The 72089-nt window shown below is 42.3% G+C and overlaps 1 protein-coding gene across 1 annotated transcript; it reads left to right on the top strand.

Moving 5' to 3' along the window:
- Positions 1–24660: 24660 nt before the first annotated feature.
- On the top strand, positions 24661–67190 carry PIANP (PILR alpha associated neural protein). Its single transcript, XM_081941525.1, has 6 exons — positions 24661–24964; positions 53915–53982; positions 54873–55444; positions 55735–55816; positions 61311–61538; positions 66025–67190. Exons 2-6 carry the CDS (start codon positions 53966–53968, stop codon positions 66044–66046), a joined length of 921 nt encoding a protein of 306 aa, XP_081797651.1. The 5' UTR covers positions 24661–24964; positions 53915–53965; the 3' UTR covers positions 66047–67190.
- Positions 67191–72089: the final 4899 nt, after the last annotated feature.

Here is a 72089-nt window from a genome sequence, read left to right as displayed (position 1 = left end):
ATATTGGGCCACCATACATAGCTCTGTGCCAACGCCTTCATTCTTACTATCCCGGGGTGACCCTTGTGGAGAGCCTCCAGCACGGCTACTCACAGCTGTTTCGGGATGACCACCCAGTCCCCCCACAATAGACAACCTCGAATGGCAGACAATTGGTCACATTTCGTGACGAAAGGGTTGGGTTCTGTTTCCACCGGTCCCTTGGGCCACCCCCTCCACACCCAGTTCAAAATCTGCTTGATGATGGGGTCTTTTTCGGAATGGTGTGTGACGTCTCTGGAGGAGATGGGTCCCGAGTATAGGCAGTCAATGAGGAGTACCACGGCCTCGGGTGTCGGGTTGGCGAGCATCTCTGATAGGGGGCATCGATTCAGTGCGTCTACATGCCCCATCGTGGTGCCCGGACGGTGGATGAGCTGGTATGAGTATGCTGCCAGGAAGATCGTCCAACGGGTCATGCAGGGGGAGAGTGACACCGGGGTCGGGCGTTCTCCAGCCAGTAGTCCCAGTAGCGGCTTGTGGTCCATCACCAGGTTGAAGTCCCTGCCATACAGGTATCCGTGGAACCGCTTGACCCCCGCCACTGCGGCCAGCGCTTCCCAGTCCAGCTGGCTGTAGTTCCGTTCGGCGGTGGACAGCGTCCTTGAATAGAACGCGATGGGGGCTTCTGTGCCGTTCGGCATCCGGTGGCTTAGGAGAGTGCCAACTCTGAAAGGGGATGTGTCGCAGGTCAGCCCCAGTGGCAGGGTTTGACTGTATTGGACCTGGAAGGAGTCTGCTGATAAAAGTACCTTCACCGCGGCGAACACCTTGGCTTCGGCTTTCCCCCATGTCCAATCTGTGTTTTTCGCTAGCAGGCAGTGTAGTGGTTCAGCAACTTTCTGCTTGAGGAACACGCTATAAAAGTTAAGGAGTCCGAGGAACGCCTGGAGCTCGGTCTGATTTTTTGGAGTGGGGGCTTCCCTAATGGCCCAGATTTTCTGGTTGGTCGGGTGAATCCCGGAACCATCGATCATGTAACCTAAGAACTCCACCCTGGGTACGTTTATTTTGCACTTTTCCTTTTTTAAATGGAGGCCCTTCGATCGGATTCTGTCCAATACAGCGCAAACTCTTTTTAAAAGTTGTGCTTCATTTGCGGCGGATACCAATATGTTGTCAAAATAGGGGACGACTCCTGGTATCCCCTGCAACAGTCGTTCCATGATACTTTGGGACAGCCCCGGGGCGATACTAACTCCAAATTGTAGGCGGTTGCACTTGAACGCCCCCCCTGTGCGTTACAATGGTCTGGGCCTCTGCGGTAGCACCATCTACTGGCAGCTGCTGGTACGCCTGCACCAAGTCCAGTTTTGCAAATATTTTCCCCGGGCCGAGGGAATGCAACAGATGTTGGACTACAGGTACGGGGTACGCACTTTGCTGCAACCCCTTGTTGATTGTGCATTTGTAATCGGCACACAATCTGATAGACCCGTCAGGCTTGACCGGAGTCACTATTGGCGTTTCCCAGCAGGCGTGATCGACTGGTTCGAGGATCCCCTGGCTCACCAGTTTGTCTATTTCTTTGTCAATTTTCGGTCGGAGGGCAAAAGGCACTCTCCTGGGTTTGAGCCGAATTGGGGCCACATTGGGGTCTAGGCTAAACGATATGGGGTCTCCGTTGTACTCACCCAGACTGGAGGCAAAAACGTCCTCGAACTCCCTAAAAATGGTTTCTGCGGCGTTCCCGGGGCGGCAGCAGTTGATGCTTGGCCTGCTTCGTCTAGGGCATTGATTTCGGCCACGACCATCCCTAGAGTCTGAAACCAGTCTAGTCCGAAAAGGCTCTGGAAGTTGTCCCGCAACATGATCGCCTGCAGCTTCTTGGTGATCCGCTTGTAGAGGACGGTGAATGTGCCTTGCCCCACGAGGGGAACCAGGTTTCCCTGATAGTCGCAGAGGCGGACATCGGGGCTCTTGAGGTCCTCCTTCCGCATCGTGGGGATCATCCGTTTCAGCACTACCCATGAGATGATCGTGAGAGATGACTCAGTGTCTATCTCCATCTCGCAGGGGGCACCCTCGAGGAAGACTGTGACTTTCAGCTTCCTGGGGCGGCTGATTCAGATGTGCCTTACCGGGACCGGGACATTTGGTTTCGGGTGGTGGCTCTTGTGTTCCTGGGCGGATGTGGTGGCCGCTTGGTCATCGGCCTCTGACCGTCGGGGGTGTCTCTGGGTAGGACGTTGTCTTTGGTTTGCCCCCTTATCCGCTCTCTCGGGTTGACCGATTGTTGCCGGGAACTCGCTGTGGCACCCTCCGGCGATGTGTCCCCTCCGCTCACATCGCTGGCACGTCGCGTCCCGGAACTGGCAGGTTGCTCTTGTGTGGTTGCCTCTGCAGCTGGCACAGGGCAGGCTGGGTGACTTGACGTTTCACGCCGGTGCTGTGCGGGTACTGTGCATGCAGTGGCTGCTCTCTTCGTCACTTTCAGAGCTCTCCTGCTCGATGGTCTCACGGTGGACGCGGGTGTTCTTGGTTGCCTCAGCGGGTGCGTGGAGGCGCTGAAGGGTCTCGATGGACTTCTGCGCTGACTCGGCTGCTCTTGCCTCATCGAGAGCGACCTGGAGGGAGAGGTTGCTTCTCGCCAGCAGTCTTGCCTGTAGGCTTCGGTCTCGGACCCCCATGATGATCCGATCCAAGATGACGTCGTCCAGCTCACGGAACTCGCAATGGGCTGCGGCTTTTCAGAGCGTGCGATGTATTCGTTTATTGTCTCGCCGTCCATCTGGTTCCTCATGTTGAAGTGATAGTGCCGAACGTACTTTGGATGGCTTCGGAGCGTAGTGCGTCTTCAACGTTTGCTGGAGGGTTGTCCAGGAGACGGCATGTAGCGGCATCAGCACAGAGAGGTTCTTGGCGGTCTCTAGAACTTTGGGGCCGCAGTAACCCAGGAACAGTTTCTTTTTCCGGGGTTCTGGAACACCACCGAGACGTTTGCCTCCAAGAAAATCTCAAATCGCAGCAGATAAGCGTCCCAGTCATCCGATGCTGGGTTGAACGGAGGTGGTTGGGCATAGGTGGCCATCGTGACTCTCTCTGGATTCGTAATGGCTGGTTGATGCCTTCCTGCGCTCCGGATGGAATCACTGCCTTGTGACCGAGTTCTTTGTTAGTGAGTTTCGCTCTTTTGTCTGCTTAATTGCCTTCCAATCCCACCTTCATCACCAGTGTTAGATTGGGTAATGAAAGGCACAAAAGGCTAAGATTGTCACTGCGTTAATTGTTTGCTAGCTGAACTGAAAAGTTACTGCGCAGGTCATAGGCAGGTCATAGGCCTTATCAGCAATGATTTACTACGCATGCTTCTTAACACGTTTCATATACATCACACATTCCAGAGACTTTTTAGCTTTTGTTCTTCTGTTCGTCTGCCAAGAAGGTGGGCAACAAAGTGCTCTTGCCAAAATGTAACAATTAGATAGATTTGTTTATTTTCTTATTTTCATATTAAAAGTTTGTTTTCATTAGAACTTGTTATTGGATCTTACTTTCGCTTTTTGAAGATATGCTGTTTGGAAAGCTGTCAATTTCTAGACCTCATTAGCTCAGGGTGAAATTTCCCCTGACAAAGATAACAACAGCTCTTTATTTGGTCAAGTACAGGCATCCACTGAGTGAGAGGTCTGGCAGCTCCCTTTTTAAAGGGGAGCTGGCCAGCGCTTCAGCCAATCAGGTCTCTCTCTGTTCCCGCCTGAAAAGAGAGGACCTGACTGGAAACTACTATTGTCCTTGCAACAACTAGAGGGGGGAGTATCTAACAGTAGCCCAGTATAACAAGGAGTCTCTAGCTGTCTGACAGCTTTCTCTTTTAAACAGAGCTGCTTGACAGCTCAGCCACTGAGATCTCTTTGAGTTTCCCACCTGCAATGTGAACCAATCAATTTAAACTACCAATTTTCCCACCCGACAGGTGGACCAGAGGGAAACCTTTGCCCAAGGTTTCCCTCCTCCTTACCACATTCAACAATTTTCCTTTACATTACAGAGATATGGACTAGATGATCTTTCTCTCTGTGATTCTATATCAGTGATGGCAAAACTTTTAGACACTGAGTGTCCAGGATGCGCACGTGCATGCCCAAACTGAAAGGTGTGTGCGTGTGCGCACAATTGTGTGCATTTGTGGACATGCACGTGCGCAGACATGTGCAGGCATGTGAATTAGTGGACATGCATGCATGTGCAGCAGAGTCCCGAAAACTAGCTAGTTGACAGCAGCGTGCCAAGAGGTAAGATCTTTTTCTTTCATGAGTTTCTGTTTCATCATTTTCAGGGAAACAAAAGCTCACAAAAGTAACGCCACAGAGAGCTGAGCCAGCAGAGACGGATCTGCCTGCAATCTCTGGCACGCATGCCATAGGTTCGCCATCATGGTTCTATATATTTCGGATAACAGTTTCAGGGATAAGAGCAGCAAAGGAAGAAGAATGATGTAATTAATAAGAACTTTCTGAAGAAGGATGGAACAGCAGCAGGAACAGAAAGGGCTATTCATGCAGAGATATAAGGAAATGGAAGGTATTTGATCAGACGAAAGATAAAGTTAAGGACCTTGTATTGAGCTTGAGATTAGAGAAGCAACTGAAGTGGCCATTTCCCTGCTGCTTTGCTTGTAATTTTCTCAGGAGCATAAGTCTGGAACAAATGGCCAAAATCTTATTTTGCTATTACTGTGGTAATGATTTTTTAAACGCATATTTCATTTATATTTTAAAATCTTGTTGTAAGTCACCAGATGCTGACAGAAAGATGGGATGCAAAAATTAACAGTGAATTTTATGCTAGTTTCAGGGAACCTTTGATTTATGCTGGAAAGGAACATTATATCAGAGAGATGCAAAAATGGCTTTCACAGAATTGATTTCAGTTTAGGTACATCACAAATGCCTGTGATTATTCTGCTCACATAGTCCAAATGGCATATTTGCAACATGCCTAAGGATGCAGTTCTGTACTGAAGACCAACTGTCTGAATGATCTTGGGAAGCAGCAAAAGGGTCATTCTGCTCGTATAGACAGAGCTATGTTGGCACATATTGCCAATGAAATTGCCCTGGAGGTCCCCAGTTCATTGCCCCCATGTAGCTATTTTTCCAACACGATGCCACAGAAATGCCACGAATATGTTACAAATGTACCTCTAAATATATCAACAGACCTTTTACTCTCAGTGAAGCCAAAAGAAGAAAGAAGTCTAAAGACGCTGCTTCATTAGAACATTATACTATTGTTGTGAGTATCAGCAGCAATATACTACATACACTACGGCAACTGGTGACATTGAGCTATGGGCAGCCATTTTAGTGAGTAAATGAGGACATGAGTGGAAACTCATCAAATGGCTGATGTATGGTCAGAACCGTCTGCTCAGCAGCTGTGGATAATAAAACCAAAGTCACCTCTACAGAGGAACTAAATAAATGCCAAGGCAGGGAAAGAAATGCCTTTGTAGATGAAAGAGAAGCCAGTATTACATCAGACTATTGGGTGAAACTGTTCCACCTGGAATGGGCAAAGACAAATTACGAGACGAATAACAACATTCTCATTATAACAACTTCTTCCCACCTGCCATCGATTATCCATACATGCAAGAGATGGCATTTTTGAAGCAAAGATTTATGTAGATCAGCGTTCATTAAACTTTTTTTCCCTCTCAGGACCCTTTCCCACTTTTTAAAAATTATAGAGGACCCCAAAAGAGCTTTTGTTTCTATGGGTTATGTTTAATGATATTGACCATGTTAAAAGTGATACGTAATATTGTGTTATACTTTAACGTAAGCTGGCAAATAATTTTGATTTCATAGACCCCTGAGAGAGTCTTGGGAGATCCCCAGGGATTCTAGGACCACATTTTAGGAAACACTGGTCTAGATCAATACCATATTCCTGGAAATCAGCTGATCAGCTTATGGACCTGAAAAAGGAAGAAGACAGTGATTTGATCTCCTTATCTGGGATGCAAATGCACTAACATCTTTCTGTATAATGGACAAGATCAGAGAATGGACATTTAGAGCTTAAAACATCAGGCAGCTGGACATACCAGAAGCTCCCTCTCTAAGAGTAACTATATTGGCAGCTAACTAACCCGAGAGACTAAAAGACTCTATCAGTAACCATGAGACAACCTGTGTAATATTCCGTCTTCTCCCTTAATGCTCACCTCCCTTTTGGGCTATTGATCAAAAGCATTATGAAGTAGAATGAAGGGACTGGTTGAAGGAATTAAACAGATTAAGCTTTATTCATGCACCATGTTTTGTATTGTCTCTCTCATCTCCTGCAGTAATACAATAGTTTACTAATATATTTAGGTGATTTGTTATTTGATAGGAGAGGACTGGGGCACGAGAACTGTACTGTTTCTGAACATTTTCTCACCCTTCACAAATACTGTGTCCATAACAGGCGCTTCTCCAGCTGTTCTGTATCTCTTGACTTAGTTGTATACTCCTAGAAAATATTTTCCATATTGTTTGTCATGTATTCCATATCCAGGTGGTGTAGAATACAAGTAGTCCTTAACTTATGACCACAATTGAGTCCAAAATTTCTATTGCTAAATGAGACAGTTGTTAGGTGAGTTTTGCCCTATTTTATGGCTTTTCTTGTCACAGTTGTTAAGTTAATCATCACAGTTGTTAATTTAATAACATGATTCTTATGTAAATCTGGTTTCTCCGTTGATTTTGTTTGTCAGAAGGTCACAAAAAGTGATCACATAATCCCAGAACACTACAATCTTTATAAATATGAGTCAGTTGCCAAACATCTGAAGTTTGATCACGTGACATAGGAATGCTGCAATGGTCATAAGCATGAAAATGGTCACTTTTCAGTCACTTTTTTCAGTGCTATTATAAGTTCAAATAGTCACTAAATGAACTGTTATAAATCACGGACTTTCTGTAATAAGATCCCAATATCAACATGCATTATAAATAAGAACAAGTGCAACTATATAGCATAATAAATAGCCATAAATTAAAGCATTAATCTTCACAAATTTCTAGCAGTTGAATTTTTTAAAAGCTTTCTGCATATGCCTGAACTGCAACTGAGTCAGCAGTTACTCTGTTTCTGGGGAAAGCTATTCTAGAAAGTGGACACGAAAAGAGCAGAATTATACCAGAACCACAATAGGATCTGGGCTGTTCTTTATGGGAGGATGGAAAATCTTAAATATTCTGCTCCCAATTTTTTTTAGGTAATGTCAGCCGTATATGAGAGCAAACCAGCAGTTCTCTCAGGGGTGCTTTATATGGTTGCAGCAAGGCAAAATACAATCTCATCTCTGCAGCTTGCACCAGCTGCAGCTTCCAGATTTTACATAAAAGCAGTCTTATCTAGAGCACCTTGCAACAACAGAGCTGAGAGGTTACCATCTGTCAACCTCCTGAGGTAGCCAGGTTCCGAAACAGAGCAAGGATTTCAGGAACACCACTGGACTATGCTAGGGTATAACAACAAAATCTTGAAATATCTGGAGGAGGTTAGCACCCACCCCTCTCCTAGAAAAATGAAATATCCTGGGAAATATTGAAAAGGCAGAATATTATATTTCCCTGGATCAGAAATGGAGAAACATATTTTTAGGCAGGAAACAGACTCACTCTTAATAGCCACCACTTTCCGAATTGGACCATTAAAATGCCCCAGCCAGTCTATTTTACATAACAATGAGTTTCCCCCCTTCAGCTCCAGGGTGATGGGATTAAGGCATGATAGTATTAGCCTTTTACCCATCTCACCACAGGGCACCTGGGAAAAAACAATGCTCAACCAAACATGGACTCAAGACAGCTTAGAGAGTTGCACCTGTATGGCCCCATGGGAGTCTGACAACCAATCAGAATACAATTCTTACACAGGAACAGGAAACAGAGAAGTGGGGCCGAACAGAGTATAAAAAACCCAGCAAGCCCCTTCATCACTCGCTTCTCTTCTTCTTCACCCAACATTGAAGCATGTGATCCTCCTTTTCTGTTCAGGAGCTCAAGCCATGTGGTCCTGTCCACCATTAAACCATCTTTCCAAGCAGCTTCCATGTCTCCAGTGTCCTTTTCCCCACTTGGAGCTGGACCCAGAAGGACATTTCTTCCAACGTATCTCTCTACTCCTCTGATGCCAAACAGATTCAAAACAAAGTTATTTCAAGTTTCTTTCTCAAACCTTTTCCTGTCTCGGGACTGAGTTGTCATTTAGTTTCTTCTGATGGCTTTTGTCTTTCTTTGTCGAGGTTGCATCTTCACTTCTCTATATCAACACACCGACCATAGAGCCTAACACAGGGGTCGGCTTCAAAAATTTTAGCAAGGGGTTCTCTGTCTGGTTGTGGGGTGGGCGTGGCCATGGGTAAGAACCCCCAGCAACCCACAGCTATCCCTGATTGGTCCAAAGCCAACGTTACCAACTAAAGGTAATAAAAGTTCTGCTTGTCAACACAGACCCCTGAACCCTCAGTTCACCTCAGCTTCCTACCTGACCCTTTAGATCAGGGGTGTCCAAACTTGGGAACTTTAAGACTTGTGGACTTCAACTCCCAGAATTCCCCAGCCAGCATGGCTGGCTGGGGAATTCTGGGAGTTGAAGTCCACAAGTCTTAAAGTCCCCACGTTTGGACACCCCTGCTTTAGATGGAATCTGTGGGTGTCCAGATCAGGGAAGGGACTCCACAAGACCAGAACTAAGCTTTATTGAGATTATTTAAGATACTCTTGCAAGTCTGATTGTATTTTTCCTCCCCAGTGAGTCAGGGAGCAGCAGCCTGAATCCCTTCCTAATGCTACCTCCTTTCCTGGGGCTCAAGGCATGCTTCTGCTATTTTTGTTTTTGTAACAGCTTCTGAATACTTCCTTCTAGGCCATATCCATGGCTCTCTACAGAACTGTATGATTATGGAACAAGCTGTTCCATCCCAATTTCTTCTCTATTTGTCGGTGAATAATTTTACTGACATATTTTAATTAGGGTTTTATGAAGTCCGTTATACTGAGCTGGCAATCGCTTGAGTTGTCAATTATTTGCCAGTGGTTAAGGCAAATCGTCAATCATCAAGACCGGTGCTGCTGGACTTATCCATTGTATTTGATCCAAAAATTTTACTATGTTCTTTTAGTCCAGTAAGCACTGTTGATCCAGTTTCTCATTGGTTTCTATTCTACATTTCCTATTGCATACGTTCAGTTTCATGGAGATTTCTTTGTTCTTCCATTTATCTGCAGTTGTTTGGGTAACTGCACCTTGCCCCATTCTAACTGACCTTGTGTGGATGCAAGCTGGATCCTAAATTCATTTAGAAATTTTCTGTGCAAATTTGGATGCTTTGTAAGGCAGCTGGTCAAGTATTCAGTCAGGCTGGGCTGCAGAATGACTCAGGCTTCTATGGGACAAAAGACTCAGTTGTGCTTTCCCATCCCTAGAGCATCTTCATCTCAACTGCAGGGCTGGGTGTGAGATGCACATGAGAGCAGAAGGGTGGTGGCTTGTAAAACAGCTGACTTCTCTTCCTTCCCAACTTCTGGGGGCTAAGGGAACAATTGCTAGATGACAATAGGCCTCTATTCCAAAAGAGGAGATCTAAAACTCGATATTCAGTTAGATCTCATCTTCCTTGTTTGCACATCATCCTTTTCCCTCTGCCTCCTTCCACCTAAGACTTACAAAGTTCCATCTCAACTGAACATTATAAATTCCAATGTGCAAAGAGCAGAGATTACTCCCTTGAACATAATCTGTTTGCCTCTTTCTCCCTCTCCCTTTTTCTTCTTTTAAACTTCCCTTCAACCTTTCAAGAAAAGAGAGAAAGAAAAAAAACCCGATTGATCCTTCTCTCTGACATTCACCTCATTAAAAAGGAAAGTGAGAGGGAAAGGGTTTCATTGTTCTGCTTGTGAACTTGTAAAAACAGAAAGAAGCTCATTTGTGAAGCAAGAGTAAACAAGAGAGTCAGTAGCCCAGGTCCAAAAGACCCTGCAGGGCAATGATTATTGGCCTAGGAGTTTAAGGGGGTGGGGGTGTTTTTCTGATACTGCTTCACACAGCAGCCAATCAAAGTGCAGAGCAGGGGTCTCCAACCTTGGCAACTTTAAGACTTTTGGACTTCAACTCCCAGAATTCTTTGCTGTCTGAGTAATTCTGGGAGTTGAAGTCCAAAAGTCTTAAAGTTGCCAAGGTTGGAGACCCCTGGTGCAGAGGGTTGCCTATAAGGAAATAAGCCACAGCAGGAAAAATAGACTGAATCACTTGGGCAGAAAATCCTACTTTGGACAGAGAGCAAGAATATATGGGTAGACCTTGCACTTATGGTGAGCTGGGGGAAAAGTGAGGTCACATACGTGTTGGATCTTATCCTCTAGAAACCAGTGACGTGCGGTGAGGTTTATGGCTGGTGAGGCTGGTGACATCATCAGGAAGACGGGGAATGGGACCACGTGTGCTGGAAGCTGAGGCTGCCTCAGCCTCCAGCTCACGTGATCCCATTCCCCGCCTTCCTGAGCGTGCTCCGCCGGCTCGCGCTCCGCAGTCCTCGAAAGCGACTGGGGAACAACGAGAACCTTCCTGCCTCTGCTGGACTTGCGCAAAGTCCAGCAGAGGCAGGAAGGTTCTCGTTGTTCCCCAGTCGCTTTCGTGGCTTCGTCATCTGGGAGCGCCGACAACATTTCTGCCTCCGCAGCTCATGAAGAGAGGTGAGGCTCTGCCTCCCTTGCCTCCCCTGACCGCACATCCCTGCTAGAAACAGTTGTTATCCTGCAGATACAATGGAACAACTTGGCTGTGAGGACCAGTACTCAGTATACATGCCACTTGGCTCTTTCATTTCTTTTCTTTTTTTCTCCCCATCCCCTCCAATTTCAGTCAGTTTTCACTGATAAACCTACACTGGCAGTATCCGTGACTATTGTTCTGTCCTGGTTTTGGATAAAAGGTATGTTTTCCTCACCAACTGCCTCACTGGAAGTTCCAACAAGATGTCTTAACCACCTCCTTAAACTTGAGTAAGGCTGAGCTTACTGCTTTTCATGCAGAACAATCTCCTTCCCCCACCTCCCCTTCTTTTGCATCTTTTTCTTTTTGAGACCATCAGATGTGGATATTTTCCATGATAGAGACTTACTTACTTATTACTTGCTTACTTATTTATTCCATTTTATAGCTGCCCAACTCAACCAAATGGACTGCTTACAATTCTAAATAATTAAAACAACTTTTAAAAGCAGTAAAACAATAGAAACATCTACAAAAAATTTAAAAATTCAGTACTCATCATCAATAAGTATTTTTTAAAAAAATCTTTAATCAATAAAAAACCAGGATCCTGTAATTTCCATCTTCTAAATATTGGAAAATCCATTTGTATCTTTTTAAACAGGTAAGCAGTCAGTTAGGAAACGTTGGCCTCTTAATGCTCCTAAGCCTAAGGGATGCCTCACCTGGTCTCCTGCAATAGCTTTTTGGTAAAAAAAATATCTGTCTCTGTGCTCTGTCTTCTGGTTTGTATGGTCCTGGATCTGCTTCCAATTGATCTCTTACTTCTTTCCATCAACCCATACATTGGTTGAGTCTTCAGAAGCATTACTCCTTAAAATTGTTGCCACTGATCTCCTGGGTCCGGCATACTTAGTATTTCAATAATTTTATAAAATGTATGCTTCTGTGTGCTCAGCTGATACCCCAAAAGTGCTTTTTCAGGAGTCAACTAGACTTCCTTGTTTTGTCTTTGAAGATATTTCGCTTCTCATCCAAGAAGCTTCTTCAGCTCTGACAGCATAGTAGGGAACAGAAGGATTTATATTCCTTACAGACAGCTGGTCATTTGCATCCTCTTAGAGGGTCCTTGAAGCACTTGGGGGATTATGTGTGCCCTCAAGGTCACCTGAGTAGTGCTCCTGGTTCCTGTAGTCTCTAATTATTTTCTCTAGAAATCCACTCCTACTCCCACACCATTCAAAGGTTGTTCATCCCAAATTGTACAGCTAAAAGTCTGTAGAGATTGTCAATCATCCTGGTCATGGTTGTCCCAAAGGTGCTTTTTCAGTAGGCAACTGGACTTTCTTGTTTTTTCCCCTCTTGAGTTTAAGGAAATGTCTTCAAAGAAAAAGGAATGCAAGGAATATAAATCCTTCCATTCCCCACTATCCTGTCAGAGCAGAAGAAGCTTCTTGGATGAGAAGCGAAACATCTTAAAGAAAAAACAAGAAAGTTCAGTTGCCTCCTGAAAAAGCACCTTTGGAACAACCGTGATCTAGATGACTGAGAATCTCTACAGATGCTCAGCTCCAGGGGTGGGTTCCTGCCAGTTCTAACCTCTTCTATAGAAGAGGTTCCACAAATCTACAGTGCCGTTTAGAACCGGTTCCAGCTCCCTCCCCCCACCCGTCTGCACATCATCAAGATGAAGAGCGAGAGGAGGAATTCTGGGAGTTGAAGTCCACAAGTCTTAAAGCTGTCAAGTTTGAACACCACTGGGGTTTTTTTTCTAAAGGGTTAGGGGTGCAAGGGTCTTGTAACTTGACAGCCTTAAGACTTGCATGCTTCAATGCCAGAGTTCCTGAGCCAACATGACTGGAGGAGGAATTCTGGGAGTTGAAGACCACAAATCTTAAAGCTGTCAAGTTTGAACACCCCTGGGGTTTTTTCCTAAAGGGTTAGGGGTGCAAGGGTCTTGTAACTGGACAGCTTTAAGATTTGCGTGCTTCAAATGCCAGAGTTTCTGAGCCAACATTTTGGTTTATTTATTTATTTATTTATTTCTTAGATTTTTAAACCGCCCCCTCTCCCAAAAAGGGACTCGGGGCGGTGTACAGTCAGTGCATAAAATACAGACATAACAATAAAATACATTTAAAATACATTAGAGGGGGAGATAGACTGTACAAGAAATAAATACCTAAAAACATCCCAATTAAAACCCCAAACCCAATTAAAATAAATCCCCGGGAGGTAAAACTAAGAAAGTGCCAAGCCAGCTGATTGAAATAGGTGAGTCTTTAACTTTTGACGGAAGGAACGGAGGTCAGTGGTAGTTCGAATATCAGGGGGGAGGTCGTTCCAGAGGGTTGGGCCCATCACAGAGAAGGACCTACTCCTAGGTGTCGCCCGCTGGCATTGCCTAGCGGACGGCACCAGGAGGAGCCCCTCCCTGTGTGAGCGGATAGGTCGCAGGGACGAGTGTGGTAGGAGTGTGGTTGCTAAGCAAGAGTGTTGTTAAGTGAGTTTCACCACATTTTACAAGTTGGCCACACCCACCCAGTCATATGACTACCAAGTCACTCTCACTCGGTCACATGGCTGGCAAGCCACTTCTACCCGGTCATATGGCCGGCAAGTCACTCCCACCTGGTCACATGGCCGGCAAGCCACTCCCACTCAGTCACATGGCCGGCAAGCCACTCCCACAAAGCAGGCCACACCTACAGAAGAGGTTCTAAAAAAATTGAAACCCACCACTGCTCAGCTCATAGATGCAATCAAGGCCATTTCAGAATGGCACTTCCTATTTAGTTCCTACCCTTTGGAATGCATGGCCTTACAATCGGAGTCCAATCTCCTGACATTTAGAAAAGACATCTCTAAAGTTGTGACTGAATTTGATAGAGATTTATATTATGGTACCCTGGGATTAGCAAATGTTTTAGATTGATTATTACATTATAATATTGTTGGTACCAATCAATACTGTGTTATATTTTTATTGCCTTTTTCATATTGCGCTTAGGTATCACATTGCACTTGATGTAAGTTCCATACATCAAATACTAATACTAGCTCATCTAGGCGACGAAAATTCCTTATTTCCTGGACTGGGAAGTCAACCATCTGCAATACCTCCATAAAAACCACTCAGAAAGCTCACCCTAGCCCCCTCCACTTCACCAGGCATGTCCACAATTTCCCCTAATTGAGCTGTGACACAAACATTTTGCGAGGAATCTCCGGGATATTCTTCAATATCTTCAAATAACAATTCCAGGGATTTCATGTAAACGTTAAAAGATATTACAAATATGCTATTTCCTACTTTTGTCACCACATTAGTTGCAATCAATGCTGCAAGCAAGAATGATGCTAATGGAAAATAATAGTTCTGATCCTAACTCTTAGTGATGATCCAATAAGGAACCATGGTTAATGACATTACTGAGAAATCAATCAAAAGAAACAGATTGCTTTCCTCTCTCTCTCTCTCTTCCTCCCTCCTCCTCCCCTAATAAAGGGCAATGATTTAAAAAGACATCAATAAATTTAAAAAAAACAGTCGTACATGTTTATGCTGATAAAATTATCTATCTGATTAGAACTACCAGATCTGAAACCACACTGAATACGATCTAGAAGCTGTATGTGGCAAAGCCCTGGTTTTAGTATGGCACAAGACTGCTCCCTAGACCATTTGATATATTGACCTCATGCCAAAATAGAGGCCAAATTAGATGAAATATAACTTTTGTATTCTAAAGGACCCTCTCCCATTGAAATCACATTTATACAAACACAGAGTTGGTGAAACCTACAATGTGCCTTTTTCTACTGAGTATTGCTAAGAAGGTTTGTTGACACCTAATGAACTTCAGATTTGCTGGGTTGTATCCCTGAATATTCCCATTCCAAAGAAGGGCAAAAAATGTTCAACTACTGCACCATTGCACTAATTTCACATGCTAGCAAAGCTATACTCAAAATCCTACAAGCTAGGCTCCAGCAGTATGTGGACCGAGAACCAATAGAAGTACAGGCAGGATTGCAAAAAGGCAGAGGAACTAGAGATCAAATTGCCAACATACGCGGGATCATGGAGAAAGCTACGGAGTTCCAGAAAAACATCTGCTTCTGCTTCATTGACTATGCTAAAGCCTTTGATTGTGTGGATTACAACAAATTGTGGCAAGTTCTTAAAGAGATGGGAGTACCAGACCATCTTATTTGTCTCTTGAGAAACCCATATGCGGGTCAAGAAGCAACAGTGAGAACTGGACATGGGACCACTGATTGGTTCAAAATTGAGAAAGGACTTCAGCAAGGCTGTATAGTGACACCCTGCTTATTTAACTTATATGCAGAGCACATCATGAGAAAAGCAGGGCTAGATGAATCACAAATTGGAATTAAGATTGCAGGAGAAATATCAACAACCTCAAATATGCAGATGTTACCACTCTAATGGCAGAAAGTGAAGAGGAACTTAAAAGCCTCTTGATATGGGGGAAGGAGGAGAATGAAAGTTGGTTTGAAATTCAACATTAAGAAAACTAAGATCATGGCATCCGGCCCTCTCAATTCCTGGCAAATAGATGGGGAAGAAATGGGAGATAGTGACAGATTTTATTTTCCTGGGCTCCAAGATCACCACAGATGGGGATTAGAGCCAAGAAATTAAAAGATATTTGCACCTGGGGAGGAAAGCTATGGCAAATCTAGGCAGCATACTAAAAAGCAGATATATTACCCTGCCAACAAAAGTGCCTATAGTCAAGGCTATGGTTTTCCCAATTGCAATGTATGGCTGTGACAGTTGGACCATAAGAAAGGCTGAGTGCCAAGGTGCCAAGGAATTTGGCCTTTGAACTATGGTGCTGGAGAAGACTCCTATGAGTCCCTTGGACTGCAAGGTGATCCAACTGGCCAGTCCTAGAGATCAACCCTGACTGCTCTTTACAAGGCCAGATCCTGAAGATGAAGCTCAAATACTTTGGCCTTCTAATGAGAAGGAAGGACTCACTGGAGAAGAGCCTAATGCTGGGAAAGATTGAGGGCAAAAGAAGACAGAGAATGAGGTGGCTGGATGGAGTCACCGAAGCAGTAGGCGGGAGCTTAAATGGACTCCAGAGGATGGTAGAGGACAGGAAGGCTTGGAGGAATGTTTCCCAAGGCGTTGCGATGGGTTGGACACAACTTCACGACTAACAACAGCAATCCTTGAATAACAACCCGAGTCAACATGGTCGGATTTTACTTATTGCCTACAGTATATTCTATACTACTGGGAAGAATCTTTTTTTCCTATAAGAGTTTGGAGATGGATGGCTATTACCCTCAAAATGAGGGGTAAACAAACAGAGATGGATACGTTTGCATCTACTGCTTCTGGGACCAGAATAATCTTCTTCAGGAGAGGTTATAGGTCTTCTTTATGATGTTCCAGACTTTCATGAAATGATGTGTTCAACACAATCTGAACACACTGAGCTACCTGCCCTCATGCTCATTCAATTGCCTATGGTTGTAAAGGACCAGGATTGAGACAATGTATTTATCAGAACCTTGTCTAATTTTTATTTTGAAACAACTGAACTGATTTGACAAATGGAACAGTTGTTGGATTGGATTCAGCAAATCTGTTTTACTCTCAGGCCAAGGATTGGGGCACTTGGGCAAATGTTAACAAATGCCAAACCAAAGAAATAATTATGATGGATGACTACTTGAAGATGCAAGGCATGTCTTCTTCACTATCATCTGTTCTGTTCCATATTTCAATTCTTCTGAATACAAGGATGTAATGCAGACTCTGTATGATCAGAAAGTCACTCAGGGATTACTATTACAATAGCCTATACTAGTACAAGACAAATGCTATAATTAACTTTATTGCTCTTTCTTTACACCCCTTTCCTTGTTTTTCATAGGCTGCTATCCCAGAGGTAGATGGTAAGCATGAATTTGGGAACCTTTATACAAAATTTAAAACATTCTGACATACACAGAAGGATTCCATCCCATTATTCTCATGTCTCAACAGTAATTACTACACTTTTGTTCTGAAAATATACAGTATTTTGTATATTTTTCAAATTACCAGCATCAACACTAGAAGCATTAGTTCATAGCAAAAATGCCATTTTAATCTATTTAATCTATTTTGGTTTATTGTAGAACTGACCCTGAAGTTCAACATTTAATTATTATTTTGCAGCATTCTCGGTTTTATTTTTGATTTTTTTTTTCATTCTAATTATGCGATGTGGTTGCAAACAGATAAATAAACCTGTTCATTTAAAACATCATTGTTTTGTTCTTTTCATTAAAAATAATGAATAATCTCCCCAAAGTCAATTTCCATCGCAATTCACACTTGATAAACAAAAGAGCTGAGCACTAGGTTAATTACTCTCCTCCCAGAGTAGAATGCCTACAAGATTTGGTAAGAAATGTCTTTCATCTTCTTGACAGCATATAATAAAACTATCTGATTATCTATTGAAAATCTGTTACAATTTTTAGAAAAAAAAAACAATTTCTACATTTACTGCTGACTAGAAACCCCTACTGTACATTTTGTGTGAAATAGGAAAAAAATGAACTTATGATTTGATGGTTAGACAGAATAGTTATAAAGAGACTTATTTTGTAACCATAAGGGTAAATTTATTATTGTACTTATAACTGCTATAAAGAAAACCTGGAGCTTTTTCTTTTCTTTTCTATTTTTCTTTTCCCTTTTTTCCTTTCTTGCATTTTTAGCCTTCGCTTTGATTTCTTTCTCATTTCATTTTTCTCGCTCTATATTACTTCGTATTAGTTTTTATCTTCTTTAGAAGGGACATATCATAAAGAAAACAATATCAAAATAATCTGCAGTATATTTCTGAAACAGAAGCTTCTTGTAGTTCCACCCACTGGTGATAAAAAATTGTATAAAACGAATCTGGGGCTGAAGTCACAGACAAAATATCCAAAGCTGTATTGTAAAAAAAAACAAAAAAACACCTGTTCCTTCTGAATAAAGATCTAGGTAACTTTTCAAAGGTATAGAATATTGTTCCTATGAAAAAGATACATCAGTAGAGGGAAGTAAATTTCCATAAATATTCTAAAGGACAACCTATGATTCAATCTTTTCCTTTTTTGTTCCGCATAGAAATCAAAATATCATTTGACTTGGTCCCTCTTGAAAATCCCAAATTTAATAAGCTGCACCGCTTCCTATCTGATGTACCCACACCTACCCCTACAATTTGTTTCTGTCCACAGACCCAGGAAGAAGTTCTCAGCTCCATTCCTTGCAAACAACAAGGAGGGTCTTCCTGCTGGCAACTTGTGCTGAGCATTTCAAGCAGTTCTCCTTGAATTATTTTTAAATTGCTTCTTCCGACTGCGGAGTTATATTTCTTTGCTCGGTCCACAGTAGACAGTTACCATGGGGTTGATTCCAAGTCAAGGCCCGATGTTTGCAATCCTATTGTCTGTTAGTGGCAGAGAAGTTTTACAGAAGGCATTACTATGCCTGTGTTCCCAACAAAAACTGCTCTCTTTACAACTGCATTGTCCTGACAATGTAGATTCGTAAGAGAAAACGATACTTGAAATGAATTAGATGAAAACTGAGGTATCTGAGTAAAAAAAAAAAAAAAGATCAATTCAGCAAAAACAAAAACATTATCATTTCATTTAACTCAGGGGAGAAATTACTTGTGTTTAATATACCACGGGTTTTTGTAAAAAAAAAAAATCGAGATGCATCTGTCCATGGCTAGGTAACACTAAGCTGAGTTTGATTGATCCTCTACATCAGGGGTGTCAAACTCGGTTTCACTGAGGGCCGCATCAGGGTTGTGTTTGACTTTGGGAGCCGGGTGGGCGTGGCCAGAATGGGCATGGCCAGCTCGATATCATTTGTGTTCGGGGCTCCTGTGGCGGCCCAAGTGCTCGGCCAACAAAAGCAGAGCTCGGCAGGCTGCGACAGCCTCCTGCAACCTTCTGCCAATGAAAATGGAGCTCGGGAGGGCCGTGTTCGGCCCTCCCGAGCTCCATTTTCACTGGCAGAGGTTTGCAGGAGGCCGTCGCAGCCTCCCGAGCTCCGTTTTTGCTGTTAAAGGCGCTGCAGGCCAATCCGCTGTTCCCAGGGTAGCCCTGCGGGCCAGATCTAAGCACCTTGCGGGCTGGATCTGGTCCGTGGGCCTTCAGTTTGACACCCCGGCCTGCTCTACATAATCAGACTTAGCATTTAGATGGAGCACTATCAGGAAATCTGGCCTGCAAACTACGGTAAAGAATGAAGCTTTTTTTAAAAATCCTGGAAAAAGACAGACCAATCACTTCTATATTGCTGCCAATAAAACTCCAGAAATGGCTCAATAGAATAATCAGGAATCAAGCACAAGTCAACTTGATTTTAAATTTCACCTTTTCTTCCTTGCTATTCCTTCTCTGGGTGTCAAGTTCTTGCATCAAGTTCAAACAAGGAAACAAGGTTATGTTTTTATGAGAGAGAAAGACACAAGCGCACATGCACACACACAGAGAGAGAGAGAGAGAGAGAGAGAGACTGAATTAAGTAGGCAGCTATTATTAAATAGTAGCTGCATTTACAAATAAATTACACTCTTTACAGTTTTAAGACCCACTTCCATGATAGTGAGTTACAATGCCTTCTAGCATCATCCCATCATTGTTGCACTGGTTAATAGGATTAATATTGTCAGAGCAATGTCCTATCTGAAATAATCTTGGAAGCAACACTTAACGCTGTGCAATGCTTCTGCTTCCGTGTCCAGAAGATGCCTTGAAGTATACAGCAAATGGACAGAGCATCTGTCTGCAACTCCTTAAAGCAGCTGCATCATTTCCCAAGGATGACATAAATGTCTACATATTCCAGGATTGTTCCTGAATCAAAATCATTGCACCGCTCTAACATATAAATCGCAACCATACATTTGAATCCAAGAGGAATTCAACTGCATCTTAAATGAGAAAATTCTGTTTAATAACTATTGTGATATAATGTAATTTCTGTGCATCTCTGCTAACTTCCCTAATTCTTTATTACAAAATTATTTACAGACATAGCACTCATTCATGATTGACTGACGTTAGCCTACCTTTCCATTTCCTAATTTTACATTCAACACTGAGCAATTTAACTTAAAAAAGTACAAGAAAAACCACAAACTTCGAAAAATAATGTATAAGGAAGCAACGTCCTGCATTGTATTAACCCAACCATTGGGAAATAGTAAATGAAGACAAAAGGCCTTTCCCTGCTGCTGGGTTAAACAGCTGTCCCCCTATCCTTCAGCTGATAGAAAACTATACCAATTATGGCATAACATTTGCTATTGCTATTGTTAATTCCTATTTTGTTCTGACTGACTGCTGAATGGCATTGTCCTGATCGTATGTGCGCAACTTGTGATAAGTAAAGTGATTGACTGAGTCCCACATCTTTGTTGTCTTCCCTTTTCTGAAGGCAGGGAAAAATCCATCAATCACATGAATAGGAGGAAGAGGGTAGGTTTGAGTGCAAAGGTCTGTCCATCATCTGAAGCTGTTTCCCATGTCCATCACCCAATTTTATCATTATTCAAATTGAAAACAAGTTTTAAAAATACACAAGTATTTTTAAAATTCTCTCTCTTTCTCTCTCTCTCTCCCTCCCTCCCTTCATCCCCTCCCCTCCCTCCCTCCCTCTCTTTTCCTTCCTTTCCTGGCTTTTCCCCTCTCCCACCAGTATCAACTGGCAGTGAGAAAACTCCCACCAATATACAGAATCTCAAAGTAAACAAAACCCATCCAGCTTACATTAATTGCTTGAATAGGATTTCCAGAGCATGTGCTGACTTTATTTCAGACTTGATGGTTTGAAAGAGGACATTCATCTGGTTTGCTCCTTTGAAAGCAATTGTTACATATATTTTGTTCCAAAAAAAAAGCAAGGTAGATGAAAACCAGCATGCTGTTCTTCAGGCAAGTATTGCAGTCCTTCTTTAATGTTAGAGATCTAGCTAAAAAATCAGAAAAATTTCCAGCATTTCCAACCACCTTCCCAATGATCCTGCTATTAAATGACTAACCTAACACAACAGGGTCAACCTGTTCTAGCTGAATAAATGTGTGAAAAGAGCTTTTGTCTAAGATGCTTGCTAGGACACATTGTGGACTCTTCTGGTTCCAACATAGGGCCAAACAAGCTAGAAGGCCTTGTCATGCCATGTTAAAGTATAAAAGATGGATCGCATATTGTAATCAAATTCACGGACAAGTGGCTTCCTTACCAGTTTGCCCGGTGGGCACTTCAAGGCTTTAATTGCTAACAACGTGCCCCTCATCCGAGCTCTCTTTCCTAAACAGCCCAAATGCTCCCTCACAATTCCATCCATGCATCCCAATCCAGCATGCAATTCAGTTTCCAATATGGATCAGAAGAATTGCAAAATTTTGGCCTTGTCTCAGACACCTAGACAGGCATCTAATCCTCCACAGCGGATCTAATCCTCCACCACTGTATCCTTCCTTCTTGAAGCAGCACACATGACATAACTCTCGAATTCCTCCAGGAAGGGCTTGGCCGTGCGGCTGAAAAATGCAACAGCTTTTACTCACAATTATTTTCTCTGCCAAGCCTTATTCTGCCCCAATTATTTCTCACCCACCCCCCACCCCCCACAACGTAGAAAGAAGGCAGAACAAAGGAAGCCAAGTCAACTAAATTGGTGGCTGTTTCACTTTTGCAGTGATGTGAAGTGTAACAAACACTGTAATGTAACAGCTGTGGCTTGGTGCTGGTGAGTAAAAAGTAATTAGCCGCTTATCCTCCAGTAAAGGGGAACATCATGTGACTGGCTGCATACAGGATTGCTCAGTTGGTGTGATTCTATGCAGGTTGGAGAGAGTGCAGAAACCTTGACAAGGTGCTGATCTTACTCCTGGGATTTCATTTTCTAAAAAAGTTTCTAGCCCCTATGATTTTCCTGTGTGTTAGCTTTGGTGAGATGGCACGGTGCGTTTCTAAAGGTAACAGTAGTCTCTGGGTTTTTTAAATGGTTAAGAAAGCAAGGTTTAAGTCAGCTGGAGGGCTGCCACTGCTTCCAGGTATCTAACAGAAGCAGAGTAAATTATAATTATCACCGTTGGCTTTTTGCAAAGAATTTAGAGGAAATTAATTCAAAATGCACACAGAGAACAAAAAAAAACATTGTAAAGTTGTGATAAGGTGTATTAACAAAGAAAGTAGGCATTGAAAGATTTGATAAGCCTTCTACCCCCGACATAGCAAGCACTGGGAAGGCTGGAGGGGGGGGAGGGGAAGCAGCGAAACAAAACATTACAAAGGCTCAGCTTCCTGCTGTATAATCCCCCAGAATGCTTTTGGGTCTGCTGTGGGCTTCAAAGCAAGCCCTGCCAGATAGTGAATGCACACATTTTAAAAATACAGATATTCACCACCATCGCAAACATTTTTAAAAGCATGGCCACTCTGCAAACGGAAGAGAAGCACAGCGCAAAACAACTGGGCAGTGGCAGAAATCAATGATCTGCAGATAGAAGGGGAATGGGCAAACTGGCAGTTGTGGGGTGAACTGGGGCACCAAAAAAAAGCAGAAAATTTATCAAGAAGCTAAGAAAGGGGAAAAGAAAAGCATTATACAAACACACGAGTAAAAACTGGCTGCAGTTAATATTGGACTAGCCTTGCATTTAGTTTTTTAGGAGAATCTTTTTAAAAGCATTGTATCATAGCCTCTCTCTGCTTGCCATAGGTCTTGTTACTGACATCATTGTACCAAATACGTGGATTTTTGTATGCAATTTTCAAGTCATAGACCATCCTTGTGTTTGGAGAGAGGGTTGTGATGTGATGGTGGACTTGATCCTTTGATCCTTAATCATAAAGTTAACGTTTGCAGTTTTCATCACGGAGAGTAAAGTTGTACAGCGGACAGCACTTCTGTGTGTGCACAAGTGCAAAGAAGCAAAATAAGATATAATTAAGCTGCAAGTGTTCCAAAGACTAGGTAAACCGCAAGTTTCCCAAACAATATGGGAATAATATATATCCCCAAGAGGCCATCTGTTCACTTTCCCTGTTCTTAGCTGGTGCCTTAACCAAAATAGTTTGGTTTTGTACGGACTGTGTGTTTAAGTTGGTTTTTGTCTGGTTTTGTGTGTTGCTTTGTTATTCATTCTGTATATTTATTGTCTGTACACCGCCCTGAGTCCCTTCGGGGAGAGGGGGCGGTATATAAGCTAAATAAACTAAACTAAACTAAACATTAGATGAAACTGGCTTTACTAATGGTATCACTAACAACATACTGCAGTGGTTCATCCTTCCTTAAATACTCATGGCCCTGGGGTTTGTAAACATGTGTTTGGCACTTTTACACTGCATTTTTAATACATATCTGAAGGGTCCATTAGGGACAAAGTAAAGTGATCCAACTACTTCTCACTCTCCAAGAATGACATAGCCTCCCTCAAGTCCTGGTGATTTCATTTTTTCCTCGCCTCAGTACCTTGTTTGTTTTTCTGCCTTGCCGACAGCTCTAACATCCCCTTGAGATCTCCCGTCATAGAAGCAGCCAGGCCAAACCCCCACTTGATTTCTGAACCCAGAAGCTCCAGCTGGTAGCGGGAAAGCCCGGTGTCTTCCAATAACGAGATCATACTGGTATTTTAGGGGGACAAAACACAGGATTGAGATCCTTCCAGCATAGGCGCAGGGACCGGGTCCATTCAGACTTCGGCCTCGCGTTGCAGGTTCCTTGCACTCGCTCCGGCATTCCTTCCCACGGAGAAGGCTTGAAACCGCGGGTTCCGAGGGCTTGGCAAGGATGCTTTGGGGAAAAATATTCCCTCCCACGGCCAGGCGCTTGGGAGAGGCGTCTGGACAAGTGAGGGTGGGGTGGAGGCGAAAGGCGAGGTTGGAGCTTCGGAACTCAGCGGAGGACCAGAAGAGAAACGGTTGGCATTTGTTGAGCAAAAAAATCGGAACCGCGGAGGGACGGGAGTCGAAGAAAGCGCAAGGAAGAGCCGGACGGCCGAGCTCGCTCTTCCGTTTAATTTGCTGCCTCGCCTGCCCCCCTCCGCCCGTGCTGGGTCTCTTCTTCCCTTGGCGAGAGGAGGGGGCTTCAGCTCCAGCCCTTCCCAAGCGGACAAGCTGCCTCGGAGGTTGAGCCGAGACAGTTTCAGCCACAGGTGCTGCCTGGTATGTCCCTTGGAGACGCCTCGCTCCATAGCAACGCAAGAGAAAGAGGCTGGACTGCCGGGGAGGATCTGAGAGAGAGCAGGGAGAGGGGCGCCGAAATGAATCTGCGAGGCTGGCTCGGGGGAATTGGCGGCGGGAGGGGGAGGGGGGAGAGACCCAAGGCAGTATCACTACAGGCGGATCCTCCCGCCAGAAGTCCCATCCGCGGCTGAAGTCAGCCTGCAGCCTGGGAGAGGGGGATGCCCGGCCCCTGGGCCGGGGGGGGGGGGCGTCTTCATTGTCCCCAAAGCGAAGAGGGCTGCTCCCTGACGCTAGCTAGCCAGAGGTCTTGGCGTGCGGACAGGAGGCTGCTCACTTTGCGTGTTCTCAGAGGGCGGCTCTGAAGAATCCGCCTCTGCTTGAGCAAACAAGCGGAATGAAGCGGGAGGGAGGGTTTCTCTCCGTGGGGAAAGGAACATCGCTTGCAAAGATATTAGCCCGCCACGCAGGCACAGCCGTCCAAGGGAACTTCGAGCGGCGGGAGGGGAGCTCCCCTGCAAGCGCCACACGCCCTTTCCTCCAAGGTGGGACCCACGTGCCTTGCGCCCCGCACCCCAGGGTCTCCCCCTGCCCCCGTAACCCCGCCTGCCCCCGCGCCCTGCGGCTCGCCCCTCGCCGCCCGCCGCTGCGCCGCCCCTTCGGTCTCTCGCCAGCGGCCACCCCACGCGCAAGTCAGTCGCTCGAGGGGGCGGCCTCTCGCGGCACGCAGAGCAGGGCTCAGCCAGCAGTCGGAGGGTTAACAGGGACCGAGGTGTGAGCGAACCAGACAGAGAGACGGACAGACAAGACAGCCGCGGCGAGGGAAGAGGCTGGAGCAGCCGGCCCGCCGCCGCCGCCGCCTCTGCCTCCTTAGCCCGCCTGGCCATGAAAGGCGACGCCAGCTGGGAGCAGGAGAGCGGCAGCCGGACTCTTCCGCTGCTAGCCGGGTCCCTCGGCTCGCCCGCCAAGGTGAGTTGGGGGCTGGCTCGGTCCTCTGGGCTTGGGGGGGGGGGGGGGAGGCACAGCCAGCCAGCCCGCCACTGCCCGGAGACTGCGAGCCACTCGCTTGCGGCTCTTCGCCTGCTCCGTCGGCTTCCTTCCGCGATCCGCCGCCGCCTCCTGTTTGCCCAGGAGCTGCCGCCTCTCCTCGCAGGTCAGCCTTTCCCAAGCGGGGCTGGGCGGCGTCCTCGGGGGCCAAGGGAGCCGGGAGAGCCGGGGGACCTGGGTGGGGGGCTCCGGTCCGGCGGAGGAGCTCCCCGAAGAGCCGCGGGGAGGGGAGGTTGGAGGGAGACGCGTGTGAGTGTGTGCGCCCGGTCTCCTCGGTGGGCTCCGCGGCTGGCTTCTGCGGGGTTTTCTGGTGGGAAGAGATGTCCAGGGAAGGTTGGCGTTGGAGGGGAGAACGCGGGGCGTCTTATCGGTGGCTCTTGACCGGCTGAAGAGGAGGGACGTTCGGTTGTGTATCGTGTGTGTGTGCGTGTGTGTGCGTATGTGTTGTGAAAACTGGCAGAAATCGAGGATGTTCTCTGCGATAGGGGAAAGCGTGTCCCTTAAAGAACGGCGATTTGGCAACCCCTTTGGGCGGTGATACTTAGCAGTCTCTTCTAGCCTTTTCCAGCAGCCTTGTCCAATCGCGCCCTGAGCCTATTCGGCTCCATCCCTTGTGCACAGACGCCCAAGATCTGCTGTGCCCAGGAGCGATTGTGGTAAGCCAGAAAACAAACAGACACAACACAGGGGCGTGAGGCAATTACTTCACCACCTCCGCCCCAATACCCGAGAGAATGGGCCACATAGGTCCTGTCCACTTGGCCGTCCTTTGGGGACACCTCAAAAAGCTTAATAGCTTGTGGATGCAGATGGAAATTCAGACACCATGCAGGTTTAATCCTCACATTTGACAATTCGTTTTTTAAAGAGAAGAAAATGCTTTAGGCTCCCAGGCTTTTCATTAGACTCTGGGTATGCTTGCTTAGCACACCTAGTTCTCCCAAGCAGTTAACATGGAAGTTACTTGCCCAAGAAAATGCAGTGGGCTACAACTTCTTTCCTCCAAATCTCTGGAAGAACAACACCTGTCTGATATTTTTTTAAATCAAGTTCACATATTTCTACAGTCTGCCGTCCTATAATCTCCTGGTCCCAAACTCCCGGGAGGGCTCTGGGTTGGAGAAGGCTATTCTAAGCCATCTGATTCACTCTGGACCACCCTGTCAGTCCTTGAAAAACATATTCTTTTCCCCACTGGGATTAAAACACCTTCCAGCTTCTCACAGCGGCATCAGCAACACCATTGTAGGGTGAGAGACCACCAGACTCTCACTATTCCAGCTAGAAAATATTGCTGAATTTCTCTAAACAACATATTAACTACTACCTCTGTGAAATCGCAGCCTGACTATAGCAGGGCCATACTTTGAATAACAGAGTTTTATTCCTAGGCTAAGATCCCCAAGCCTCTTTAAGCCTCTGTAAGTGTTGCCTGCCTGGATCAAAGCAAGGCTTCATTGCTTCCAAAACTGCCTAGCAAAAGCCTGGGAACCTCTAACTGTGGAGGTTCTCAATGGCTTCTTAGCTACACTTGCTTTTTGTTCTTTGTTAAACAAAGACTGCATTAAAGATGATTGCGTCCATGTGGTGGTGGTGGTGATGACTCCTGCAACTTTACTATGTGTTAGTTAAAGAATTCTTTTCCATTCCTGCCCCAGACTTACTGCCAATCAATTTTATAGAGGGAAAGAAATTTTAAAGAAGTTTCCAGATTACACCCACACCTTCAAGTAGCAGCATTTTAAGCATATTTTTATATTATTATATTTATCCCCTTTGCTACATGGCAGGATCTATTGCAGTAAACCTCACTCACATATATTTTGGCAACTGGCTTTGACTACTCCTACTAGTCTTGGTGAAAAGTAACTGTTGGCCCGATGTGGGGTTTGGAATACTGAATCCTGCTTGTCTTTTCTTGGTTTCAGAGGCAGTTTTGTTTCTGCCCATAATAATGTATTTGTGTAACTACTGAGCATCCCAGCATCCCGTGGAAAAAGCAGAAGGGAGCTGAAATGGAACTCAAGTGGTTTCCTCTGACTGAGCTGACAGGAAGGATGGTCTCCCTCGGACATTTTGATATCTGAAGCAGAACATCCAAGTGACAGACTTCTTCCCTCTATTAAGTAAAATGAGAGATTATTTGCTAGAGATTTTCCTGCAGAAGAACTGTTAAAAATGATGAAAGGAGTTGTCCTTACACCAGGAACATGCTAGTTAACTGGTCTCCTATAGGTCAGAATTCTTCCTTGTTTTGTCAGTCCTGACAGTGACAAAAACCTCAGGGAGGATGAATTCTGAAAGTAGCTCTTTTGGAGTAAAAATTTAGCATGCGCAGATTATTTTAAATGTTCAAAATGCAAATCCCAACACATTCCTGGGTAAATCACCAAGCGAATAACTGTAAGGTTTTTTTCCCCAATATACCTTTTGTCTCCAGTTGAATTTTTTGCCTGGCGTTGATTTTTACATCTTTATCTACTAAATTAAATATCTGTTGTCCCTTGAAAATGCAGAGAAATTCTGAAGCCTAGACAAAAACACATAACGTATAGATAAATGTTGTTATGTCAGGAAACTGTCAGTTCTGGGATTAATAAGGGAAAGTGACACCTCACTCATCTCCCCAGATTCTCGGAGGATGTTCAGGCAGCTTGTAAAATAAGGTGCTCCAGTTGATTCTATACAAATGGATTTTCAGAAGCCTTTCAGGAAACCATTCTTCAAAGTCTCTTAAGGAAACAAAGTCATCCTAGAATAAGAGGGACCGTTGTTTTGTCAGTTACTAATGGGGAGGTGGGAGAGGTTTGGTAGAGTTGAGGATCCAAGCAACTGTATTTCCAGAGCATTGAGCTGACCTCCCCCACCCCAGTTATGTTTTGATCAGGGTCAACTTTAACATTTTGCAAAATGTGGGATACTTTAAAAAAAAAGCAGATTCTCTCTCCCCAACCCAGCCCCACACATAATTGCTTTTTGGATTCTCTGCTTAATGGACCAGTATGCCTCCAACTCCTTCTCTGTTTGTTAGGACTGCTATGCTGAAGAGCAGAGTGACAAATAAGTAAGAAATCAAGTGGGATTCTATAAATATGAATAGGAGAGTAGAAAGGAAAGCACTGAACAACAGAAAGAAGGGGGGACAGAAGGGAAGGAAGGGAAGGAAGGAAGGAAGGAAGGAAGGAAGGAAGGAAGGAAGGAAGGAAGGAAGGAAGGAAGGAAGGAAGGAAGGAAGGAAGGAAGGAAGGAAGGAAGGAAGGAAGGAAGGAAGGAAGGAAGGAAGGAAGGAAGGAAGGAATATTGTGCTGGAAACAAAACAGGCAACGCTTTGCACTTGAAAACAGATTGCTGTCTCTGGAAGGTCATTACACAACTGGGTGACTTTAGCAATAAAATGGCAGATGAAACTCAGTGTTAGGCATTGCAAAATGCTGGGGGAAGTGTGAGGAAAGAATCCTTATTGTAAGTATTTTCAGAGTAAAAAGATGCATATGATTTGCGGATGCTAAAATCATATGCTGCGAATGTTGTAGAATTTGATTTGTAGAAAATGGGAACAAAGATATAAAGAAAGGCAGCAAAAATTGTTACCATAAGGTTTGAGACTAAAAAGATATTTTCACTGGGCTAAATGAACAAAAGAGTGCAATGGATATTATGAAGTTAACAAGAAGCAGTTGTTAATTTTGCTTTGTTTGTAATATGAAATAAAACAAGGGAATGCCTATCAAAGCACAGAGAGGCTTTCAGTTCAATTGGATTTGTGAATGAGGTGTTGCCACAAAGTATTATTGTATTAGGGGAGAAATTAAAAAAAAAAAAGAATTGGCAGCCCAATCTTGTATTCATCGACTCGGAAAGAAGACCCTTTATATTGAAGCTTGTATCTAGCAAAGTGGGAATAGGATTTAAATAATCCAATTTAAAAAATTAAAGAAAAATTGTATCGATAGAAATTAGCTAGTCTAATTCAATGTTTTTTAACCTTGGCAACTGAAAAATGTGTGGACTTCAACACCCAGAATTTCCCAGCCAGCACATAGTTCACATATTATATTAAGATGGTGTGCCTGAAACCTTCCATCTCAACCGGGATTGTTTGATGTTACAATATATGCCTGTTTCTGATTGGCCTACCTGATTCAGACAGGTAGGAGCAGCTGCCATACATAAAAAGTTGGCAAAGCCCATTCATTTGTCTCAAAGCATTGATAATGGTACCTAATCTGAGAATTTACTCATTTGGAAAAAGGCGACCAAGCAAAGATTCTAATGCAATACTTGATAAAACTTCAAAAAGGTAAGTTTTTCATATATGATGAGCAGTTTAACTCTTAAAATGCCTTTGGAAAGGTGCAATGGAACTGTTTTCAGCAACTTAAACTAGTAGTCTAGTTTGTTTATAAGTCTGTTAAACCAGGTTGGCAGCATCACACAGATCTGTGTAGGTGGATGGGTGTTTTTGAGTTAGACGTGACTCCAATCAACTACCTGTAGAAGTCTCTGCAGTTTGCTTGGCGACTTTTTCAAAAGTGATTTGTCCTTGCCTGCTTCCTAAGGCTGAGTGAGAATGGTCCAAGGGGTACAAATACCACTCTATAAAACCCTAGTAAGACCACAGCTAGAGTACTGCATCCAGTTTTGCTCACCACACTGTAAAAAAGATGTCGAGACTCTAGAAAAAGAGCAGAGAAGAGCAATCAGAATGATTAGGGGACTGGAGACTAAAACATATGAAGAAGGATTACAGGTACTGGGCATGGCTACTCTAGTGAAGAGAAGGACCAGGGGAGACATGATAGCAGTGTTCCAATATTTGAGGGGCTGCTACAGAGAGGAAGAGGCTCAAGCTATTTTTCCAAAGCACTTGAAGGCCAGACAAGGAACAATGGATGGAAACTGACCAAGGAGAGATTCAACCTAGAAATAAGGAGGACAGTGAGAACAATCAACCAATGGAACAGCTTGCCCTCAGAAGTTGTGGGGGCTTTATCACTTGAGACTTTCAAGAAGAGACTGAACTGTCATTTGTCAGAAATAGTGTAGGGTCTCCTGCTTGAGCGGAGTGGGGGTGGGTGGGGGTTGGGCTAGATGACCTATAAGGTCCCTTCCAACTCTGTTAATCTGTAAGAAGCTCTTAGGTGGCTTTGTGCCCAAGATAGGATTAGAACTCACAGTCTATCAGCCTACTGGCTGAACCACTGCACCAAACGGGCTCCCTTCTAGGAATTACACTTAAATTTTTGTACTGAATAGCACTTCTGAATATTCATATTACCTGTAAAACCACTTTTTAGAGAGCCAATTTGGCCTAATGATTAAGGCACCAAGGCTAGAAACCAGGAGTTCTAGTCTGTCTAAGCCATGAAAGCTAGCCAAGTGACCTTGAGCCAATCACTCCCTCTCAGCCCACCCCACCCGACAGGGTTCTTACTAAGGGGAAAATAGTATATGTTGGATATGTTTGTTGTCAGGTAGAAAAATACGATGGTGGTTCTCATATTGTGGAGAGGGTCCTGAGGAGAAACAGGAACTTGTTGATTTTTAGTTCAGCTCCTGAAATGGAATCTCTTTCCAGTTGAGCTTTTCCTAGTGACTTCATGTATATGTCCCCATAGTTTTCTTGTCAAAAATAATAATTATAAAGTAGTTTGCCTTGTCCTTTTCTAGGATGTCTTTCAACCTCCTAGTCAATGTCTACACCTTGGGAATTTCCTGGACATTTAACATCTAAATATTAGACCTGATTCTGCTTAGCTTCCCAGCCTAGGTTGATTCTGGCGTTGCTGAAATTCTGTTTTTAAAGCTGCGGTCCCAAACCAGTGTAATTGGGACTAAACATGCCTGCTTAACAGAGCTTAGAGAAGGCACATGGTGACTAATTCTTATGTCCCACTGGATTTCACCCGCTAGACTGAGATGTAGGGCAAGGTTCATCCTCCTCTCTTTCCTCTCACCTACAGGCCTTTGCCAAATTTAATCTAGGAACTGAGGTCAAATGTTTTATTCCACTGACTCATCCAAGAAAGAAAATGAATGAGTTCATCAGTTGCCTCTCTGAAAGACATGAAAAAGGGATGGGGAATTAAATAAATGAATAACCTGAATTTATCCCAGTTACCTTTGAAGAATGTCCGGTTATCCTACAAGGAAGAATACACGAAATTAATTGAGATGGAGAAAGGGTGGAGAAAATAAGATGGAGAAAAAACACTAGTTTAGTTGCTTTTTTGAAGGAGTATTAGAGAAATTAATGGTAATCCTAGACTTGGCTGCTATGGTAGCTAAATGGAACTTCCATTAGATAGATCAGTTGCTAAAGGCACCAAGCTGGCCTCTGTTAGGCAATAAATTAAGATGTGATGGGGGTGAAAGCCAGGTCACAGGTTAACATAATTTGCACAAACCATTCAGTCCAGTCTGTGGATATTCTAATACGCAGTAGAAAGAAGTCTCCATGCCTAGGATTCCTATTTTGTTTTGTTCTTTTAGCAGATAGGTTGGGATAGGTCTTGAAGCAGATTTTAGGAAGAATCCCATATTCAATGCATATTCTGAAAATTTCTGGAGCAAATGCTACAAGAACATGGGCGTAAAAAAAGAGGGCATTTTAAAATGATCCCAGCTCTGAAAACAGTAAGCAGAACTGACTTTCTCTTGTATGCCCTCAGGGCTGCCTCAGATCACATTCATACCACTTTTTAAGAGCTTGGAATGGAGGAAAACTTTCTTTGGCAATTAAACCCTGGATTCCTATACAACAGGGTGAATGTTTGTTCTCACAGTAGCTACTCAGTGTGATATTACCATGGTTGGTTCATTCAGGTTAGTTCCACAAGGCACCAGTTTTCACCCCTAAGTTACCCAAAAGAAGATTGGAATGCTTTATAGAAACATTCAACAAACATTCTCCCAAATGATGGAATGAGGGGAACCAACAAGAGACCAAAAGGGATCTCTCCAGCAATGAAAAGATGGGTAACAAAACCTTCACCCAGTTAGGGACCATCCTTGAGTTATGGCAGCTTCTGGGACAACAAAAATCCCCTTATTTTTGTTTCATTCAGGAGGGTGGGGAAAAGCATTGCTGCCTTACAAAACAGGTTGGGCCCTACGTCGCAGATGATGTTGTGAATCCCTTGAAAGCATCAATCCAGCACTTTCTGAACAAGTGGTATTCATTTGGCCATTTTAGAAAAATCTGAATTACTGGCTGTCAAGTTATCATACTTCCTGTTTATAAATACCCAGTGAGAGCTGCGAAGGTAGCATAACATTATAGTTGTCAACCCACACTTTTCTTTCAACAGCCGCAACCATTGTAGGTTGCAGTGCAGAGCATCTGTATGTGTATGTGGTGTTGTTGTTGTTGTTGGCAGTGGGGAAGGATTACTAGCTTGCTTGAGCCAGAGGCGACATAAAGCAAAAGAGCTATGCACCCTGCTTATATAAGCTGGGAAAATCAATCTAGGCAGTTTGAAAGAAGGATTGTGAGACTGACCAGAAAGTTATCCAATACTTCCTCCAGGTCCCCAATGGCAATATTCAAAAATCAGCTCAGCTGCCCAAGAAGGATGAATACAGTGGCTGAGCACTCATGAGCAAAGGCCAGAGCTGGTGATTCTCAGGCCAAACAAATCTGTTTTATAAATATTGAGCAGATATCGGCAATTCTCAAGGCCAAGAAAAAAGAACGGGCAAGAGTCCATGAATGTGAACAGGCAAAAGGAAAAGACCTGAAATGTAAACTTTAGAGAGACCTGTGTTGCACATTGGGCTTGCTTTCTGCTTACTGCAGTAGGCAGATTTTCTGTGCATATATTACTTCTTTCTTATCTGCAATAAAGCAACTTACTCAGCCATGTCATGTCTGTGAAGCTTCTGTGGTTAGCAAATTCCTGAATAAAAGGTTGAATGTCGGGAGTGCTGAGATTTATTACCGTGCCTGGTGTGAAGCCTGACACAATGCCAGATTGGTTCAAATGCTGTGTGCAGAGGGGCTGTCCATTTTTATGGAGCATCTACACTGAGATTGAAAAAAAAAAGTTTATGGATGCCAAAAGACAGTAATTTACATTTTTAGGAGAGTAAGGGCTGTAGCTGCAAAGTTGCCGCACATGTGGTTTGCATTAAAATGTGTAGTTGTTTTTTTCCCCCTAAGTGCCTTGAGAGAATTTGGGGGATTTTCTTGTTTTGCAAAATGATGTTATCGAAACTATTTTAAGATTGACATTACAATTTTCATGGGTTAATAGAAAATTACGAGGCTCTATTGCTCACCTTTGGTAACTATAGCTGCGGGAATTTCTGTTTGCCTAATTTATGTTATACCATCGATTACCATTCCTTTATATTTTCCTTGGTTTTTAAAATTTATATTAAAAGTTCACAGAATCCTTTTAATTAAGAGAATGGAACGGAGACATAATTTCACTTTAGCATCTGTGTTTCATCTTTTTCAGTTGGAAGACTGACATTTTAGGTAATTGATACTACTATATCTCTATAAATTGCCTTATCTGTCAGGTCTGTTGTGTTTATGGTTGGTTGCACAGTCAACCAGCTGCTTAGACTGGGTTTGACATTTTTATCCACCTATAGAGTATTATTTTTATTGTGGTTCGTCCCACAGTCAGCTAGATGTTTAGATGGAATTTGGCATTTTTATCTGCCTGTTGTGTCCTTTCCAAGGATAGGGGTAGGCAGATGTTGTTGTTTGATGTTGTTAAAGGTATCGTCACAGCACGTAAGCTATTCCAAGGGAAGCTGTAATTGATTGATGGTGAGTGTGTGAATGGTGATAATGTTCAAACAGTTTATTATTTCAATTTGCAGGCTCAACTCTAGCAGCTCTGAGCTACAACATTTGTAGCAACAATGGTAAAGATTGTAGCAATGGAATTCATGTTTAAAGTCAAAATCCAAATTTGTGCTAACTAATTTACAGGACAATAATTAAAGTACTTGCATGCTTAAAGCAGCAGCAATTTGGCACAAACTATAAAAATTAGTATGTTTTCCAATTTTAGCACCCCGTGTATTTTCTAAACATATCCATTCAATTGCCATGCTTTCTTTTAATGTATATTTTAATTTTTTAATATTTGCGCAGTAGCACTTTAAATGAAGTAGCACTCTAGCCCATGTTTTGAATTAATTGTTTAAAAATAAACATGTTCCAAATATGTTTTAGAAACATTCTGTCTTTCCTAGTCACGCAGTCACAACAGTTCCCAATACAGCAGAACATAATACAATACATTTATAATCTGGAAAGTGTGGAAAGTCACTTGGCTCTCTCACATGTATATATATTTAGCTGACCTTGGAAAAGCATTAAGTGTAAAAGCTACAATCTATCAGGATTTCCAAACTTCTCTGTTCTGACCCATGCATTTTGTAATGCAAACTCTGACACAACAGTGAAATGTTGCCCCCTTTTTTCATGGGCATTTCTGAGTTTGTACTATAAAAAAATAATTGGAACCTGACCATATCTTCTCAACTTAAAGAAATTTTTGGGGAAAAAATAGCTTATATTGATAAGCTGCATAGTGCAATTCCCTTTTCTGGAAAAGCTGAAGTAGGCATGGCAAAATCAGCACATCTGGGCAGACATAGCATAATTTATTTCAAATGTATTTATTTATGCATCTCAGGAGTCAAGTAGACTAAAAATTAACTACTGTACTTTCTTTCATTGACAGAGTGATAAATCTAGGTAAAAGCTGATGCAGTCAGAAAGCATTTCAGGAAACTTCATTTGATACGGCCAAGCCAGAAAAATCTACTCTAGGTTATCAACTGACAATTCATTACGCTCAGCACACGATTGACTCGCCAATAATACGGGCTAGTGAAGCCATAATTTGCTTCACACGTCTGACTAATAAATGGTTGGTTTAACCATAGTTTACTGAATAAATCACAAATGGTTGTATTTGCATGTTATCACTTACGAAAGTTTTGTTTGCTTAAATTAATAGCCGAGAATATAGATTGAGCAGCTTGTCCCATTCTAATTCTATCAGCTAGGAACCCAAATTTATGTTAGGTGGCAAAGCATCTATCTTCTATTAAGAAAGTGCTGCTTTTAGCTCTCTACACATTCATATATTAGGAAACATATAAAATTCACACGTTTTATGAATCCATGCTTTATATAACCATGGTGCAACTGGGGAAAAAAACCCATTTGCTGACTTCGAACATAAACTAAGTAGACTTGCACAATCTGCTAAGCCAAAACCACAATTTTGGCTTAGCATTTCATATGAACTCATGTTTGAGCTTAACTAACGTGTGAATCCAACTACTTTGTGCAAGTTGTGCAAAACATTTATCAATAATGTTATGTATTTAATGCACATAAAGTACACAATTATTATATTCTTTAAAACACGATTGCCACTTAACTAGAGACGGGCCTTCATTAAGTTTATGATCTAATACGTGTCCTATAAACTGTCTTCACTTCCACAGATGACTGGCACAGTTTTCATTGCTTCTTTTGCACTTTAAGAACTTACATTTGTACTCTTTGTGGCCATAAAGAGAGGCTTGTAGGATCTGTGCTGGAAATGAAACCATAAGAGAGAGCAAGATTTGGTGTTAGTTTTCCTTCCCAGATTTTCTTGCCATTTCTCATGACATGAAGGAGGAGGAAGTTATAACCTGGATGAATTATGAAGCCACGTATAAAATCTATTGTAAAATACAGTGCTAGGATGTCAAAATACAATATATACAGCTCTGTAGAGAGAACAACACTCCAACTGACACACTAAGCCTCTCATATATCAATATATTTTAATGTGTTAAACTACATTATTAAACAAATAATAGCATGTTTATGATTTTAAAAAGGGACATGGGATATTTTTCTTATAAGAATTACACCCCCCCCCCAAAGTGAGATGTCTTCTGCAGTAGAAAATTATAGCATCATCAAATCATGGCTGGGACACTAACACAGAAGCAGACTTCAGACAGGTTTTATATTGCTACAGTGATGACTGAGCGATGCTATAAATTCTTAGTGTGGACGGGCTCTGAACATGTTGAATCCAGCCAGGCCTAAGAAACCTGAAGTGAATTTCTATGTGCAATTTTCCTGTAATTTAACAGGATATGATTTAAAAACCGTAAGCAGAACAAAAACCTACTTCTTTAGGTCATCAGAGGGCAATGAGAAAAGGATAGATGATGTATGTAAGGTAAAATAATGAAGGGAATAAATAAAGCATGGCAGAAAATTCACATATTCATGTATTTTGAAACAGGAGAAGCCATTGACAGACGAAAAGGTTGCATCCAGGCAAGAAGGGGATGGCTCAGAATTCATTAGAGCAGGCTGGGGAATTCTGGGAGTTGAAGTCCGCCAGGCTTAAAGTTGCCAAGGTTGGAGACCCCTGCATTAGAGATCCAATTTGGTACACTGGAGACTGGGAGTTCTAGGCTTCTGTCAGGCATGAAGGCCATTGGGTGACTGTGGGCCAGTCATTCTCTCTCTCTCTCAGCCCATCCCATCCCACAGAGGGAAAATAGGAATATTGTTTGCCATACTTTGGGTCATATATATTGAAAAGGCAAGATCAAATATCATAATAAAATAAGTACATCGAGGCAGCAGAATGGAAGAGAAAGAATGTCTGGTACCAGTGGCACACTGGCTCCAAAAAATCTTCATTTCCACAACATTTGCACCAATAAGTTACAAAAGGCAACACTTCTTGGATCTGCACCAGAGGTGGGTTCCTACCGGTTCGGCCCGGTTCGGCTTAACCGGTATTGGTATGCTGGCCTGGGTCACACAACCGGCAGTGACCCAGGCTGGACATGCCTCCAAACCAGTTCCCCGGTCACCGCCACCACCATCATTTTTTTTAGTTCTGCGCATGCGCAGAACAATTTCAATTGAACCGTGTATGCGCGCACAGCAAACCATCAGTAACACCGGCGAGAACCCACCCCTGATCTGCACGTATACTACACTGATACATTACAGCATTCTCGGTTCCTGGAAAGAACCCAATGCATTTGAAGGCCAATGCTAGCTAAAGAACTGGCGTATATAGTAATAGTAATAACAACAATAACAACAACAGCACTATCAAACAAAAATATTTGCCTATTCCAGTTCCTTGCGAGGGTCTTGATAGGTGGATAAAAATGCCAATTCTAGTCTAAACATCTGGCTGGCTGTGTGGCCAACCATAATAAGACCACAAAGTAACAAGGTCTGAAAACCAAAATTGAAAGAGTATGGCATAAGCTGACTGTGTTGGTCCCATCGGTATTGCAACACCGGAGGCCATACCAAAAAATCTTTGTTAGAAATTAGAAAGTATGCATTGACAACATTTCTATATATCAGTTATAAAAGGCCGTGCTGCTTGTATCCACACATATATTACGTGGATAGATTACACCAGTGTCAAACTCAAGGCCCAGGGGGGGGGGGGGATCTAGCCAGCGGGATGCTTAGATCTGGCCTGTGGAGCCACCCTGGAAATAGCAAAGGACCGGCCCACGTTGCCTCTGCCAGTGAAAACGGAGCTCGGGAGGGCAGCATGTGGCCTTCCCTAATTCTGTTTTCACTGGCAGAAGGTTGTAGGAGGCTGTCCCAGCCAAAACCAGAGCTCACGAGGGCTAGGTGTGCCCCTCCCAACTCCATTTTCACTGCCAGAGGGTTTCTGTCACAGTCAAAAATGGAGCTTGGGAGCCCGTTTTCACTGGCAGAGCACTTGGGCCACCACTATTGCCCCCCAACACAAATGATGTTATACTGGCCTTGCCCACCCTGGCCACACCCACCCCAGCCGCCCAAGCTCAAACACAAACCTGATGTGGCCATCAATGAAATCGAGTTTGACACCCCTGCATTACCCTATCCTAGGATCTTGGGAATAACTCACTGCCCATAAAGACCAACATCATCTAAAGAACTGGATGTTCACATTCTCATGTAAAATAATAATAATAATAATAATAATAATAATAATAATAATAATAATAATAATAATAATAATAATAATTGTTGACCACATACTCAGCTGCTGTAAAAAAATCGTGCAGACTGACTATAAAATGCGGCACAATTCAGTGGCACAAATGATCCACTGGAATTTGTGCAAAAATTATAATATTAAAACAGCAACAAACTGGTGGGAACATAAGCCTGAAAAAGTCATCGAGGGTCAGATGGTCAAGATCTTGTGGGATTTTCGCATACAAACGGATAAAATACTGGCACGTAATACACCAGACATCACACTGGTTGAGAAAAATAAGGTTACAATCATAGACATCGCAATACCAGGTGATAGCAGGGTCGCCGAGAAGGAATATGAAAAAATCGCGAAATACCAGGACTTAAAAATCGAAATCCAACAATTATGGCACAAACCAGCAGTGGTAATTCCAGTGGTAATCGGCACACTGGGTGCTATTCCAAAAGCACTGGAATTACATTTAAAACAGTTAAAAATTGACAAAATCACCATCAGTCAAATGCAAAAGGCCGCACTGCTTGGATCCGCACACATATTACGAAAATACGTTACGACGTCCTAGGCCCCTGGGTGGGGCCCGACTAGTAATTAATGCCAAATCCGGCAAAACAACTGGCCGCTGTGATACAATTCTGATGATGCAATAATAATAATAATAACAATAACAACAACAACAACAACAACAACATCACATACTCAGCCCATGCAAGAAAATTGTACAAGATCATTATAAACAGTAATATAGCATAGTCGCCAAAATTATTCACTGGAATATCCGTACAAATTATCATGTGCTAATAATAAAAAACGGGGGGAATATGTCATTAAAAAAATAGTTGAAAATGAGTAGGCAAAAATATTGTGGGATTTCTGAATACATACTAACAAATCTTGCCTCATAACACACCAGATTTAACTGTGGCTGAAAATAAGAAAGTATTGATAATTGATGTGGCAATGCCAGGAAAGAGAATACGAGGCAGAAAATTGGAGAAGTTCACAAAGTATCAAGATCTAAAAATCAAAATTGAAAGATTATGGCATAACCTGTCCTTGGAGTGCCAGTGATTATTGACATTGAATGCCATACCCCCCAAAAAAGGTTTGACATCACTAGAAAATCTTTGCATTGACAAAATTTCCATCTATTAATACAGATGGACACCCTGCTTGGATCCACACATATACTATGCCAATACATTATGACCATGATGGCGAACCTATGGCACGTATGCCACAGGTGGCACATGGAGCCATTTGTTAGGGCACACGAGTTGTTGCCTTGTCAGCTCCAGTGACGTGCGGTGATGTTTATGACTGGTGAGGCTGGTGACGTCATCAAACCGCGTGGTTGCTCCGATCGCACGGGCGCAGCCCAAACGGAGAAGTTTCTTTTCTCAGAAATGTCAGAAAGGGGCAGGCAGGCTGCCGCAGCTCCACTGAAAAGACATTTCTGAGAAGAGAAACTTCTCCTTTCTCCTCCTTTTTCCCCCCTTCTAGCACTGACGTTGTTACCTAGGCATTTTTTGCATCGGGCAAGTCTGGGATCCTTGCAAGGGGAATGGGACAATGTGTGCAGGCGGCTCCTCAGCAGCGCACAGCCTCAGATTAGCGCAGCTGTGATTCCCTTCCCCTGCACACATGGTCCCATTCCTCTCCTTCCTAAGTCAACATGAAGGGGACCGCGGCTGTGCTGATTGAGGCTGGAGCTGAGGAGCCGCCTGCACGCGTGGTCCCATTCCCCTTGCAAGGATCGTGGGCTTGCCAGATGCAAAAAATGCCTAGGTAACATCATCAATGCTAGAATGGAATAGGCAGGGAGAAGGAGGAGGAAGGAGAAGTTTCTCTTCTCAAAAATGTCAGAAAGAGGCAGGCAGGCTGCCGCAGCTCCACTGAAAAGACATTTCTGAGAAGAGAAACTTCTCCTTTCTCCTCCTCCCCCCCCCTTCTAGCACTGATGATGTTACCTAGGCATTTTTTGCATCGGGCGAGCCCACGATCCTTGCAAGGGAATGGGAAAACATGTGCAGGCAGCTCCTCAGCACACAGCCTCAATAAGCGCAGCCGCGGTCCCCTTCATGTTGGTTTAGGAAGGAGGGGAATGGGACCACGTGTGCAGGGAAAGGGGATCGCGGCTGTGCTAATCTGAGGCTGTGCGCTGAGGAGCCGCCTGCACACATTGTCCCATTCCCCTTGCAAGGATCCCGGGCTCGTCCGATGCAAAAAATGCCTAGGTAACATCATCGCACAGCCTCAGATTAGCACAGCCGCGATCCCCTTCCCCTGCACACGTGGTCCCATTCCCCTCCTTCCTGAGCCAACGTGAAGGGGACCATGGCTGCGCTGATTGAGGCTGGAGCTGAGGAGCCGCCTGCACACATGTCCCATTCCCCTTGCAAGGATCCCGGGCTCGTCCGATGCAAAACATGCCTAGGTAACATCATCGCACAGCCTCGGATTAGCACAGCCGCGATCCCCTTCCCCTGCACATGTGGTCCCATTCCCCTCCTTCCTGAGCCAACGTGAAGGGGACCGCAGCTGCGCTGATTGAGGCTGGAGCTGAGGAGCCTCCTGCACATGTGGTCCCATTCCCCTTGCAAGGATCCCGGGCTCGCCCGATGCAAAAAATGCCTAGGTAACATCATCGCACAGCCTCAGATTAGCACAGCCGCGATCCCCTTCCCCTGCACACGTGGTCCCATTCCCCTCCTTCCTGAGCCAACGTGAAGGGGACCGCAGCTGCGCTGATTGAGGCTGGAGCTGAGGAGCCTCCTGCACATGTGGTCCCATTCCCCTTGCAAGGATCCCGGGCTCGTCCGATGCAAAAAATGCCTAGGTAACATCATCGCACAGCCTCAGATTAGCACAGCCGCGATCCCCTTCCCCTGCACACGTGGTCCCATTCCCCTCCTTCCTGAGCCAACGTGAAGGGGACCATAGCTGCGCTGATTGAGGCTGGAGCTGAGGAGCCGCCTGCACACATGTCCCATTCCCCTTGCAAGGATCCCGGGCTCGTCCGATGCAAAACATGCCTAGGTAACATCATCGCACAGCCTCGGATTAGCACAGCCGCGATCCCCTTCCCCTGCACATGTGGTCCCATTCCCCTCCTTCCTGAGCCAACGTGAAGGGGACCGCAGCTGCGCTGATTGAGGCTGGAGCTGAGGAGCCTCCTGCACATGTGGTCCCATTCCCCTTGCAAGGATCCCGGGCTCGCCCGATGCAAAAAATGGCGAGATCAGCATACTTGGGGCTGCTGCTGAGATATCCAGGGAGGCTAAACCAAGCCGCATGCCTCTCCCAGCCACTTTCGCGGCTTCCCGGAGTATTTTTTTTTAATTTTCATGATGAAAGCGATGCGGCTCTGCCTCCCCTGCCTCTCCTGACTGCACGTCACTGGTCAGCTCCAGTGTGCATGAACGCACTGGCCAGCTGACTTTGACCTTCTTTTAAGACCATTTTTCGCCCCCCCCCCCCCCGAGGGTTCCTTGAAGCCTCTGGAGCGCAAAAAACCAGCCCTATGAGCAAACCAGAAGTCCATTCATGAACATGCAGTTTGCCCGAAGGGCTGGTTTTTTGCTCTCTGGAGGCTTCAGGGAAACTCCTGAAGCCTCCAGAGGGCCTCCTGGGGGCGGGGGAGGCTGTTTTCGCCCTCCCCAGGCTCCTAGAATGTATCTGGAGCTGGGGAGGGCAAAATAAGTGTGCCAAAAGTAGGGGGGTCCACACTGATTGCACTCCCATGTGGCTGGGATCGCACACACAGCATTATGTGCACGACCCCCCTGCGCTCCCCCTGCTTTTGGCACACGATCCGAAAAAGGTTAGCCATTACTGCATTATGATATCCCGGGTTCTTGGAAAGAATTTGATGTCTATGAAGGCCAACACCAGCTTAAAAACTGGCAGCTGTGATCTCATACTGTTGTGTATATGTTACTGTGAAAGTCCGAAATCTGGTGAATGTCGACATTCACCGGTGAATGTCGACATTCACATAGTTGCTTGGTGTATGTCCGAAATATATACCCTTATCCTCTCGACACCCTTACCCTAATACCCTTATCCTGTCGACACCTTGGCTCCTCGCTTCCTTTTAAGCGTCTTCTATTCGCGGACTTCTTTTTTTAAAAAAACCTGCGATCCTGCGCGGTTAGAACGAGTAGTTTCCAGGACGGCGAATTGAAAAGCAAAAGTAAAGCGTTACGCTGACTCGTTATATATATGTCACAGTGAAAGACCGAAATTGGTATGTGTCGACATTCACCGGTGAATGTCGACATTCACCAATTTCGGTCTTTCATTCACCGGTGAATGTCGACATTCACCAATTTCGGTCTTTCACGGTGACATATATACAGTAGTAGTATATGTGCAATGAAACATAATAATGTAACTCATGAAAAAGGTATTACCTTACCAGCACATAAAAAAATAACAGACAAATAGATAACAGTAAGGTTAGGAGCAGGAAAATTGATGAAAGAAGACGGAGGGGCTAATTCTGGCTATACAAGACCAACCTTAAGAATAAACACATGCAAAACCAACATTGAGAAGACAGCAACAGAGAGCAAATTCCACCTCGCCAAGAAGCTGAAGAAACAGCAGACCACCTAGTTTGCTGCTGCAAGAAGATCACACAGATTGACTACAGAAAACAGCATGGCAAAGTCGCAACAATGGTGCATTGGAATACTGTAGTGTATCTGCAAGAAATATCATTTGCCTACAAGCAAGAACTAATGGGACCACAAAATAAACAAAAGTAATAGAAAATGAAGAAGCTAAAGTGGGGCTTTAGAATTCAAGCAAGCAAGCACCTGCCACAGAACATTTCAGGCTTAATTGCTATTGATAAGAAAGTCAAAAAAGTATGGATAGTGGTTATTGTCAATACCTGGAGACAGTAGAGGATAAGAAAAAGAACAGGAGAAAAGCACAGAATACTGTGCAAAGACTTGCACATAGAAGTAGAATGACTGTGGCAAGAGAAGACAACGACAGTACAAGTAATAATAAATGCCTTGGGTGCATTTGGAGCTTCACTTGAACACCATCAGCATTGACAGAATCACCATCTGTCAGTTGCAAAAGGCAGCTTTATTTGGAACAGCTTACATCTTGTGATGATGCCTTTAATACCATCAAACAACAGATCCCTATCCCAGGTCCTTGGGAAGGATTCAAAAGGTGGATAAAAATGACTGATTGTAGGACAAACCATAATAATAATAATTGGCTGTTTGATCAATGGCTGCAGCAAAATTTCACAAATTGACTATAAGTAACCTCATGACCAAGTTGCCAGAATTATTTATTGGAAGCTTTGCCAGAGGTTTGGATTTGAATATAGTTAACGCTGCTGGGACTATCAAGTTGAGACGTTTCTGGAAAATGAGTGGGTTAAGATCTTTAGGGACTTTTAAGATTCATACAGATAGACCTTGTTCATAACATGCCTGATATAACAGTTTTTGAAAAGAAGAAAATCTGTTTCATTGAGGTTGCTATTCTGAGTGATGCTAAGATTGAGGAAAAAAACAATTGGATAAAATTACAAGATACTAGGACTTGCAGATCAAAATTGAATGCTAATGGGGGCGGGAAATCCATTGTTATCACTGTTATGATTGGAGTCTTCAGAAGAATACCTATAGGACTTCCTCAACATCTCAAAATATTGAATTTATCAGCTTTGAACATCCTATTTTTTTAAAAAAAACCTCCATCCTGCTTGGAATTGTTTATATTTTTAGTCACTTCCTTAATAATTTTAGGTCTTTATTTAGGACTTGTATTAAGTTTCCACCAGCCTTAGACAAGGGAAGTGGGGGAGGAGGAAGAGGAGGTTGAGAAAATGATTGTTACTGGGAGATTGTTGCAGTAAATGAGATGTGAGGTATAAACTGTATGTCCAGTTACATCACTTGCTGTAACAGACTGATGACAACCACTGAAATAAGTTAGAGATACAGAATGATGACAGCTGTCAAGCCTAGCACAGGAACAATGTATCACAATCCAGCCAAAAGTCTTCATTTACCCACACTGGATAGATTGAATCTTGCCAGACTAAACCTAGACTACCCTAACTTAACAGATATACCCTGGGAGAGTCTAGGGAGTGACTATCCTAAACCCCTTCATGTTCTCAGCATCCAGCTCTGGACTATGTTTAACCCTCTTCCTTGGAATAACCAATAAATTGGATAACCAATTTCATTGTATTTAAGTACAATGACAATAAAGATTATACTTATACTTATGTGTTCCCTCCTTCCTGGGAACCTGTTGGGTTATTGTAGTCCATGACATCACTTCCCCCTTTGTTGACACACTCATCACATTGATTGACAGTAGACTTCAAACAGTGTAAGAATTATGCCCCGCTAGTGCAACTGATAATACATTATGCTCTGATAATGCATAGGAACTTGAAAGTGCTCTGTGAAAGTTACATGCTCTTTTTAAATTTTTAACCTGTTAAAATATTGATGCATTTTTTTAAAAGGAAGAAATGATAAAAATACAAAGCTGAGAATATGAACAACTGCGCACAACTGATTACCCCACATTCTCCATCCTACCAAACTCATTGCTACATAAATCAAGACAAATGCAACATCTTCCAAAACCCCAATTCGGCATCCTACAAGGGACAGCTGGAAAATGCAACCTGCCTCTTTCTGAGCTCAAGAGGTTCCAAACACTGACTTCTTCATTTGATGTTCCTGCCATGTGTGGGAGTTGGAAAACTATTAGTAGATGCAGGAACAATTTCTTTCTTACAGAATCCTGTTTAATCATTCAGCCTATAAATAAGCCCACAAAGCTTTAAATGTGAGGCATGTACTTTGTTCTAAGGGTGGTTATTTTTCTACCAGACATGCAACCTGAGAATGGATTGGAAACAGGCTCCTTCCAAAGAAGACACTTCTCCCAAAGGTTGGAAGAAATGGAGGGGGTTTATTTTCTCAACCTTATTAAAATTCATCACGTTTAGAGACTACCACAATGACTGCGGCAGTGCTGGGTGACATACAACTCTATAAGCAGAAGCCAAAGGAAAAAATATCACTATTAATAATATCAACTTTAACAGCTCACATTAGAGTAACTGTAACCATAGCCATCAATCAAATTGAGAAAAGGTCACAAATCACCCTGACCTACTAGAATTAATTAAGCAGCAATATATAATTTAGAAGACTCCAATGGCAGTATAACATTATGGCTACTTTGTCTGCACTAATAGCAGGTATAGGGTTAAAAGTCTTTCTGGCTTTTATGGGAAATCCCCAATGCTACTGATGGAATCCTATGAATACTTCAAATCACTATCAGTAGTCCTAGTGGACTACCGGTTCTGTGGACGTGGCTTGGTGGGCATGGCAGGGGAAGGATACTGCAAAATCTCCATTCCCTCCCCACTCCTGGGGAACGGATATTGCAAAATCTCCATTGCCATCCCACTCTGGGGCCAGCCAGAGGTGGTATTTGCCGGTTCTCTGAACTACTCAAAATTTCCGCTACCGGTTCTCCAGAACCTGTCAGAACCTGCTGAATTTTACCCCTCATTTAGTTGCGATGATGATTTAAAAACAACAACCTTACAACCAATCCTTGCATTTTTAACCTTCACGGGTTTGTACAGGAAAGCTGAAGTAAGATCATGAGCATAGTTGTGGTTTCACTTGGCAACCACTTTGCTTAACAACTGAATTTCTGGTCTCTATTGTCTCTAAGCAAGGACTTCCTGTGTTTCCATGTTTCTCAACCCTGACAATTGTAAGATGTGTGGACTTCACCTCCCAGAATCCCCTAGCAAGTATGGGGAATTCTGGGATTTGAAGTCCCCACATCTTAAAATTGTGAAGGTTGAGAAACATTGTGCAACTTTATTATGATTACTATCTAAATAATTCTGTCTCACTGCCTCCTTCCCCACTGCAGAAATTCTTTCTCTCTCTCTTCTCATGGGAATTTGCCAATATTTTTGATGAAATGGATGTGATTCACGAAAGCTTACATTTTAGCCTTTAAGTTGCCATACGATTCCAGGTTAGTCTTTTAGATCTCTCTGTGGAGATAAACTTTCATCCAGGCAATCTCACATCTAAAGCTTGAAATGAGGAGCATATATTTTCTGAAGAGTCTTTTCTCAAACACTGTTATTCCACCTTCACCTCAAATATTAATGTAGGTAAAAGGATATACGTCTGCCCAGATTCCTTTATCCCCCTTTCCCTTGTCTTGCGCATTCTTCCCCCTCTTTGTTTCTTGCGGCTTAGTGATCCAAAAAGCAGAACTCAGAATGAAAAGTGGCTGAAAGGCTTGATGCAGATGGGTGCTTGTAGGCTTCCATACAGGGCCGTTCATGATGTTGTATTGAAACTGAATCTTAATCAGAGGTTTTAGCTACAAATCTCTTCAGGCAAGGAGCAGAGATCTGTCTTTTGGGGTTAATCTATTATACACATACCAATAATATGCTTTCTTTACACTGGAATATTTTACTGAATGCAGCATGGTGGATGGCATTGTTGTAGCAGAGTGTCATTGGCATTTCTGGGAAGGAGTGGTGCATTTTTCCTTCTCTCTCTAAGCTCTGCCATTGAAAGTTTATTTTTCCCTTTCTCCTTTTTTATGAGTACCTTTAAAAAAAATCTGAAGAGAGAAAGTGTTTCTCTTGCTACACTGCTCAGATAGGTAGTGTGCACTCATGCATCTTTTTGTCATGGCAAAACAACTCCCTAAGAAAACCAACAAACTGGAGAAGTCCGAACAAGCTTCTATTAGTCCGAGAAAGAGGTTCCAGGGAGTCTCATGTCTTTTGCACTCAGCTGAGAGAACAGCAAGAACCACAAGGTGAAATAGATATTATATGAAATGTTGATAAAGAGAGTGAGAAGGTGAGCACAGTCCCAGAAGATGGGAAGCCTTCCACAGAAAGAATTGGCTTGCCACTGATAAAAGAAACAAGAAAACCACAAAAGTGAACTTCGGTATCTTTCACGGCGTGAAAAGATTACAGATGCATTCCTTGAAATGCAACGTAACAGCTTTGATATACGACTTATTCCCAGTCTCTAATTGTTATTCCAACAAGCAATCCTTGCATTTCACTGCAGGAGGAAGAATGATAAGGAAACACTTTGAATCTATGGCCTCCTCTCAAGGTGTTAACGCTAATAATCAGTTAGGGGCCTCCTGAATGGCCCATAATAAAATTTTCATTCAGGATGATGATACATGAGAAATAGAAACTAATGACTTCTATGAACCTAAAGAAACATATGGCAGCATTACCCATGTGCATGAGCAAGATTACATACGGTAATTCAACCACAGTTCCTATTTCAGACCACCACATTTTAAACAGAAAGACAGCAAGACCACCCCTTCCTAGCAGCAATGCCCCCAAAAGTCATTTTTGCCATGTGCTTTCCCATTGCCTACATTGCTTCACCTTCTGGTTTGCATGCAACACAGAACACAAGTAACCCAATGGATGTAGATAGAGTCCTGAGAGATCAGGAGAAGCAGAAGGGATTGGCACCCATGCAACTTATATCATCTTAGGTTAATCCTTTCCTCAAGTCAGTTTGCCTCTTCTCAAGCACAAAGCACACCTCTTTTTCCAAAGCAACAATGGACCTCTGTCAGCCTCTGGATTCTCTCTCTCTCCCCCTCTCCCTCTGCCTCCTTCTCCATCTCCCTCTCTCCCTCCCCCTCTCTCCATCTCCCTTCCTCCCACACACAGACACACACTCCCTCCCTTTGCACAACATTATGAGATACAAGACATTGCATTGATATTTCAGTTAGTACAGCACTAAAAATAAAACCCTGTCCACAATATGTTAGGAATCTGAAGGTGATTTTTGCCCATTAAGAAAAGCAAGAAAATCAAAACAGAATTAAGAAGTGAAGAATCGGTAGATTAAATCAGACCATGCCAACACAAGGAACTAGAATTGCGGGAAGCTTTGTCTTTGAAGCTTTTAGCTAATATTGGGGAAAACAATCTGCATTAAATCAATGGAAAGTAACTGCCTAGAAAGGATGCTGATTGTCTACACTTGGGAAAAATAAATGAGGGGAGGAGAAAGGAGAATTAATATTCCTTCTTTGCATATTGGGATGGGCAGATGAAACCAGAGTGGGACCCTCGGATAGATTTCTGCACTATTCTACAGAGGGTTATGATTCTCAAATATCTAAAATAGCATATGTGTTATGCTATTCCCTTTCAAGTCAAGCAATGTTATAGAAAGCACAAAAAAAGGAGTGAGAGTAAGCAGAAAAAGAAAATAGAAGTAGGAGATAAAAGAAATTAAATCTAGTTTGCACAACACATTTTCCTACGCTACTGACTCCTTTCCAAGCCATGCAAAACATCCTTGCTTCCACCACATTGATGCACCAATTCATAGGTTGCCTTTTGTAATTTAAACATAACCCTCTTTTTCTCACTTTCTTCCCCTCAAGTAATTCACTCTTGCTCTTTAGATTAATTTTGTGATTTGATCTTCACTTATTCTCGATAGCGTCAAATCCCTCCGCATATTTATTTCTTACTCATTTTTTTTATTCAAACCACATTCATTCTTCGCTCGTTCACTCTTGACCCTATCTCTCCTTGCTTTATTACACTTTTTTAAAATGATCCATTCTCATTACATGCAACTTATATTTTCTCCTGACATACCCAGCTATCACTTGCATATAACAAAACAGGCAGACATATACTGTTACATAGAGCTATTGTCACTTTTTAAAAGATACATCCATTGTTCAAAATAGACTAACATTTGCATGGCTTACATTTTATTTCCCCATTGGACAACCTTTGACCTGTTAAATGATTTCAGAACTATTTCCTGAAAAAAAAGGTAGGTAGACGGAAAAATAATCATCAGGAAAAAATCAGTGGGAGCCAATATGACTTTCAAATTCCTGTCAACCTTGCTATTGAGATTCCTTGTGGGAACTGGCAGGGACCACCAGAAATCTTCCATCTTTTCCTCCTTGTTCCTTCCTTCCTTTCTACCTTCTTCCTTTCTACCCTCCCTCGTCTTTACTTCCTCTTCCTTTCTTCCTCCCTCCATTTCTCCCTCCTCCTTCCTCCATTCCTCTCTCTTTCCTTTCTTCCCTCCACTCATCCTTTCCTTCTCTCTCTCTTCCTTCCTTCCTCCCTCCCTCCCTCCCTCCAATTGGGTTCACTTTGCTGGAGGTTCCTTGTTTCACCATCTTTATTCAATTTCCCCCCAAAAAACTTTTGTTTCCATTAAAAGCATTCTTCATTTTCTTTGCCACTTTTAATCTTAACTAATGAACTTTGACTACATTCTTTGCGATTATCTTTATAGTTACATACCGTAATAATACACTCTATCATTTATTGTTTTTGCTATGTTGATTTTGTTATATACATTTTTCTCATCCACAGCCTCTTTCACTTCATCTTTTCAAGAGACCTTCAAATTTCCTTTTAATGAAATGTCACGTTTGTCTGGCACTTTGTAACATAAATCTTTTTGGTCTGTTTCTAGCAACTTTCATATCCTTTCTTTGTACTCCATTAATTTATTATGTGGAATGATTAATGTTTTCTTCTAATAAAACTCATTCTTTCTCATTCTACTTGCGCTCTAATTTCTTTTACTTCTTAGTTTTCCTTCATATTCATTTTTCCCTAGATCAACTCATGATATTACCAAATAACCCTGTTCCACATTCAGAAAAGTTTCACCATTGGTGTATCTTCACTTGTTCTCAGACTTTCAGTATAAACAATCAAATCAACCAAACGTTTAGCATGGAGCATCTTTTGCTTAAATCACATATTTGACACATTTTTCTAAGCAGATGCCAAGCAAACACTATTCTCCTTCATTCTCAAAAAGGCTCAATTATTTTTCTCTATTGTCTCACCTCATTCCCATCTGTTGTTCATTTCATGTAACAGTAAATATTTTCCCTCTGAATTCCATCCATTTAGAATGTTGTACAATTTCTCCCCAAAACCATTCCAGGTTCTTCTATTATCATAGTCACTGAACTGTAACATGCAATTATAACCAAACTATAACTTCATGCTTTCATATGCACTTAGAACAATCATATCTATTATATCCTTCTCTCCATTTTTCAAACACCAAGTGTATCCATTTTTCTTCCTTTTCTTTCATTAGTAAATTAATATTGTTTGCCATATATTCTTCTTATTTTATAAGTCAAAAACTACCACATGCCACACTTATCACCACATGGGCTACTTAGAATTAACTTTCATTTCCCATAAATGGTTTTGATCAATCAGAGGTTTCAAATAAAGTGGTGTTTTTTTTAGCAAGATGAATAGATTGGGCTAGAGTCACAGTTATGTTACATACAGCATCCCCTGTTAATAGTAAGAACAATTTTGGCAAATTTGGAGCGTACGGCACAGAAGCAGCTAAAGCCAGTTTATCGCAACATGTGCCCATGATATTGTACACAAATTAGGATTTCTAAAGTATACTGCAATCCAATAAGCCATTGCTGCATCCAGCCAACTAGGAAGTACATACAGTATATCTATATACACATACAGAAAGATAAATGGGAGGAACTGATTTGTGTGTGAATTGATTTTTAGAGTACATATGCTTGGACTGAATTAGTGTCCAGCAGCTCCTTCATTTTAACATTTGGCCTCCCATACAAGCTACTATTTTGCATCTAGTTATGACTGTGGATCCTAGGATAATTTTTTTAAAAAATAATGGACACCCAAAATTGTCTGTGTTGCCTCAGCTGAGCATTTCAGCTTCAGTGCTCAAATCAGGAAAATGCTAACAATATACAGGTAGCCCTCGACTTGCAACAGTTTGTTTAGTGACCATTCAAAGTTAGAATGGCACTGAAACAAGTGACTTATGACCATTTGTTACACTTATGACCCTTGCAACATCCTAATGGTGATGTGGCAATTGCTTGGCAATTGACTCATATGCTTGGTAATTGACTCATATTTATGAAGGTTGCAGTGTCCCAGGGTCATGTCATCACTTTTGACAAGCAAAGTCAATGGGGAAGCCAGATTCACTTAACAACCAGGTTACTAACTTATCAACTGCAGTGATTCATTTAAAACTGTGGCAAGAACTGTTGCAAAATGGAGCAGAACTCACTTAATATCCGTCTCACTCAGCAACAGAAATGTTAGGCTAAAATATGGTCATAAGTTGAGGACTACCTACAGTGAATTTCCATCTAAGTTCAGTGTGTCAATTATGTACCAGCCATACGATGGTCCAGTGCATAAAGCCAACTTCTTCAATCTGTTGCCCTCCAAATCTGTTAGCCTTCAACTCCCATAATCCCCAGGTGGCATAATTCTCAGATATGCTGAGTAGAGATTGTAGAAGCTAAAATAAGGAATACACAACAGCAACAGGTGGGGTAAGGCAGCCTAGAGAGAAGTAGCTTTGGGAAAGTATCTTAGTCTTTGAAAAGAACTACAAGCTTGTAATATCCTGTATTTTCTAAGGACAGATAAACTGAGATTATCCAGAAGGCACAGTCTGTAAAAGACTGAACAGTTATGGAATTCTAAAATTTTAGAACATTGTCTAATATCATGTTAGTCTACCTGAACAATAGTTCAAAATACAAGTCAGAACATATAATCCACTTGTATTTTATGTGTAGCAGGAAAGTGGAGGAAGACGAGATAACTATGAAAAAGGCAAAAAGGAATGTTGAAAAGCATTTTAGCCAACCAGAAAGTAAATACTAAATATTTTATGGGCACATTTTTCTCTCTAAATTCTTAAACAGGCTTGGAATCTTTTCTTGCTGATTCATTTCCTTTCACAATCTCCTGTGTTTATCATCCCAAATTTATTCTTATTTCTTTTCTTGCCTGCATGCACAATTAAAATGGTTCTTTACATGAAGTGGATTACACATTTCTTACCATAAATACATGGAGGAACTGTTAAGTTTTTAAGTGCTAAAAAATCCATGACAATAAATTTCTTTTTTTTTAATCTCAGAAGCAGCAATAGTAATGTTAATGATAGTGAGGTGTTCACATACTAATCCCCCCCCCTTTTTTATGAATACAAATATATGCACAAAATGGGAAACTTAGGTCAAGTTTGCTGTATATATCAAGCTACAGCCTATGTACATTTATAACACCTGGTATCTTCGTAACAGTTGAAAGAATAAGTGGGAAATGTAAGAAGTTTAGAATCACTTGGTAATCACAAGGTTCCTTCCTTCCCACTACCAAATTTGGATTCTATCAAGCCCTGACCTTGCAGAAAGCTAAACTGACTTAATATTTGCTGCCTCACCTGGCAAACTCCCCCTGCCCCAGCCATGATGTGAGAAATGGGGATTGTTTTATTTATGCCATACAGAGGACAATACAGGGAATTATTAGAGGATTCCTCCACAATTATGTGTCTTTTTTCCTGCATAACATTTACCTCAAGGGAATGGGCTGGGAGTTGGGCAGGAGACAAATTTTGACAGATGGCTAAGATGGCATGATTAGCCATCTCTCAGTCCTCCCTCTAGTTTCGCTGCTCCAGTATTTTGCAGGGGGGTGTTGTCCAAAAGGAACCCAACTATCAGCTGATCTCATGGGCTTAGCACTCTCCCTGAAAATGAGATTTAAATTCTTTTAGAAAACACAGGTTACTATTTTTCCAGTAGGACATTAACATCAACTGATAATCAAACTCCTTTCAGAAATGAGGGGTCATTCTTATTCCAGGAGTGTATTAAATCAATGTTCAAAAGCAACATCTGACAGGCACCAAGAAGATTATGCTATGAACCAGCAGAGTTAAGACCATTTATTTCTCTCTTTTCTCCTCCCCAAGTCCACCATGCGTATCCCTCCTACCATTACTACCGGTCGGCTGTTAAGTCTCTAAAGCAGGGATCACCTTGGAGGCTTGCTGATATATGGGCAGGACCTGGCTTGAAATTACTACCTCTGTGGAATTAAAGTGGGAGGGAGAGGCATGTCCACCTCAGGCTATAGTAGCCAATGAGTGGAAAGATCACCTGACTGTACTAGGAGTAGGAGTTTTACTGAATTATATTCATTGGGAAACTGATTTGGTGTAAAAGGGAAAAGTCTGCTTTAACATTGATACTAACATGCATGGCTTAATGTAGCCCCTTTTCTAGTCTTGGGTCAAAAAGAATCAACATCATGAAGACATACAGAAAAAAAAGAGGTTGTCAGGGCATGTCTAGTCTAACGAATATCATGAATAATATCTGTCTATGTCTAGTCAAACAAAGAGAAGGACTAGGGGTGACACACTAGTAGGGTTCCAATATTTGAGGAGGAGGGGTTCCAATATTCCAGCCACAGAGAGGAGGGGGCCAAGCTTTTCTCCAAAGCATCTGAGGGCAGGACAAGAAGTAACACAAAGTAACAAAAGCTTATCAAACAGAGATCCAACCTAGAATCAAGGAGAAGTTTCCTGAGAGTGAGACATCAACTGATAATCAAACTCCTTTCAGAAATGAGGTCATTCTTATTCCAGGAGTGTATTAAATCAATGTAGAATGGCTTGCCTCCAGAAATTGTGGATGCTCTACCATTGGAGGTTTTTAAGAAGAGATTAGAAGCCACTTGTCTGGAACGGTCTCATGTTTGAGCAAGGGGTTGAACTAGAAGACCTCCAAAGTCGCTTCCAACTTCGTTATACTGTTACTTACATATTTCTGCTGCAGTCAGATGCAAAGGAGGAAAGACCCATGATAGTGCCTAAGGATTTGGAAGTATTGGTGTAGATAACATCTAACATTCATCCTTTTCCCCCCTTTTTCCTGGTTTTAGTGAAGAATATGAGACTCATTTACACCTGTGGAAAAACTGTTGCCTCTAGCTATGGAAACTAGTTTCTGGTAAGTCCATAGTATTATTTTGGAATGTAGGATAGCAATGAGAGCCCGACCATGGCATCTAAGGGACTATTTTGAAAAAGTTAATCTAACAGCTGCGGGATCAGAAAGAGGTGGGATTAAACACATAACACCAGTAACTTCAGGTGCTATAAAAAGGCTATTCTGTTGGCACTAGGAATGGGTGAAGGGGTGGCTTGATTAAGAATTAAGAGGCTTGAATAGGTTGCAGTTTCACTAAGTCAGGCTCCTCCATTTCCTCTTTCACCCTGCAATGTATTAAGCACAAGTTTCCCATTGCACTTAGAGGAAGAGATTCTGGCTTAGTATTGATAATCCAGGATATAAGGATTTCTTCACCAAAGTGGTGGTCCACTAAGAAGCGAAGAGCGTATAGCCATGCTCCTTAAATCATATTCAATGACATCACAGGTAACTGCATGCAACCACTAGACTTCCTGGGAGGAGGAGGGCAGTACCCGCTGAACGACATGACATCCTAAGAAAGACTGAAACAAGGATCTCTATAAAAGAGATGAAGGGATAATTGAATCTGAGCTGGAAGGTAGCAAAATCTTTCCTCTTCACTGTTAACCGTGCAACTCCTTACGGGCATGGCCTTAATTGAAGAAGGTAAAATGATACTTAATCCTGGTTGAGAAATACGCTGCTGCTCCACCTTCATGGTGAGCCTAAGGCACATTCATGTCTGAGGCAATAAACTCAAACAGAGACATTCTCTGCTTTTCTACTTGTTAACATGCGGCCCCTCCTAGTCGTCTCGTGAGCAATCAGAAACTATTCAAAACCACTAAGCTGAAACAGAGCCATCTTGCAGCACGGAAAGAGGAGTGGTCCAATGAATAAGGGACATCTCTCTTTCTTCTCAACAGCCATAGGAGGTTCCCCCTGGTCTCCTGCATCCACTTGCTGCACTTCTGGCTACTACTACTCCTAGCCTCAGCAGTTCCGTTGCACAACGCCTGGTCTCTTCGGACCCGTGGTCTTCTGGCAGCCCGGCCATTGTGCAGCCACCGGAGCCCCACAGCATCCAGATCTTTCTGCATCTGGGATAAGAATCTGCCTACAGAGAAAACAGGATCTCACTCTACCTCACTGCGGCTGCACTCTATGGTTTCCAAAGGGGCTGGCCAACGCTATGCCATACGGCTGAGGCGTCAAGCCAAAGGGAACCGGCCTGCTACCCCATCTGGCTTTGAGGATGGTCCCTCCTCATCTCAGTACCCCTGGGCCATTGTTTGGGGTCCCACAGTCTCAGTTGATGAGGGAGGGGATGCCAGCTCTGCCAACCCAGGCTTTCCACTTCTGGATTATGCCTTTGTTTCATCCAACGGAATGGCAACAGCACAACCCAATTCCCACTCACTGTTACACAATGAAGGGCTCAACCTGCGTCAGACCCCAGCCACACTACCACCCTTCCTCTTTGGACCTCGGGGAGAAGGTAACCATCAGTTGCTTTCCCTTACTCATTTAGAAACTGCTTTAATGATTCTGTGTAACTAACAGCTTGAGTAACAAGCCAAAATTAGGCAGGGGCTATTTTTGTCATTGCAAAAACTGCCTTCTGTGGCTGCTAGGTTTTTGCCATTCTGTTTATAGATGAACAGAAATCAATCTAGGAAACAGTTGACCTTCCTAAAAGGAGCTTAAAATTTAATGCTTCTCCTCATAAAATTTGTCCCACTTCTTTTCTTTTCTTTTGTATGACTCCGCAACCTTTGTCTGTTCCAGGTGTGGATCCCCAACTTTACGTCACCATTACAATTTCTGTCATTATCATCCTTGTTGCCATGGGAATAATACTCAAATTCTGGTAAGTAGATTCTACACAGGTGTAAAGGGTTGTTCCAGACCTTTGCTGAAATCAAAAGTAGTATTGTGGGATGTGGCAATGGTCCTGGGAATGGGCTATAATTGCAGATAATGAATTCCAATGCCTTGGAGGTCATTTTTTCAATTATCCATTCATTTGCCTTGGAAGTGTATTTTGTTGCCCTAATTATCTCACAAGCAGCAGTCTGGCTGTATGAATAAAGTTAGTACTGTCCAGCAGGAAGCATTTTGTGTATTATGAAGCCCATAATATGCCTATGGCAGGTCACTGCCCTGTCAAACTAAAGGAATTGTTAGTAGTTACTCTAATGCCTCGTCCTTTACTACTGTGAGTGGCCTTTAGGATGGAGAAGATTTAAAGGTCAAACTCAGCAACTTTAAAGCAATGGATGCTTTCTGTTTTCTCTTTTCGGTTTTGTACAAATAAGCTGATTTTCTGCTGAATATTTGGATCGGATCTATATGCAGTATGGTTTCAAAGTGCAGAATAAATCCCTAATAGATCCATTCTAAATATTTTGCTCGATAGGTTATTAGAAACACCGTATACAACAAACGATAAAATGGCTTTATTATTATATGCTATGTTGTAGTAAATGATTAGCTTCTTTCCTTAGTTAAGAATGGATTTCAATCTCATTCGACATAATGAAAATAACCTCCTGTGTCCTACAATGTTCAGCTTAGGGTGAAGGCAATGCCTGCGTTCATAATAAGGCTGAGCAGTGATCCAGATTCAGAGGGCAAAATGTGATTTGATATGTGTATGAACACACATGGCTAAAACTCTGGAGAGGCCCTGCCAGTCTGCATAAAGAATATAAGCTAAATGAACCAAGTATCTAATTCAGTTTCATGTAGCTTTTGTTCGTTTTTCAAAGGCTGTAGCTAGTTTACATGTAACATTAGATCATAATGTTGAGGTTTTTCTGTTTTTGGCTTAGTGAGATGTACAACGCTATCCATATGGTTTAATGTTATATGCAAAACAGGCTGCTTTGTTTGAAAAAAAATATAGTTTTTTGTTATGTATTTATAACGTAAAAAATAAGCATCTCCCTGATATAATGGAGACACACAAGACTACAAATTGAACTGGGTTTCTCTTGAATGGATCTGCCATACAGTTGTAAAACCAAAAGACAATTGGATTGATGCTGCAGATGAATGTATACTTTTCTTTAAATATTTGGTCTGTGCTCATATCAGACGCCATCAAAGTATTCCCAAGGCAGTCACCATGTAAGGGGTTGATGGAGTCTTTTATTCAGTTGCCATAATTCAAGCTCCACTGTAGAGAGTTTTTTTTTCTTTTTGCCTAAAGTGATTTTATCTTTTATTTTTCCTTGTTTCATAAGTCAAAGAACTATTTGAAGAGGTAGCTTTAAAAGTTTTGCTTCAAACCTGTTATCTTCCCTCTGTAGAACAGTGGCAGGCAATGTTTATGTGGTACAACATAAAATGTTTCACTGCTGGAAGCTATATCTTTTATTTTGGGTACCAAGAGAAACAAAATGTTTCTAAATAGGCAGCACCGGGATTTTTCTTTTCTTTTCTTTCTTTCTAGAGTATGTTTGCTGTATTATTTTTGCAGTTTGATTGACTGTATACTCTAAGTCTTAACCAACATTTCAGTTCCCGGCCAGAAAAAATATGGAAAGCCTGCTTCAGATCTCTGCTGATTTTCAGTTTGCAATTGTATGTGGATCTGGGGGTTCCAAAAATATGCTTTTAAGGCTGTATGTGTGTTGCAAATCATGGACTGCCCACGTCCGATCTAGTATGGATAAGAAACAAAATTGATTCTTCTTTCATCCACCCCCTTAGGAGACAGGGAGGGAAGGAGAAGTTGCTGTCACCTACACAATACTTAATTCATCCACTACTAGAAGAATATTTAAGCCATACCGAGCTTTGTGAATCAATTGGAGTTGAAGGGAAACGAGGAGGCCTGTTATTTTCCTGAGTGTTTGGACTGCTAATCCACATTTGTGAGACCGCAGGAATCAGAAGCAGTCTCTTCACACCTTGTGATCGTAACCAGCATATAAAATTGTGGAGGTCAGCCCCAGGACTGAGGATTATGGTTATAGGGGTGATCTACCTCCTTAGTGACTAGCTTTGTCCAAGCTCATAAAGCTCAAGTAGGCAGATGGGTGGGCGTGCAGGTTGGCTAGCCAACAGGGTAATTCTTTTGTATCAGTTCCTTTCCTTCTTCCTTATCCTGCACCAGAATGCAAGTGTCAACTCAACGCACAGTATCAGTCAGCAGCAGTTCCCAGGGAAGCAACAAAAACCTTTTGTTGCTAGCTCAGCTCCTGTTAAAATCCACCACCTGCATTTCTAGTGCTAATTCTAGGCCCAGTACTCTTAAAATCAGAATTAAAATTGGCAGCCTTTGCTACATTAGGCAACGTGTGGAAGCAAACATGATCTGGAAGCTTTGACAATTGTGTTAATGATCATCTTTATCCCATGGTATCAGTCAAGGTATTCCTTCAGGCAATACGGTAGCCTGTATTTCCTGAAGGATTGAAAGTTTCAAGAAAATGCTACTGAGATCTTGACAGCTTTTGCCCGACGCATAGAAATGAAAATAAAGGATTTGTGTGGATGGAAAGGCTTATTCAGTGGCTGTGGATCTCTCTGATGTTGGTTGCTGATTTTGGGACAATGATGCAATATGAAGCAGTTTAGTTATTACCAAATGAATGAAAACTTATTTTATAATTATAGCATAAAGATTTGATGTTTAGTAATTCTGAGCATACGTTCTTGCTGACAGAACACAAGAACTGGTTTGTAGGCTCGGATAAAAGTAATGTTTTATAGGATTCCTGACAATAGACTAACCAGGTTGTTTTAGGGACCCATGTCACTTTTTTTTTCAATGGCGGCAAACTCTTAAGATGCCCTCCTAATCTGTTTCATAGGCAGGCAGGTAGGTAGATCCATGCATGTCTGCAAGATATGATATTTGCCAAGGCTATTATAGTGTTTTAAGTATTAGAATAAAAGGAAACCCAGGTTCAATTCCCCATTCAGTCCTGAAGCTGATCAGAAAATTGCCTTCAGTTTAAATTACATCACAGATTTTGTGAGGCTTAAACAAAGGTAGCAATCTAAAATTGAGGTAGACAAAGAGCAGCTCTCTGTAGGGATTTTTACATACTAAAGACACTTGGCTATGCTTATTTTAATCCTTCTCTGGTAGCAGGAAATATACAAGATACTATCCTTATGAAATAACAGAGACTGGAGTTGGGGGATAGTGGTGTAAAGTGGTGAACCACACAATTTCCAGATGAGAGAGAGAAGAATAAATAATTAAGGGGCCCATGAAATAATAATGTACTTTCTACAGAGAAAGGAGCAATCTCGACTATATTACTTGTTACTGTTGTCATTTAGGAAGTAGCCTGAGAGAGTTTTAGAAATACTCATATACTTTTGTTGTACAGTGTTAAAACAAAAAAAAATCTCAGCCTCCCAAATGAATTTGGGAACCACTGTTCCCTTTCTTTATGGGTAAATGCACCAATTTTATTACTTTAAGCTATGAATTCTAACATATTTATTCTTCTTTTATTAACAAAGATAAAATACAAAACAGAAAAACAGGGAGGGGGGAAACAGATGGACAACACTAATAACCAAACACTAATAACCAAAAAATGATCTTATGTTAAAAAAAAACACCAAATATCAATTAAATCTAACATTAAACGTAGAAAATCCACCCCAGCTGAATGCTAAAAGATACATCCAAAAATAATATGTTATCCTCCCCTTATGTAATGATCTACAAATAATTATGTACTTTCCCATCTATATTTAACAAAAATGCTATATTAGATACACAAATATCCCCAATGTGGAAATCTATTTACCTAGCAATCAAATTGACCTATACAATCTATATTAAAAAAATAACCAGTCAATGGGTTACCCCAAACATAAAACTAATCTTCAAATCCCTCTGTTAACCATCTGTTATTGTATTTTAACATGTAGAAAATTCACAAACTCTTTCCAGTCTCTTACAAAGTTGTCTAATGTATTGTCTCTAATCAAGGCAGTTAATTTTGCCATCTCTGCTAATTCAATCAATTTGAAAATCTACTTCAAAAGTTGGCCTCGTCTTTTCTTTCCAATACTTAGCACATACAATCCTCGCAGCAGTCAACATACAGAGAAATAGTGTTGCAAACTGTTTTTCAATTGGTTTGTCCATCATATCTAAAAGAAAAACAGGAACCACTGTTTCCATGTTCTAAATTGCTATGCTTGTAAATTGCTGCTGTTGGTGAAATTCATTATTTGTTTTTCTGTTCCAAATATATAAAGTGCTGTGGTACAGCTCAATAAAAACCAATCAAATATATAAATAAAACTAACAAGATTAACAAAAACAAGAATTAAAAAATAAATCCCAGGTAAAACTCTCTGAAATGCCTGAGCTTTAATGGATTTTTTTCCCCTGTCACTAACTTTTTTTAAAACATAAATAATACAAATAGTACATCTACAAATGAATACAAAAAAAGAAAGGGAAAAGAGAAAGGGAAAAAACACATATTACAGTGCACCCCCCACCCCTAGAGACTCTTCCCCCCCCTTATATTTCTTAGATATACAATATATTCCAAATGAAAAATATTTTTAAACAAAAGATATGTTGTAAAGAAACAGACAAACTCCTTTAATTGCTATATACAAAATTCTGGTCATGGGTAAAAGGAGCTTTGAATGCTGGTAGTCCTCGATTTATGACCACCAGAAATTGCAGACGTTAAATGAGTTTTGCCCCATTTTATGACTTTTCTTGTAACAGTTATTAAATAGTGAATCATCACAGTTAAGTTAGTAACAGGGCTGTTGAGTGAATACCCATTGATTTTGCTTGTCAGAAGGTCACAAAAGTTGATCACATGACCCTGGGATATTACAACAATCATAAATATGGGTCAGTTGCCAAGAGTCGAAATTTTGATCACATGACTATGGGGATCCTGCAACTGATGTAAGTGTGAAAAACAGTCATAAGTCAATTTTTTTCAGTGCCATTGTAACTTTGAACAGTCACTAAACAAACTGTTGTAAGTTGAGGACTACCTGAATAGCCATTTTCTGTAGAGCTTGACCCACACACCATGGTGTGCATTTCATAGGGACGGTTCAATAGATGCCTGTCAAACGTCCACAAGCAGCACCCTCTATTGTAATACTCTGAGATGTTTGAGTATTGAGGCATTCAAAAAGAGGACAGGTTCTCTCTCAGCTATACAAATGGCCTTTTTATTTTCCCACTAATCAAGATAATAGTTTGAACGCTGGGAAACATGATGTCCTTGCAAAAGGTATAACATGTGGAAGGAAGATAATGGAATGCCTTTCTAAAACTAAGCAATGAATGAGCCCCTGGAGGTCGTCTGTGCTGCCTTGATGGTAACCCTCTTCTCCACCTACCTTAGCTGGGACCGGAATCAAAAGCGCCGTCACCATTCTAGTCAGCAAAGCGAATTGCAGCAACAGGAGAGCCAGCAGCCTTTAACGGACATGTCACCTGCCACGGTCAGCATCCTGGGGCCCTACAGCGATTCACAGGTTCCTACGCCAGAGATGGTGGAAAGTGGACAAGTCCTGGAAGGCTTGGAGAAGCTGGAGGGTCTCGGGAAGTCCAGTGCCTTCCAGCTCAACAGGTAAGAAACAGCATGGACAATAATTGGATGTTGCTTTTGGCAGAAGGAGAGAAGGGAAAACAAGTGAAAATCAGAGCCAAAAAAACCCAAACAAACCCAGAAGTACGTGAGCAGCTGATTTTGTGTGCAGGGCTAACGAACCTCTACTTGAGCCGCATGTCAAAATAGATTCGACGTTTCGATGCTGATTTTGTGCCCCCCTAATGTTTATACTCTAGGTCAGCGATGGCGAACCTTTTTTGGCTCGCGTGCCACAAGTGGGGGGAGCGCAGGGGGGTCGTGTATGGGCGTTCCGCATCCATAATGCAATGCGCGACCCCCCCCAGTGCTCATGCGCACACAACGGGCGTGACTCCCCCATTTTTACATGCTTTTTTCACCCTCCCCTGGCTCCAGAGGCTTTATAGGAGCCTGGAGAGGGTGAAAAGAGCCTCCCCCCCCCCCCCGGAGGCCTTCCAGAGGTTTCAGGGACCGTCCGGAGGCTTCCCTGACGCCTTCGGAGCGCTCAAAACGACCCTCCGAGCAAACCGGAAGTCATTTTTAAAATGGTGAACTCAGCTGGCCTCGCGTGCCCTGACAAATGGCTCCGCGTGCCACCTGTGGCCCGCGTGCCATAGGTTCGCCATCACTGCTCTAGGTTTTCTCAAACATGATGTTTGGAAGAAACCAATGGAAAAGGGATGGTTTCTAAATGGAGAGCGACTTTGTAAATTTTTTGTCAATTTTATAACACAGTTCTAAAGACTATCATGGGGAATATGATAATTTCATTCATTGTTTTCCAACTACGTAACCATTTTATCTATTCTTGTTCTTCCCCCTCCCCCCCCTAGCTTTTATTCCTTGGAAGATATGCAGTTCTTCTTTTCAGTACATTCATCTATGCTATGGTTTTTTTCAAGTGGTATGGAAAGTAATCAGTAGTAAAAATTCCTCCTCTGTTCCATGATATGAAATGTTTTGCTAAACTTTACACAGACATCTTTGTGGTAGCAGCATTTGTGCTCAGAAGGTAATAAAAAAAAAGACTAGCAGTAATATCCCTACAGCAGGATTTTTCAAACTCTTTTAGACTGTGGAACCTGTTAGAAAAAGAAACCTTGAACAAAAGGCAACAGTCTACTGATGGATAATTGGCTGTGCTTGAGTGATATTTTTTCTCCTTCTAGTGTCTCACAGAACCCTGAGGTTGAAAAACTATGCCCTAGAGAGGACAAGTTGTAGATTGAGAGCTTCAGTTGTTTAATCTGTATGTACTATGCTTTGTCACTTTGTTCCGGGTTCCATTTTACTTATAAACCATTAGCAAATATCCCCTCAAGAATTAGGGGAGACGGAAGGTTGACTTCTTATTTTTATATTTGTACAACTTTAAGTTCTGTGAGTACAAACCAAAAATAGGGATACAAAGACTTCAGAAACCTTAAGGAAAATAATTAAAAAGCAATTGATTGATTATGTTGCTGCTGACTCTTAGCAGCCATATAGATTTTCTTCATGAAAGTTCTACCCCTAACTTACCCTTTCAGGTCTTCCAACAGTGCCCTCACTGCCACTGTAACTGAGCCTACCTACATGCTGCATGGTGGACCTCTTCTTTTTCCTCCCATTTTTCAAATGGTCCTGAAATAATGCCTCACTGCGATAGGCTTGGGATAAGCCATGTCCCTGGAGACTGATGAACTATAGTTCCCAGTAGCCTTATGCAAGTTGGCAACGATAAAGGGTGCTGGATGTTGCAGGTCCCATTGTTGATATAGGAAAAGCAGTAGTCTTATTGTTGTGGCCCTTCCAGCAGCCGAATCAGGTGGAGGAGGAGGAGGAGGAGGAGGAGGAGGAGGAGGAGGAGGAGGGGGAGGAGGGGGAGGAGGGGGAGGAGGAGGAGACGTGGAAGTCAGAGTCAGCATCAGGGCAACCTGGGAGTTCCGAGGGGGAAGAGGCAATGGAGCTGGCAGAGAGGGAGACAGGGGCAGAGCCTGGGCCATCCATCAGCCCTCAGATGGAGAGTCAACAGCCCCCAGGTCTGGAGGAGGAAGAAGAACAGCTGGCAGGTCTGGTGCCTGATGCACGGCTGTACAGAAGGCAGAGGAGAGAAGAGAGTGGAAAGCCATGGGCCGATCCTGGGGAAGGAAGAGCCACCACTGCTAGGGAAGCCCCACCCTAGATCTGGAGATAAAAGGCAGAGTCAGAGTGAATAGATGTTCATCTTCCAGCCTAATGGACTTGTTAGCCTGCAAGAGAAACTTTTTGCCGAGACTGCCGGCATTCCTAATAAATTAATCTTTTGAGTTCACGTCAAAGGGTTTGTCGTGTTTGAGGAGCTGGGTCAAAACACTTATATTACTACTTTTAAAAATGGTCCTCACTAGAAGGAGTAACAAAAAAAAAAAATTATGAGTTTTACAAACAATGGAAAAGAAATCTCGCTACTTTTCAGTTTCCTATCACAAGCAGAGTCCAAAATGCCAGGCAAGGCAACAGAGGTAGCAAGAATTACATTACTTGACTGCATTTCCCACCCCTACCTCCCTTGTAATAGTACATAAGCAGAATGCATTGGTTTCTGTATCATGGGTTGGGTTCCCAAAGCCAAATCATAGATTAACTGCTAGCATGCAAATAGGTGATAACAAAATTACTTAGACCTCTAATATATATCAGGCTAAAAGTGACTGACGGTGAATACTACTAATACTGTAATACATTTGACAACTTCTATGGGGATCTTGGTTCTATATCAGTGGTGGGTTCTACCAGTTTGGACTGGTTCGGCCGAACCAGTAGTGGTTTGGCGGCCTGGGTTGCTGGAACCAGAAGTGGCCCAGGCCTGTCACGCCCCCGAACTGGTTCTCCGGATGGCTCCATAGGTGCCACCATCTTGTTTTTTGCTTCTGCGCATGTGCAGAGCAATTTTTATTGCACGAGCAAACCGACAGTAGTGATTGCCGGAACCCACTCCTGTTCTATATAGTAAATATATGACAGCAGCTGGATATCCATTAAAAACCCTGAGCGATTTTATCCTGCAGATACTGAACAAATTCTTCAGCCCTACCCTGCAAGGGGTCTTCCCCAGTTCCTTGGTTAAGTAAGGAGCGGGTCACCCTAAACAGGGCGGCTGGGCAGTTATCTGCGGACGGGATAAGAGCGGAAAAATATTGCCGTTTTGCCGCTTCTATCGCCACTAAGTAAGATTTAATATGAATTTTACTAGTGTTCGATCAGATTCGGACCGGCTGGCCCTCCAACCACTCTCTATGTCTTTTCCGGCGTTTCATCTCCCGGAGCTCCTCGGTAAACCAGGGAGCCATCCGGGATCGACACCGGGTCAGAGGCCGCAAAGGCACAACATGATCCAAGGCCCCAGCGGCCGCCCTATCCCAGGCTTCCACTAGGGCTTCGGTCAAGTTGTGAGCAAGGGATTCAGGAAAGTCCCAAGCTCAATCAGGAACCTTTCGGGGTCCATCAGGTGCCTGGGGCGGAACCATCTAGTCGGTTCCGCCTCCCTGCGGCGAGGGGTAGCCGTATGGAAGTCAAGCCTGATGAGGAAATGATCAGACCATGACAAGGGTTGAATAGTTTACAATAGCACTGAAAAAAACTGACTTGTGACTGTTTTTTCACACAACTATGCAGCATCACTGTAGCCACATGTTGAAAATTCAGTCACTTAGCAAATGTATGTTTATATTTTGGTTGCAGTGTCCCAGGGTCATCTGATCACCTTTTGTGATCATCTGACAAGCAAAGTCAATGGGGAAGCTAGATTCACTTAATAACTGTGGCAAGAAAGGTTGTAAAATGGAGGAAAAATATCACGTAGCAATTATCTTTCTTTGCAATGGAAATGTTGGGATCAATTGTGGTCATAAGTCAAGGGCTAGTGGTAGAATGACAGGTTAAAGGCAGACATCCATATTATGAGAGAGTGTTTTTGATAAAGGAATGTCTTCTGACCACGCATTCCTCTAATCAGGATATTCCATTCCTTGCTATTGTCATCAATGGGAAGACCTCTCCGTCCTGATGCCCTGTATGGTGTCCTGGGTTCTTTGGGAATACATGGAAATAACATGACCATGCCTCCTCTCCATCAGGGGGTGCTCTCCTTGTCCCATTTTTATATCCTTCCTCTTTCTGAAGATGCCTATTTATAGGGGCTTCCTCCAACAAACGGGAGACAATAGGATGCAGCAATGAGAAAGCATGAACAAAATGTTGGATAATGTAAATTCATTTAAATATAGCAGTTGATGGAAATACGGTCAACATTCCTAAAAATTATCATTTTGGCACAGTGCAATGACTTACATGCTACCCCTTTTTATAGAGAACTAAGGTTTTAGGAATAATCTCACCCAGGCTATGTTAGCATTGCAAGAGAGCAGATAAAGCCACTCTATTCTTACCATCTAAGAACTGGGGAATACTTTTTATTTATGTCTCTAATTTTCTCCCACTCCATTTCTACTTCTGTCTCCCCCAGGATCCCACTGGTGAACTTGTGACTGAATGCACTAGAAGGAATAAGGCTTGATGTCCTTGTAATGAGCTCAAATGCTGAATCTTCGAGGGAGTCCCACAGAAGCGGCAGCCCTTTCTTTAGTCCCATCCTCCTGCAATGCCACTTCTGGTGTAACAGAAGAGCTATTGTGGATCCCTTTGTGTCACGTCCTTCCATCATCACTGCGGACCCGACAGAAACAAGGATGGGCTCAGGTGCAGCCTGCCAGGCTGGGCTTTCAAAAGCCCCATGGTGCACGGTGATTGGGGCAGTGTCATGCCAGCAAAGCCTGGGGGAGGAGCAAGTGGATGAAAGCTACTAGTATCATAATAACTTTAACATGTCTCCCCTTGTATCTTGACACAAACAGTTGCATACAGATATTTATTAGTAAGCATGCTTGATACCAAGAGGCAGGATGCTGTGTGTCTTCCCTTCCTTCCCAACTTTTGTTCTCTTCCCCTTCGTGTGATCTGATGGGTCTTCCAAAAGGGCAGTGCTTAGTATCATTTGGGGTGGGGTGGGGGATGATGCAGATCTTATTGGGTTATGGGAATCAACATACTATATAGGAAGCAAAAGTATGATGAAGGGCAACTAGTTACAAAGGATCAGTAACACAAATATCCCACACTCAATTTCCCATGGTGGTTTTCAGATTAACCTTGTCTCTAGAATTGCCATCCCTTGTTCATCTGTTTTAAATTGTGTTCAAATACCATACTGAACCTAGGACCTGGTTAATCCAAATGTGCCACTTACAGGCCACTCACTTTCCTCTGAAAACCACTGCTTGTTTATAGTTAGCCGATACAGAACAAAAACCTCTGCCCAGAGATAATCGGAGAACATGGCCGTAAACAAACAAGCCAATGGCTATTTTGATGAAACAATTGCAAGACTATGCTGTCTAGCGATGACAGGCTAACCATAACTGAAGCTTTGATAGGGTCTTGTGCCTCCCATCAAATATTTCCTGGCTGCAGGTGCGGTATGCTTGATTGCTTCATAATGAGAATGAATGGGAGATAAGTGAAAAGCTATTAATGGCCCTCTGAATAGCTTCTCTTCAACCCAATGCAGCCTTTGTTTTGACAGCAGAACAAAAATGCATCGGAGGGGTTTGTTAGTTGCTTTTTTTTTTTTTTTTGTCTTAAAAAATGTGGAATTATATCCCTTCCCTCTGTGGCCGAAAACTAGCTATTGAGGAATTAAAAGAAGAAATTGTTTGTTTATATTGCTAGGAACTTTCACTAAACAGAACCTTTTTGTGCATAAACATGGTAACATTTTCTTGATAGCAGCAAGTGTTGTTCCTTTTGTATATGTAAAATCTCTGATTAATTAAATTTACTGCCAACTGCAGAAAGGTAATTCCTTAGCACCACTAATGCACTGTAGTATGTAAGAAACCCATACCATCTGTCTGTTCTTGAATTTTTAAGCACATTATTTGCTATTGCTATGGTGCCAAGAAGGTACATTTCTTTTATGTCCCCCTTCATTTGCCCTTCCGTAGCATTTCCTTCTACTTCTGAGTTCCCCACTACAATTATTGGATGAGAGTTACCTGTCCTGATGCCCACAGTGAAAACTTTGGTTTGCAATAAGTGTGGCCTCCGAAAGCATTGTAAAGTCAGTGCCAAATGCATTTCTTCTAGGAAGGGATTCCAAAATTGAGCTATCACTGTTGACCATGCTAGGTGGTGTACTGTATATAGTGTGTATTGTGCTCTTCCAAGTAGGGAAGTAGTAGAGATAGAGTTTCAGGCAGAGATTTGAAGATGGGCAAGCCAAAGATTATAAACCACACGTAGCCACTGGAGCCCCTTAAATTTGCATTGCTAAACAATTCAGTCCTAACCTTAGGCTCATCATGAAGCCTTCTGGAGTCTGCTTTTGTTTTAAAGCACAGACCAGCTACCTGAGCAGTCTGACTCTTCTTAGGATAAAAAGCTACTTCCTTGCAATGCCAACATCATTATCCCTGGGTGTTTCATATTTTCTGCAGTGGATTGTCTAGTTTAGAACAGATAGTAAAGGTATATGTTTATAGTTTTTGTACAGTATCTGCAGAACTGTGTTGTATAAGCGGGACAAAACCTAAATCTGTTTTTTTTAAAATACGGGCATCTGTTCCAAAGCCCCAAGGAAGCACTTATGTGTTCTTTTTATTACTTCAGTTTCTGACAAGCACAACTTCTTTATCAAAGGCTCCTCCGGTAATTATATCTGAGCTTCCAACGTAAAGCCGTTTTTCTGTGATAAATCCACAAGGGGCAGATTCCTTTATACCCATCTTCCCAGATACTAGATTGCATAGTTATGAGATACTCTGTACAAACATTTGTAATGTTTATATCTTGCTCTTTCCCAAGGAAACTCGTTGAATGAGTAGGTGCCACCCTGTCAATTTTAGCCTCACAACTCTTCTGTGAAGTGAGAAAGTGAAGAGTGGCCCACACGTATCTGAGTGGAATCAGAGATTTGAAGCCAGCCTGAATGGAGAGCTAGCCAGGCATTTGGGGTTTTTACCGGTCCTCTTAGGTTCTGGAGAAAAAAGCATAAATAACATTTCATATCTCAAGTCACTTCTATCCTATGAACACTCACTCAGAATTAAATTTCATTGTTGCATTTAGAATTCCACTCTCAGAATTACCACGTAATCAAAGGAGTATAGGGACCCTGTAGTATTGAAAATGGGGGATGGGAAGGTGGGAGGAGGGTTGTTGTCATTTTATTTTAATTTAGGAAGAAATGAAGGGAACTTGCCATTTGTGTTTGATCCCTCTCCTTTCTTTGTAGCATACTTAGTATCAATTAAAATGTTTGCATTCTTTCATCTGCTTAAGGATATATGATACACAGAAAAAAATTATTTTAAAGTGCCATTTATTTCAGTATGGAGTTACAACTATTTTTAAATTAAGAATTAATTGCCATAATAATGCCAGCATAAATTTCTTATTCAAGTGAAATAACTTTATAGTTTATTTTTATGTAGTAATATGAAGTTAGTAATCTCTTCTGCTTGTTTGTGGCAAAGGGATCATCACCTAGTTACTTAAGAACTATAAAGCTCTATATTTTATTAATTGTATCAATAGCACAGAGTTAGAACTTGACTACCAAGATTCCGAGTGGAAACTACAGACCACCCAGGCATGCTTAATAACCAAAAAACAACCCCTCACCCCCACCATAACTGCACCCTGTTTGCCTGAATTTGATACGCCAAAATCGATCAGCTGAGCACTCTTCAGCTTGCTTATAACTCTCATGTTTTAATATGTGTACACAAAGCTGCTTTTATTTTGGCAACGCATAAGACCTAATCCCTCCACCGCCATCGACATTATAGAGAGGTTGGATTGGATGGTGCTGTAGCATGTGAAGTAAAGGAAGAAATGTTGTTAATATTGTCCATCACTGAAAGTTAAGAAAAAATTGTGCCAATCTAAACCTTGGGAGGGAAAATGAAAAACTGGTTAGGTGCTTAACTACTTACAGTAGATGTTTACCTTTTCTATGTCTGTTATTCTCCTCCCTCGATATGTGTTTGCAGAAGATGAGGACTCTTCCTCAACAAAATTGTGTTCTCTAAACCTTTAAAAATATTAATCCTCATGCTGTTAAATCAGAGTGGTGTCAGCAAGTCTGACTAAAGATGTTTTAGCAAATGAAATGGAAAATGCAAAAATCTTTAGCCCGGGATTCAGTCCTTGGCTAAATTCACCAGAGACTTTTCTTCTACATGCCTCATTGTAATTAAGGGCATTTCTGTGCTTACTATCAGAGCTGTTCCTGTCCTGTGGTCATGCCTGCTTGACTCTAAGCCAGCTTTAAAAAGCCTGGCCAATATATAACTATATACTGTGCTTGTTTCTAAGGGCTTTTTGACTCGTTTTTACCAGGACTACAGTTGGTATAGCTGTTTGAACATAACTGGTCCAAAATCTAACGTGTTTTACAATTATATATATATATTTTCTTTCCAAAATTCCTTTTTTGCTCTTTGCTTTACTTTCTTGGGTAATAATCGGAATTCCACTGATTCTCCAGTCACCTGAGGTAGAAGAATTTTTATCCCCAGCTTCCAAGCAGCTCATAGCTTAAAATAGCTCTCAAGTGTTACTTTTAAGACATTAAACACAATCCATGTTAGCATTCAATGGGTTATTTATATGGGGAAAAGAGACGAAGCAGCTGCAACGATCCTAGCCAAGTTGTTCTAAAATAATTTCTCCCAGCAGGAATAGGAGGAGAAACACTGGAAACTGTCAGGCAGGCAAAGCAGAGATGCCACCAAAGGAAGCAGGCAGGGTAAAGCAAAAGTGAAAAATGAAGTGGGTGAGATTGAGGAAAAGCATGTTGTGGGCAGCAGGCAGCATTCGTATGTTCCCGGTTTGGATCCCTACTTCATTTTGGCACATGGCAAAGCTATGCACAAGCCCTGGATCTACTACTCCAAGGTTTTCCAGGGGAGATGGATGTTTGAAGCCCCTGGTTGGGCAGTCTCACCTCCTCTTCATTATGGTTCCTCCTGCCCTTGCCTAGACCCAGCTAAACCAGAGGAGCAGAAGGAGGCTTCTCCTTCCATAGTTTGTACTTGGAATGGATAAAGATAAACAGTTTTTGCCACCTAATATGAAGGAAAAGAAGCCAACAATGATTACTATGATAGGTTATGACTGAGTTCTAACGGATCTGGTCGTGGGAGAATGACTCTGCCATAAGGATACATATTGTAGGCAGTTCTGCCTCCGTGATGGTATGTACAGCTGCATAAAAAGCTTCTTTAACTCTGCCGCGTTGGAACCCTTAGAGCCTTCTATGTCATTATTTATTTTTGTTGGCCTCTGCATCAGTGATAATAGAGTAAATGCTGTTAATTGTAAGTGCATAACTACGCAGAGCTTCCCAATGGGGGTGGTTACACTGCACAATGAATGTACTTTCTATTCCTGCTACGTGTAATCAGATTTCTTTGTCGGGTGCTAATTCTCTTGTTGGCCATGTTGCAGACATGAGAGCTGTAATGTAGCGTTAGGCAAATGCCAACTGGGACCCAAACAACCCATGAAACAAAAAAGATCTGGGTTTTTATTTCCCAAGAAAAAGTTATATTTTTCCTGTCTACTTGTTGTCATGCCAATAATTGTGTTTTTTAAAAATAATTTAATTTATCCGAATTAGTATAATTACTAATTATAATTACTGTTATAATTAGTAATTATACTTATCATAGTATAATTACCATTATAATATAAATTAGTAATTTATCACCTTCTTTTAAAATACAACACATGAACTCTTCTTCCCATAACCCATCTCTTATCTATAAACAAATCCATAAAATGTTGTAATTTCAATCCTGATGTCAGCAAAAGTCTAAATAAGGATTGCCAGAAATAACAAAAAAATCTACTTTAACCTTGATCAAATAAACCGACTTTATATTCCTTTTTCTCACCTCCAGCAATCTTCATCTTTAGTCCCTTCAAATAGTGATGTAGAACTTGAATCCTTTTCATTTTTTCTTTGCCCCATCACAAAATTCTTCAAAGCTTTAACAAACTTCTTTTCTAAATCCAGTATAGGAAAATTATCAGTTCACTCTTTTGATTTGTTATTTATAGTATCTTTAGTTATTAAGGCACCAACTGGTTTCTTTAGTACAGCCAGTGTAACATATTTTTCTTTTTCTCATTCTTATAGTCTGTCATTTTTTAATCCACTTTGAAATCAGTCTCAATCATGCAAAGTAATGCTTGTTCCTGTTCTGTATCATCTTCTAAACACTATTTACAGAGACAAACTTTCGTAAAACTAACTTCTGTGTCCATAGTTCAAATATATCTTCCAATAGGTTCAGGGTTAAAATGCTTCATTTCATTTGCATTACTACTGTAAGTTGAGTTTGGGGCTTCATTTTCAATTGTCAACCTTCTTTCTTGTTCCCTCTAGTGTCCAATTTTTAAAGTCTATCCAATTTTTCTTAAAAAAATAAAAAAAATAAAAGCACTTTCCTAAAGGAAGGATTC

This window comes from Natrix helvetica, assembly GCF_964273705.1.
Source record: "Natrix helvetica genome assembly, chromosome: 2".
Classification (NCBI taxonomy): Eukaryota; Metazoa; Chordata; class Lepidosauria; order Squamata; family Natricidae; genus Natrix; species Natrix helvetica.
The sequence above is the reverse complement of the archived record's forward strand: the minus strand, read 5'-3'. Positions and strand labels throughout refer to the sequence as shown.

What these genes read in the sequence shown, in the direction of transcription:
- PIANP (XM_081941525.1), top strand. An exon ending in CTTTGGACCTCGGGGAGAAG is followed by an intron (nt 55,445 to 55,734) that starts GTAACCATCAGT and finishes TGTCTGTTCCAG; the next exon opens with GTGTGGATCCCCAACTTTAC. An exon ending in AGTGCCTTCCAGCTCAACAG is followed by an intron (nt 61,539 to 66,024) that starts GTAAGAAACAGC and finishes TGTCTCCCCCAG; the next exon opens with GATCCCACTGGTGAACTTGT.